General features: G+C 35.6%; 1 protein-coding gene across 4 annotated transcripts; it reads right to left on the bottom strand.

Annotated features, from left to right (window-relative positions):
• Positions 1-29,123: 29,123 nt before the first annotated feature.
• LOC131077725 (probable UDP-N-acetylglucosamine--peptide N-acetylglucosaminyltransferase SEC) lies at positions 29,124-44,490 on the bottom strand. 4 transcript variants are annotated; one of them, XM_058015265.2, is made up of 29 exons: positions 44,073-44,490; positions 41,278-41,385; positions 38,250-38,395; positions 37,852-37,950; positions 37,663-37,713; positions 36,041-36,157; positions 35,895-35,951; positions 35,577-35,696; positions 35,306-35,368; positions 35,132-35,210; positions 34,389-34,498; positions 34,112-34,165; positions 33,858-33,925; positions 33,635-33,737; positions 33,287-33,489; positions 33,094-33,190; positions 32,487-32,558; positions 32,317-32,393; positions 32,114-32,230; positions 31,923-32,007; positions 31,648-31,815; positions 31,364-31,474; positions 31,094-31,180; positions 30,865-30,992; positions 30,564-30,646; positions 30,375-30,480; positions 30,095-30,241; positions 29,872-29,992; positions 29,124-29,735 (listed from the first exon to the last, which is right to left on the bottom strand). In XM_058015265.2, the coding sequence occupies exons 1-29, from the start codon at positions 44,236-44,238 to the stop codon at positions 29,622-29,624; spliced, it is 3,057 nt and encodes a 1,018-aa protein (XP_057871248.1). In that variant the 5' UTR covers positions 44,239-44,490; the 3' UTR covers positions 29,124-29,621. The 4 variants fall into 4 exon arrangements, with proteins under 4 accessions (XP_057871248.1, XP_057871249.1, XP_057871250.1 ...); XM_058015266.2 differs by having other exon boundaries at positions 38,250-38,392; XM_058015267.2 differs by lacking the exon at positions 41,278-41,385.
• Positions 44,491-72,089: the final 27,599 nt, after the last annotated feature.

The following is a 72,089-nucleotide window of genomic DNA, read 5'->3' as shown; positions in this document are numbered from 1 at the left end:
TAATTCAGGGATTGGACATCCTTACTGAACAACTAGCTTTCCTGTAGAAAAGGCTCATTTAATTTATCGACCGGGGATGTAAAATTGAAACGGGCTAGCACTATATATGCACTAAGTTCAAGTCGCAACCATTCTATCCTACTACAGGAAAGGAAATTCTCTGAAATAAATATGCAAAAACATGATGAACTAATAATTTATCAGGACTTACAACTAAAAGTAACTTAAGAAACTATTACTAAATGATAATTTTTTGGCTAGCGGATAGGAACTACTCTACCCGTTATGGCTGCAGGAACAAACACAAGAATTGTTTCCAGTGGCTGCAGGAACAGTCAAATGTCAAAACAATAACTATTGCAAGATGGAATTTAACTGAAAAACACAAAGGGACTACTAACCAAGAGGGCCCCCTTGAGTGAGTATATCAGAAACTCTAGATGACAACTGATAAGCTCAAAATAACATTGTCTTCTTTATTCCACATTGACTGCAAAATACATAAGTCTGAAAAATGGATACTACAAATTATATGATCGTTCTATCCCTCTTGAGAGGAGATAGAGACCTTTTATTTATAAGGAAACTTTATAAAAGATTCCTAACTGATCAACCCACATCCCAAAGGAATAGGTGAACAAGTTTATTATACTAAAGAAGAAGTCAACGCAAGAAAACAGAAAAACATATGTCCTACAGTTGAGAAGATATAGCACGACTTCCTTCCTGGATTTAAGCTCCACTAGGAAAAATTATGAATGTCCCACAAACCGCTTTGCTAAGGAAGCGATCAAGTGGTTATGATCTTCTTCAATGCTGCTCCACTTTGACTGGGTTTGCATCGTAGCAGTATGTTGATGTTCCTCTTAACCGCCAGCTTAGTCTCTCTTTCATCTTGGCTGACCTTGCATCATGGCGTTAATGTGCACAAAAGCATGTGTATCTATTGATGTCAACATAACATAAATTAAACCATATTCTAAGATTGATTTAGATAATTTGCATAGATGAACCATTGAAAAATCATTAGATAACAACCTTAGGTATATGATAAATCAGTTCCAAAAATACTTAAAAAGGCATCAACTAGGAAAATCTTCTGACCCAAATATTATCGAGACACAAGACCTAAGCAAGAATTCTATGACAAAAATCTATCAAAACAGAGCCATTGTTTCGGCTCATCACACACCAAACTATCTCATCAATCTCCTGAGATAGTACAATTGGCCATTTGAAAAGGGCTTCTTTAAAGGGACGACAATCCAAATGTCAAGGAACATATCCCTCCATGGATTTCCAAGTGTACTCTTGTTTCTCCTCATCTCTTAACTCAACATAATCTACCACACAAACCCCAAACCTCCTTTCAACCTCATCCAACCAACTATTTTCACCAAAGAAGTTTGTCAACACGGATTCACAATTCCACGAATCCCTCCAGAACTTGGCTTTTCCATCATTGCCAATTTTCCATGTAAGATGGTTGGTAATTGATACTCTTGCTATCCCACAAGAATTTCTAAATAGATGACCCTCCATTGGAATTGGCAAGAGTAAAAATTCTCGAAGGCTCATCATCATCTATATATTTTTTTCTCATCATTTTGCACCAAAGTTTATCAGGTTGCCTATACATCTTCCAAGTTAGTTTGGCTCCCAAAGCAATATTTTTCCAACTCAGTCTCCTTAAACCAACCCCTCCAGTTCTCTTGGAAAGGTACGAGACCTCCCATATTATAAAGGGAATTTTCCTTTCCTCATTAGAACTAGACCATAAAAATATTTTAAGGATGCTTTCAATTTTAGGCACTGCACCTAAATTCAGTTTGAAGCATGACATTACAGAAATGGGAATGGCAAAGAGAACCAATTTGATCATAATAATTTGGCCCGCCTGAGATAGCCATTTGTATTTCCATGATTCTTCCTTAGCCTGGCACTTATTCACCACTTCCTCCCAATATTGATTCTTATTGGGACACACAAACAAAAAAGGTCCCAAATATTTGGTTGGAAGAGAGGAGATCTGAAAGCCAAGCACTCTTGCAATTCTCCTTTGCAATTGCTTATCGATGTTGAAATAAATAAGATATTTCTCCTTGTTCATCCTTTGACTAGAGGCTATGGAATAGTCTTCCAAGGTATTATTAATAACCTCTGCTTCTAACATCGAGGCCTCCCCAAAAAGAATTGTATCATCTGCGAATTGGGCATGGATAATGTGCTTCAGTTCCTCATTAACCACGATACCCTTCCACAACCTAGCAACCCTCTTAGATTTGATATGTCATCCTAAAGCCTCTTCCATCAAGACAAATGAGAAAGGAGAAATAGGGTATCCCTATTGTAGCCCATTGGAAGACTCAAAAAATCCAAACAACAATCTATTCAAAACAACAGAGAATCTCAGGGAAAAAATACAAGCTTGAATCAAGTCAATCCATACATCAAAGAAACTGAATTTCCTAAGAACTGCAATCAAGAATGCCCAAGAAAATTTATCATAAGCCTTACTCACATCCAGCTTGATACCCATACCTCTGATATGAGCCTCCTTGATTGAATGAATTGTTTTAGAGGCCATGATGATGTTGTATGCAATATCACTTCCTAGAGGAAAGCCATTTCGCTTCTCTGATACCACCTTTCTCAATACCTTTTTCAATTTGTTTGTCAAAACCTTTGATAAGATTTTGTATATAAAGTTGCACAATGATATGGGCCTAAAGTCTGTCATAGACTCAGAAAATCCTTCTTTGGGATCAACACAATCATTGTATTATTAAGGTCCCGAATAAATCTCTTTCCTTTTCTGAAATCCTTTGCTAAATGCTAAACATCCCTACCAATAAAATGTCAGCATTTGTGATAAAATCTTGTAGGAATTCCATTAGGACTTGGTGCCTTGTCGGGATGCAATTGAAAAGCAGCAATTTTGACTTTCTCTAGAGTGAAGAGATCTTCTAACATAGGATTGTCTATATTTGTGATCAATTAAGGGATCACTTCCAAAAAAGACACTCGAGAGTTACTGTCGCACTCGAAAGGACAACAAAGGATAGACTATAAATACTCAACAACCTCCCTCCCAATGGCTTCCTCCCCTTCACACCAGTCACTGCTACTTAATCTAATTCTATCTATTATATTATTTCTCCTTGACTTGACAGAGGCATGAAAAAAAAAATTATTCAGATCACCATTTAATCCATGCTTTCCTTGCTTTGTCCTTCCAATAAGCTTCCTCATGGGCCAAAAGTTCAGAAAGTTTATGCTTTAAAAAAAAAATCCCTTGTTACAGTCTTCTAAGAACATCCCATTCAAATGATTTTCTCACTTAGATTATTGAGCTCTGTCTCAACACTAATATTTTCTTCAAAAATATTCCTAAAAAACTCTCTATTCCAAACCCTAAGTTTGTTCTTGATAAAGTTCAACCTTCACATAAAACAAAACTAACCAACCCTCTAAAAATGTTTCTATCCTTCCACCAAGACTCTGGCAAATCTAAAAGAGAATTGTCCCTCCACCACATATATTGAAATTTGAAATCCTTTACTTGGCTTCTCTCCAAATCCAACATGCAGAAGCATTGAAAAGTTATCCAAGATAGAGATTGGGAGAATGGTGGAAGAGAAGGAGAAATTATCTTCCATCCAAGAGGCACCCAAAAAGAACCTGTCCAATCTTTTTGCAATGTTCATAAAATTTTTTCTTTTGTTTGTCCATGTGAAGACACCATTGGAGGGGCAAACATCCAAACGTCCATTGAGATCTACGAATTCTCTGAACTCATTCATGACCCTGTTGTACTTTAAAATACCGCCACTATTTTCCCCCAGATTAAGGATCACATTGAAATCTCCCGTAATAATGATATTACTTCTGCCTAAGCCAGTCATAAGCCCACTCAAAGTATTCCAAAGAGTCATCTTTTCCTTAGTTTTAGTGGGCCCATAAACATTCAAAATATAAAACCTCAGATCGGACATACGATGACATATCTCACAAAACACCCAATGCATGCAAGTCTCCACTACCAAAATATTGTACAAATTAGCATTCCACAACACTCCTAACCCCCCGAATTGTCCAATAGATTCTTCAAGCATGCCCTCCCATCTCCTACAATATTTGATAAACAATTGCCTTGATTCCTTAATTAATTTGGTTTCTTGAAGGAGCATGATATATGCCCCTTCCTTAATTAAGGAGCACTTAATCGAGCACCTCTTGTTAGGGGCCAATAGACCCCTGACATTCCAAGTCAGGATTTTCATCTCTTGCCAAGGGAGTCTTTGGCTCCCCTGGTGTTCTTCAAAAAATTGGACACACTGATTAACCCTTTCTCTGTAGCCTCATCCTCCCTTTTATGTATGTTCATCTTTCTTCCTCTTCTCTTCTTACCTAATCCTAATTGTTTGGCTTCAATTTGAATCAAACACCTCATTTCAATAGTCTAAATTATCTTCTCCTGACCATTCCTCTTATGTAACTAGCTATCTTCTGAATTGTCCTCCACCGCTAGCATTTCTCCCTAAATCTCTTCTATTTGAAAACCATCTTTAAATCTCAACCTATTTCCTTCTTCTCCTCCCTATAGGTCCTTAATTCCTTTCCATTCTCCTCATGTTTTCCCTTCTAAGATAGAATACCACCCAGTGAAACCAAATTTAGATTGTTACCCGGGGGGACTCCACTCCCTTCCTATTTGGTCCATCCATTCTGGTTGGTTCAGGTCTAGTAGAACATCATCCTACTCATGTCTGATCCTCAAACAATTTTCCTTTCTCTTTCTTTGTGACTATCATAACTACTTTATGGTAATTCTTAGGGGAAGGATTTCTTCTCTTAGGTATCCACCTGACATCCCTATGCCTTCCCCTCCAGCAGTTAGACTCTCTATGATCTCTACTCTTGCAATTCAGACAATAGAATTTTCTCTCTTCCACCTCCACTTTCTAGATCTAGTGTTTGTTCAGAGCACATAACTAAATCTCCTTAGGAATGGTTCTTACTGCTACAATCTCCATCCTTGCATAAATATACAATTCCCCACTAGCCAAATCCGAGTCTATTTCAATCAAGGTACCCAAAGATCACCCTATCATGTACAAACATTCTTTTGACCAATATTCGATGGGTAAATTATAGAGGTGAATCCATATTGGAGAATCATAAGGATCGCATACCAAAGGATCAAATTTTTGAGACCCTTGTTGCATATATAGAGGATCTCCATTCATTGTCCATAATCCTCCTCTCATAATTATATCCCTCTCCTCTTCGACAACAAAGATTGCGACAAAGAAGTTTTTAGGCATAAATTTTATGATGCAATCAGTTTTCGACACTTCCTCAACCCAATTGTTGATAGAAACCTTGTCTCTTTTCACCCAAATGAATTTACAAATAATGTCTTGGTTCTGCATTAATTCCTTATCAATGGAGGTTTCTTCAGAAATGTCAATAGTCCTTAGGCCCTTATGCCCTATTGGGCAACATTCCTTCTTATTCTCTGTCCGGTTCGCTGCAGGCCCCCCATCTTCATCCCTTGTATCTATGCCAAAGATTACTTTAGTGGCGAATATTCGCCAATAGCAAATTTTTCACGTCGGCGACTTGGGAAATGGTGAATATTTTGTACCGACTGGGAGTGGCCATGTTGCCAGAACATTATCAATTTTCGTCGAATTCATGGTCCGATCACAATATGTTTTATGTAATTAAATGTTTCTCTGTGAGGATTTCTCCAATACAATATACGGTGGACACACGATAAATTTAATTTTTTTGCCTACACTCTCTGAGATTGCCTTAATAGACGATCATAATTCACCTGTAGGAATATGAAGATTTGTTGGCCAGGAGGACCCAATTCGCCTAACAGTTTGCCAACGCATGTCTCCATTCGCCTTAATTTTTGCCAACTATATTGTATTTGCCAATTATTTGGACGACCCATCATCGCCTCGAAAATTACATAAGTCGTGTTATAGTTAAGCGAGATTCACCAAATATTTGTATACCATATTAAATTACCGCGGAATTTTCCATATAAAGATTGGTATAAATACATTCAAAGATCAGATCTATCTCTACACAATCTGGTGGGTTCTAGGCTCTAAATTCAGATCAATAGTGAAGTTTCAGACCAAGGAAAATCATTGTTGTTGACTGCATTGGCGACTGCTAGTGACCTAAAGGTGAGCGATCATATTTTTGAAGTGTTATAATATTATTCTGAATTTATCTATATTTGTTTGCATTGTTGAGTTCATTCTTATTCAGTGGGGACCTGTCAGTGCCAAGTGGTCAGTCGGGAGATTCAGACCTCAAACATCTAGATTGTAGGTCGTAGGCCAACGAAACATATATTATACTTTATAGTCTATTATTACTTCTTCAACAAATTGATTTTTTTTTGCAGTCTTTATTTCATTGGAAATGTCGAACAAGAAGAAGGGTAGGAAACCTGAATGTGGGGAAGGACATGAGAGGCCGACAAAACGCAAAATGTTGTCTTCGTACTTTGGCTTTGGAAAATATTGTGGTGAAAATCAAGAAGGTACATCATCACAAGTACAAGTACAAAATTCACAACCTACACCGCATGTTGAAGACGACAACAAACTTGATATCTGAAATCAGGATGATCTTGAAGAAGATTATCTGGTAGATACCCAAGTTAGTTGGAATGATATAATCAACTTGGGTGATAATTCCATAGATGATAATGCACGAAAGGGGAAAAGAAAAGACAAATCAAAAAAGGATCGAGAGTGGGATATGTCAATGAAGAATTTTCAAATTAATTGGGCATCAAAGTATCCATTCATTGAACCAGTGGAGAATCCAATTGAAGGCGAGCTTCCAATAGAATGCAGGTGTAAGATTTTCACTTGGAAACATAACAAGGAAATTACGTTGCAGCTAAAATTTGACACCATAGAAAAGCATATGGGTAAAGTTTATGAAAAACAAATAATAGACGAAATTGAAAAATCAGTGATAAAATGGAAAATAAAGGAGGAATGTAAGTATGTGAGGAATATCGAAGAGTATTATTTTCATGAGAAAATACAGACGAAGCCTGTTGAAGTTAAAGGTTCTATTGAAGCTAGTTTTGGAAAAGCAATGCAAATAGAACAACTAGGAAAAGTTGTTCAGTTAAGTGTTTTTTATATATTTTGAGCGGAGGGCATGCTATAACAGATTTCCCATCAATTAGTGGTTTACTACACTTTTTGAAAGTTCCTAACTATCCTAATAGTCACTGGTCAGTAAACAGTGGATGGGAATGGGCAAGTTGTCTTGCTGAGGTTGAAAAAGAAGATGCAAAGGAAAAAATAAGAGAGTCAAACTTTATTGTATTTTATTTAGACGAAGTTACAACAATAGAAAATACTTTGTGGGTATGCATGCATGTTTATACTGTATAGAATCATGCCCACCAACCTCATCTTCTATCTGTTGCTAAAATGAAGGATAGTGCAATAATGGATAATTTATTTTAACTAGTAAAGAGATGTTTAATTAAACATGGAGGTATGGATGACATGACGATAGCCAAAAAATTGGTGTTGGAGCAGATGGAGCTTCAGTAATGCAAGGTCACAGGAACAGTCTTTGTACAAAGATTGAAACTTATTTTGCACCCTACATTACTGCAATTCACTGCATGGCTCACAGAATGAATCTAGCTTTTAGAATTGTGAGCAAGTATGCTCTAGCAAAAAAAAATTAAATTTTAACTAGAGAGCTCTACTCACACTTTTGTCGAAGTCCCAAGCGATTTATAGAATTTCAACACTTTGCTGATGGAATAACTGATGGGAATAAGCTTCTCAAGGATAATGATACCAGATGGATCTCTTTGGATGATCCAGCGTCTCAAGTTTTTTCAGAATATCCATCCTTGATTGGACTATTTCACACAACTCCTGACGAATCAGAGCAACCGAAATTCCTGACCTTCTTCGGAGGTTAAGTAATCTAGAGACACTCTTAACTTTAGCATCTCTTCTGCCCATACTAGAGGAAATGAGGAATAGTATGAAGGCTTCCCAAAAAAGAGCTATGTATATTGCAGAATATACTATGTTGCGTAAGTTGACATGCATGGCCCTCGACAATCTCTATCGAAATCAACCAACACTATCTGATGAAAAATTTGTTAAGTGGCAGACACTCACAGATTTGAACAATCTTGATAACTTTTTACAAATCGGTGCAAATAGGGAGGTATGTGCCAATGTACGGGGAGTTGAGATACTAATGCACTTCTATGCCAAGGTTGACCCTGAGGAACCAGGAAAGTGCACCAAGAAGCAACTAGCAAGAGTTACAAGGGAAGATTTCAACAAGATTGTTGAGTCTATAACTACTTATGTGAAGAAAATTGCCTATGATCTTTCCTCATAGATTAGAAGCAGATTCTCTCCTGACAACCTACTTGAAGTCATGTCTATTGTGTTTCCTCAATATTGGAGCCTCAACAGTGCAGTTGATTTTCGAAGTAAGCTACTGACTTTGATAAAACAATTTTGTATATCCAGAGAATTGAATGGAGTAACTATAAATGGAATATTAGACGAAGCTCGTCTTAGAAAGAAATCATCTCATTTTGAATACACTATGAGGGAACAATATGGCAGAATGGAGAATCCCCACGAAGAGGGATCAATAACAAGGCTTTGGAAAAATCTAGGTGAGAACTTAGTGTTACGTGATTCAATACCAGAATATTTCAAGCTTGTTGAGTTATGTCTTACCATGATATTGGGTTCACTGGAAGATGAGAGAGTTTTCAATGCTTTGGGGTTCCTAAAATCAAAGCTAAGAAACAAACCAAACAAAAATTTGGAAAATTGCTTGAGGCTCTATACATCTAGGTATGATGTCCACACTTTTCCTTACGATAGGGCACTAAAATTTTGGAGGTACAAATGTGAAAGAAGAGGTTTGGGAAACACTTCAAACCAAAGTGCCAATGGGACTATTGACTCATGTACTGGACCTACTAGTAGCATTGAGATGCAATTCAAAGAAGGTATGCAGACTCAGAGTGAAGAAAACACAGACAAGAATAAAGAAAGCTCTGAATTTGATGAGGAGGAATGTCAATTGTAAGAGATTGGTATTTATTAATCTTATTACTGTATCCCATCATTCATATTACAAAAACATATTATTATGGTTGATAGCTTGATGATATTTTATGAGTCTGTCAACTTTTTGCAATTAGAATTTAATATTGATTTGTAATTGTATTTTTCAACTTTCTATTTCCATATTTAAAATAGCATAATAAAAGACCATAATGTGTTTATTGATACATAGATGTTTATTTAGAAATGTTGAGAACTTAGATTTTCATTAATTCTTTCAAAATATAGCCATATGATACAATTCATTCAATACACCACTTTGTGTGATTCTCCATGCAAAAGTCAATACAAAGTTTCAGAACCCTTTGCAAATGACCCTGAATTCCCTTTTATAGAAACAAGGGAGCAACAACAGCTTCAGGTCGATTTGCAACATGTGAAGACTCAACATCAAAATCAATTACTAAGGCACTGAACATTGAATATATCGTCTCGACTGCCATCAGTATCACAAACTCAACACAAATTTACATGGCCATCCCAGGCCGAATTAGCAATTTAACAACTGCTACATGTCTCATGTTCAAAAAATAGAGTTCAAAATTAAATATTAATTCAAGCCATGACAAATTAAATATAGATAATAGCAGTACCCAAAACCTGGAAATCTGAAATAGAGAAATGCAGAAATGTTAAAACTGGAGAGAATTTGAGAATACAAATTTACAGGCTGAAGGTTTGCATTGTGCATCATAGATTCATAGGTTGGATTAGCAATAGCGAGTGCTGGTTTTTCCTTTTCATAAAATATAGTTATTTCAAGCGATGCCAAATTCCAAACATAAAAAACATAAAACCTTGAAATTAAGAGTAAAAGCTAAAAACTGTGCAATACATACTATGATTCTTGAGATTTCTGTGCCAGTTTTGTAGGGTGCTCCACTCTTCATCTGATGGAAGGTCAATATTCTTTAAACTATGGAAAGTCAACTGCAACTTCGTCAACAATCCATATTTAGAAGAGTGACTTGACATCACTGTTTCACCTAATACCGCATTCAAAGTTGTAAATGGTTTGATGAATTTCAGAAAGCTTTGGGGAGTTGTGTTCTTAGGAAGCAAGTCTAAATCAGACTCCATTTTTTCCTCCATGCATTTTTTGTAGGCTTCTTTTTCAATGAATTTATTTGATGGGTCAACAGACTTCGGCAAACCAAGTTTAATCAAAGTAGTTGTCTTTTCTTGCAACTTCAATATCTTTTTGCCACCTTTATCCATAACTTCTGATGTTTCCCTTAGTTTCTGGCATTCTTTAAGGATAGATGATGTCTTAACTATGGCATCAATATGGTTGTTAATTCCCTTGGATGCCAAATAGTTGTCAATGGGTAGACTACTTGCAAAATTTGTTTTGCCATATCCTCTTTTGAATAAACATGTATGCTCTTCTCAATGTGCCCTTTGATTTTGCAATAAATTAATCTCAAACTTTCATTCAATTCAAACCATTCACACAACTTGTCACTCCTCTGCATTATTTGCCCCCAAATGTTTTTGTGTACATACTTCGTTGTATTTTTTATATTATCTTTCAATCTTTCCTCCAAAGTTTTAATTTTATCATTTGCATTGTGCAGGTCTTCTTTCATTTGTGCACATTTTTTTCTTTCTTCCTCTACTTCCTCTTCCAAATGTTTTTCTTTTTCCTTCTCATGATCCAATCGGTCCTGTATTTTTTTTTATTTCGGCAATAGCAGACTCATAACTTTTGTATAATTTTTGTAAACTGGCTCTTTCATCATCAAAATTTTTATTTCTTTTAGCCAGTTTTTCCCTTAGTTCCTTCAATTCTGCCTCCATCTTTTCCTGCACTGCAATTTCTACTGTAGAGCCCGAATTTTTTATCCTTTTCTATAAATCATTGCACTTGTTATCTGTTGCTTTCCTCTTTGATTTTTTCGTTTGCCAGGTCTTCCTGCAACTTTTCTATTTGTTTCTCCAACTTAATTTTTTCTCTCTCCACCTTTAGCAGTGAAGTGTAGACCAGTTCGTTAGTCCTTTTTGACACACTAATTTTTTCCACATTTTGTACTTTGGAAAAATCCATTTGGAGGGTGCTAACTTGAAATTCAGAGGGATCTATCTGACTATGTGGTGGATTTTTATCTTTATTTGCGGGTATAACAACCATGAACTCCATCATATCTTTGTGTGGGTCATATGTTGGAAATACCTTGTTCCTTGTAGGTTGTTCCTCTAAAAATTAAGTCAGGGAAACCCTATGCAATGCTCTCTTTTTTTCTTTATTTGCAATTGTTGTGTGTTCAATTTTTTTATAGTCACGAAATTGAAAATCTAGGCTTGCTGAAGCAATTGAATGTTTGAAAGGTGAAATAGTAGAGGCTCCAGTTCCACATATGCCTGTGGTTTTAACTAATACATTATGAGGAGTACCAACAACCATTCCTGGTCATGTCCCATTGTCACTTGCATGTTTAGTTTTTATAGTCTTTTGAGGGGTCTATTCTGAAGCTGCAAATGATAGTTTTGTAGCGGTAGTGGCACTTGATATAGGATTCTAAATAGAGTATCTACTACTAGTGGCCTCTTGCAAGAGATATTTTATTGTTGCACTTGTCCAACACTAAGACAACTAGTATCAGTAGTAGTACCCATGCCAACCCCACCAATCGCAGTGGCACTTGACTGAACACTAATAGGAATATTATCCTCAGATTCCCCACTAGTGGCAGTGGCACTTGATTCACCGCCAATGAGAATACCATGATGTGGTGGTGGTTGTGGATTTGAACCTCTAACAAATGCAGGTGGATCTGGAGGGTAATGAGTAGTACCTTTCCGTGATGAATTTGACGAATCAAGTCCAATTGTTGGTTTAACGTGAGCTTTTGATTTTGAATCTAATGGAAGTTGCACCGCAAGTAGAAACCAAATGCCTTCTCCTCTAGGACCTAGACCACCACCTTCAAAACCCATTTTTTCCATAATGTTTGCCCCTTTGCTATATTTTTCTTTCATGGACTCATTAACTCCACCAAATATTGCAGCGACTGTAGTAGTTGTTGGAGTGGCCTCAGCCTCATACTCATTTTCATCATCACGTGTGTCATATATTGTTGTGGGATGCTCCATATTCTACAATTTTCTAAACTCTACATCCTCGTCGATGGACTCAAAATCTGCACTGGTCTTTGGTTCACCGTGATTCTTCCTCATAGTCCAAAAATCATTTATTTTGGTTTGAGTCCAAAATATGTCTTTATATTCTTGCAGAATTGTTTTGGGAATAGATTTGTTAGATGGATTAGCAGATTTTTGGTAGAAATTGTAGGACCTCCTATTTTGAATGCCTTGCTTTGTTGTCCTCTGTGTGTGCAATTCCATAATTTGTGATGACAATTCTTCTGTTGAAATGTTATTGTTAGCAGCAATTTTCTCCATCTCTTTTTTTACCTCATCCCAAGAGTCCATGTTTCTAAGCTTTTCTAGCAATGGTTTACTTTCATGTTGACATAACGCTGAAGAGTTCCCATTTTTCTTAAGCCTTGCTTGAACTACACCGATTGGATCATACTGTCAGAGACCCTCATCACCAAAGCTAAAAACTGTAAAAAAATCATGTGCCACATTGAATTATTTTCTCTCAAATGTGAACCCTCCACATGAGAAAGGCAAGGAAGGAAATATGCTCTTCTTTTGCTGACCATGAAAGTGCCTATCTGTGTTCTCCAACTACCATACATATTCCAATGCAAATACCCTCTTTGTCACATGTATTGGAAGTATGTAGGGTTTTACTGTTGATCCGTAAAACCTTGACACAGTGTATTCTTCCACATGAAGAACCAGTCAACCAATTGTATTTGACTTTTGATTTGAATGCAATCTCTACAAGACATAGGCAATCTAGGCATTGGAGTGCTTCTGATTTCATTATACATTGGTGCCAAAAAGAAGTCTATAAAATGGTTGTAGTTCTTTTTGTTATCATGCATCCTTATCTTAGGTGTCCATTCATATATTGGACACTCTGTTCTGTTCTAAGTCTTCTCATCAATCTTATAGTTCACAATGTGAAGATTGTTGGTCTCGAATATTGCATGATACTTGGATAGAAGAAGATAGCACAAGTAGGATGAGAACCCAAATGTCTTACAGGAACCTTTTTTTATCATTAGTAATTGTTTTTGCATGGATTGAACAACGTGCTCAACAAAATTATATCTTACTAGTTGAATTACACAATGGATATTAAAAATCATTTCAAGAAGGCTAGCACCCACTTCTCTATCATTTTCCAATCCGCATAATTTGTGCACACAAGTCGGCATTAAAGCTGCCTAAAGGCTAAATGTTAACCATTCACTTTCAATGATGTGCTTACCATAAGGCAATATCACTGAATATCCGTTGTCAATTCTCGTGGGTCCCATTATACATAGGATTTTTGCCACCCAAACACCACGTCACATGACACTTCATCGTGCCATGGGCCATAGCCTTTATTTTGTGTCAGTGTTCAATGACACATATTTTCAGTGTTCAATGTACATGTACCTAGTTAGTTGGACTTTTTTTTAATATTGAAATTATGCAGAAAAAATTATAACAAGTAAGTTAGACTTTTAATTCACTTGTTTTTCGCGAGATAAACATCTTTTTTTTAATGTTTATAATCAATGATAATCAATGTACAAATAATTAATGAAACAAACTTGATTTTTTATATATATATTAAATATAGAGGAAGAAACATTACGTAAAAAAGATCACAATATTATATTTATTTCCATTGTTTAACAAAATATTGAAATAATGTAGCTCATAGACAAAAAAACGTATGAGCTAAGACATTGCAATCCTTATTGGATTCTATCACTTGCATCCAATCCCTGACATTATGTTTTTTCAAATACTTCTTTGTCAAGCACTTCAAATATCTTTTAGAAAAGGTCCTCTCAGAAGTGAAACTGAGTTTGTTCTTTAACTTTAGAGAAGAAATTAGAATAGACTTGCTATTTTTTTATGGTGAAAATTAAATCTTATATCCACACAAATTAATAACTATTTAAGCTATTTCAAAACATAATGATTATGCTAAGTATCCTGCCATGGCATGATGGCAGCAACAAATAATAAAATAAAATAGAAACCATTTTTATATCCATAAGAGGCAAACTGAAACGAACTGGAATTTGCAAAATTATCATTAATATATATGTTTCGTAAATTTACAATTTTTACATGTCAGAGTCCCTCAAAAACTTTAAAGCCAAAATGAGTGAGGTTACGAGGAAATAGCCAAAAAAACAAAACTACTAGGGGGTCGGGGCTAGGGCACAGGCAATGGATGCATTCATGGTTTACCCTAAGAATCTTGCCCTCCCTCTATGTAGAATTCTTCAAGCCAACTGTAGTCTGGAAAGTCATCCACACCCATTTCCTATGGCGCGTCAACTGCTCCGCATTCAGGTTCAAAAGAAATGGTTGTCTGGCCACTGTTTGGTCGAGGAGGAGAAGCTTGGTTAATTCATTTGCCCAAGGGATCCCCACCCTTACTTCTGCAAAGACGACAATAGTAACGTCATCTCCAAGGAAGTCTTCTTTAAACACCTTCCTTAACAGCAACAACATATCCACCTTGTCTCCTTCGAGGTCCAGAAGAAACACCAAGAACCGGGACGTAACGTCCGTGTTAACACAGTAACTATTTTCATTATGCAGAAAATCTTTGCCCAGCGCCATCCTCACAGCCTCATTAGTGAACATCCCAACCTCCTTACAGACTTATTGGAGGGTTGGGTCTCTAAAAGCCCAAAAAGGCCCTCTAGTCCTCCGCAAAAATGCTTCTCAAGTGGATAGGAGTGTCCATCTTGAGAAATTAAAATACCAAATTATACAGCCTGAGCCTATAGACCTAAACCAGAGGCATAATTTAACTACCGTGAGCTCCGACGATTTATCTACCAAAGGCTAATTGAAGATGAAAGAAGCAAAGATCGTCTATAAATAGTTGAAGCTCTTGATTGTAATAATTCCTTCTCTAACCCTATTAATTCCTTTAATTTTTTTTAAATCTTTCGTATATCTCTGCAAATGTTTCCCACAATTACACTAGTGTGCAAAATTGGAAACAGCTATAAACCAGTACCAAATACCATATTGGAAGTCGTGGGGGCAAAGTGGATTGCAGTTAGTGACAAGACATATTAAATGACCAACATTATCGACCATGACATTTGATACATGTCTATTGAATCCAATTCCATTTCGGGCACTTTCTGGAGAACTATGTTCTCTTCAAAAATTTGAGATAAATAAAACTTCAGCCATTGATCTATGATCATCGAACGATTTAAAATCATTGATGGATTTTAGGTACATGTGACGTGTCAAAGAGGTTGCACTTATCGATACATCATGCAGAGTACGGACTCAATGTGATGTGATGTGATGTGATGTGATGTGATGTGATGTGATGTGATGTGATGTGATGTGATGTGCCTTATCTATTAATGACAATGAATTCATGAAATCACCAATTAAATATATATTTTTTCATAAATAACGAAATATTAGCCGAACAAATTAAATAATTTTCACAGTGGATAAAAATCGCCAATACACTTAAATAATTTTTCCGTCGGAGTAAAATTTTTTACCTATACACTAATATATTTGTTCCTTTAAACGAAAAACATTCGCCTCCTACAATATATATTTTCCCCACAGAACAAAGTTTTATTCGTTGGAATTTTATGGAATTTTCGTACCCTAGAAAAAAATCGCCAATACAAAAAAAAATTTCCTACTTTGAAATTTTTTTTTTGCCATTAATATGAAAATTTCCCCCCAAAAATAACGCCTGATTCGCTAAGGTTTTACACTTTTGCTCGAGGGGTGCTTTCTTAAAGTTATCCCTGACCTACGCTCTGCAACATTATTCTTCATATTATTTTAATTATTCTTTCTTATCCTTTTATGTCTCTTGTTTTTTCTGTGATCCTTGTATTTTTTTCTTCGATCCTTGTATTTTTTTCTTCTTCTTGCCTTGTTTCTAAATAGTTAAAATTAGAAAATTATTGTGCAATAATTAAAAAAAAAAATTTGCTCAGTAAGGGGTCGAAGCTGAATCGCTTTTGACTGGAGCTAAGAACCAACAAGACCACATTTTTTAGGGGGCCTCATCCTCAAATATGTCCAACATTAACATCCTTATATCTCCTTGTGACATCCTATCTATTCTTATCCTTATCCCTCTGTAATGTTTGACCAACCATTTGAAATCTTTCTCTCCATACCCCTTATATCTCCCTACTCCCCTTATCTCTCCATACTCCTTATCACTCCACCCCTCCACATCAACACATCCACCTTATTGCTCTCTTGTGTTGGGCATTCTAGTCGAACTATCTTTGAACTAGCATCCTCCACCATTGGGCATGGTCTCTGCACTAATGGGCTATTTGTACACCTCTGTGGCACCATTCATTATAGTGTTGGATTTCCTATGTTGCCCATCCTTGCACTTGGCGTCACCTTCTTTTTGCAACCACCGCTTACAAGCATCTGACATCATGATATGGGACCAAGCATAGCAAGTTTAAGACAACATATCAACATGATGTGACTCGAACACAAGACCTCCCTCGAGGCAGGTTCACAACATACCGTTGTGTTGCGAGGTCATCCCCATTATGCAAGAATAAATTAATTAAATAATAAAAATCATTTAAAAAAATTTAGAAAAAATTGAGATAATTAAATAATTATAAATTATTTAATTATAAATACAGTGGAGAGAAATTTATATTTGAATTTAATTAGAATAATAATATTAGTTTAATTAAATAATAAAATTATTTAGTTAATTTAGAAGAATAATTAATAAAAATGTCACTAGCAAGTGTTGGACAATTACTTTAAAAAATAAATAATTAAATAAAATTAAAATAATTTTTGGGATGACCCCACAATGCAATGGTTAGTTGTGAGTCGTGTTGATATGGCAATCATGGTTCAAATCCCTACAGACATGTATTTGTTCTTGGAAGATTGATGGTGATAGGCATTGGAATTGTCGATTCCCCGCATTGGAGACAGTGTCGCATACTTCAGTGGAACCCCCACGCTGACTGATAGAACCACCATGAGGGAGGTGTTGATGCCTCTTCATATTGTAGAAGAAAGATGGAGGATTGCTTATGATGGAGGGACAAGGATGAAGATACAAGCAAGCACTAGAGAGATAAGGAGGTGTAGCGAGCTCTAGAGAGATAAGGGTGACACATGGAGAGATAAGGAGAGGAATGGAGAGATAAGGAGTGGAAATGGATTGATAAGGAGCAGCGACACAAGAAGCAATAATACTAGGAGCGAAGTGATAAGGAAGGAAAACTTGACACTATTGGCCTGGGGTTAATCTTAGCATTTGAGGATGAGGTCCCTAAAAACTATGGCTTCACTAGTTCATATCTCCAGTCAAAAAAGTGATCAACGATCAAAAAATAATAATAATTTTTAATTATAGAAGAGAATGTTAGCTAATTAAATAATTAAAACATTTTTTTATTTATAAGCCACTAGAAAAAATAATTAAATAATTAAAAAATATTTAATTAATGAGGAGAGAGGAAAAAATAAATAAATAATAAATATTATTCAATTATAGTGCAAGAATAAATTAATTAAATAATAAAAAAGATTTAATAAATTTTAGAAAAAATTAAGAAGTAAATAATTAAAAATTATTTAATAGCTTAATTAAATAATATATTTTTATTAATTTAGAAGCATAATTAGTGAAAATGTCACTTAAAGACATTGGACAATTTTCAAAGTCTACAATATTAAAATATATTAAATACTATAAAAAAATACCAATTCATGACCAAATATAGAGTTGATGATAAAAAAATTCATTCAAACAACCATGGCCAAATACAAGTATAGAAGATTGGGATGCCATACAAAAAATTAAAAACCCTTATAACAACTAAATATATCAAGATGCATATATTAAATTGGTATGAAGAATGGCCAAAAAAGACCTTCACAATGCAAGGCAAAAACTTTAGTAGGGCATTCTTAGTTATAACTCCTACACTTGCTCATTAACGTTGATGTGTGCATGACCACTAGAGCGGGTGGAGGGAGATAGAAAATACACTCACTCTTTCTCAAAGACATGTTTTTGATTAAGGAAAAATAGGTTTTAAGGGACCTGAAACCCTATACAAGACAGGTTTTGGAAGGACCTGCAACCCGAATTGAAAGATAAACTTGAAAGTCCACTCAAAGAAACAGAACACAAATGAGACACAACAAAGCCAAACCAAAGATGGGGTACAGCACAATAAGGACCCCCAACAAAAACCAGCGGGCTGCAAGAGACCAGCAGCCCCAACCCAACCAGGACAGATCAAAAATTTGACCTACCCTTATGGGATCGAAGGTTCATTTCAAAAGAGGACTGAGACGATTTAGATTTTTTACTTTTAACAGTAATCCATCCCTCCTCAACCCTAGCAACAACCTTTTGCCAAGAGGATGGGTCCAAAATAGAGGACCTCCCATCACCAAGAGGAACAGAGCCAGCTTCCGAAGAGGCAAGGACAACAGAAATCGAAGAATCAGACAAAGATCTAGCATCAATCTGGGAAGTAGGAAGGTCATCCACCAAAGAGGAAGATCCAGTATTCTTCAAACAATCGTTTGGGATGCCACCGCAAGCATCCCCACATTCTTGAGCACCAAAAACAGAGGCAGTAGCCAGAGGCTCGGCCTGAGGAACCTGCACAGCCACCTGGGAAAAGCTTTTCTTTTTAACAAAATAGTGTTCAGAGGAGGCACCTTTCCACCAAGAAGCAAATCTCTTTTTCTTTTTATCTATTTCACACCGTGCAGCAACATGTCCATTCTGGAAGCACTTTCGACATCTAAAGGGGATACCCTCAAAGTCAAGCGGTTGGACCCAAGATCCCAAGGAAGATTCAATTTCTATATCAGCTGGTAGCCCTTTCGAAGCATCAATGTTAACCAAAATCCGAGCATAAGTAGAATGATAAATTTGGTAAGAGTCCTTATCAATCATTAGGAATTCGCCTAAAACCTCCCCCACTTCCTCTAGAAGAGAGTCCGTCCATAGATGAAGGGGAAGGTTAGGGAGCCTAACCCAGATAGGAATCTCATTAAATGAATCAGTAGATGGATTAAAACCCAAGAACCAGGGTTTAACCATCAAAACAAATTTGTCCTCCTAGCTGAAAGGATTTGTACATAAAATTTTCGATCTATCCTCTGCATATTCAAATTTAGCAATGAAAAAGCCCTTGGCTGAAGGAAAAATGTTAACTAAACCTTTTAAAATCGGTTCCTAGCTATGGGAAATCCAAGTGTGCAGCTGAGGAAGGCTTGGCCAAAAGCCCCGAAACCTGCAGATCAGACCATGAGATTCAAACACAGAGGAGTTGTGGATGATCTCTTGTTCAGTATCAGCAGACACCCTGAAAGCCAATGGTTTGCAAACGGTAATGGCCAAAGGCCCCAAACCATGGGTAGCCCGATTTGAATCAGAGGGCGCCAAATGCACCGTATCACTATCCTTCGTGTTAGCAACAGGTACAAAAACGATCTTGGGCTTGCAAGGAGCAGCCACAGAAGCATCCTTCAACATCATGCCAGCAAGGGAGCCCCCAGGAGTCCGAGCAGACCCAACACCCACCCCCGAAGAGGGTAAGGCCCACACAGAAGAAGGACCCCTCGGACCCCCCGCCAAGGCCCGAACAGAGACCTCCATAGAGCCCCCATTCGCAGCCCCCACAACATCCTCCACAGATCTCCCATTTGCAACAGTCATTGGGCGAGGCTGGACGACAGCAGCAAGAGGCAAGACGAGAACGACATTCGGCCTTAGGGCAACAAGCGGCATCACAGCGGCAGCGTTTAACTTCACCCAAACCATCACAGCGGCAGCGGCAACAACCTTATTGATACTTTAAAATCAATATACTTTCTCAAAGACATGTTGACATTTGTTTCTATTCCAAATATTTTATGTAGAGATGTGGATGTATTAAAAATTTGGTCTAAAATAGAACACTTTCATTTATTTCTTTAAAGTTATAAATTCATCAAGTAATTTAATCTTTATTATTTAGCATTTGATATTTTTGTCAATCAAATTATTATTTTATTTTCAATTGTATCTATAATTCATTAGCTAAAATCATCAAAGTGTTAGCATTTGTCTATTTTTTATTATGATTCACCAATATTTTACTGATATAAATTTTTCAAAAAATAAAAATTCATCAAAATTTGATATTTTTTTCAAAGAGGGTTTCTTAACGTTATAATGAAATCCAACCATATGAGAGTATTTGTCTATTTTATTTAAGGTAGAGGAATCCCAAACCAAATGACAAAAAGTGTCAATCCTTACTTTTACTCCAAGGCAAAACAACTTTATTTGAGATGACAAACAAAAAGAGATCCACTAGAACTTCAATAATTGTCCAAAGAAAATGCCTCTTTCTTTAGGAATGAGATCAAATATTTCTTTCCATTTGTTAGTTTCTTCAAATACTTTTTCTTGGAAACACCTCCATAATACTTTTAGCTAAAAATGATGTTGTAGGTTCCAACCAATATTAGAATATTTAAGAACTTATTGAGAACTAGATTGATGGAGAAATAAATTTATCAACTTAGTTTGTAACTAGTTATAATAGTTGTAATTATCGATCAAATAAAATAAAAATTATAATAGTTGTAATTACCGATCAAATAAAATAAAAATTATAATAGTTGTAATTGTTTATGAAAAAACAATGGTCAAATTAAGAATGTTTGGCCCAACATGTCTAATAAAATTTTGAAGTTCTTTTATGTGATTGGAATGCTTGGTTATTTTCTATTCAAATTATGGTTCTGTAGACACCTAAATTTGATTAATTTAACTAATTGAATTTAGTTATCCTGAGTGCCTTTAATTAAATAATTACGCATTATTTAATTAATTAGTGTTCCTTCCTTATAGCTAATTATTTTTATTAATTACGCTATGGTCCCTTTTTTATTAACTTTAATCCTCCTTTAACCCTCATCTAACTCTTCATCTAACCTAACCCACCTAGCTAACCATAGGTTTTAGTCAACATTTCAAAATATCTTAATTGTCCTAATATTTGGGGAAATATCTTGATATGTGGAAATATCTTCATATTTGTAAATGAGTCCCCTTTTAACTAATTATTTGGCAATCATAAATCATTTAATTAATTAAATTCACCTATTAAATAAATCAAATGCATAGTTTGACTATTTAATTCATCTTTTGTCTATTTCCTCATTTTTCCCATTATGGAATTGATTAACTATATTTCCTCACATGTCTCATAACCTTAACCCTCATCTAATCCTTCCTCTAAACCTCACCCATTTGACTAACCATAGGTTTTAGTCAACCTTATCCCTTTCCCTCACCATATGTGTGCACATTCCTAAATATCTTGAATTTCCTAATATTTGGGGAGATTTCTTAAATATCTCAATATTTGGGATGGTAGCTTCTTATTTGGGTGTTCTCTCCCAAATAGGCATGTTTCCTCAAGAACACTTGTCATTCTTTTATCCTAATTATCTTGATATTTGGAAATGTCTTTATATTTGGAATGGAAGCTTCTTATTTGGGTGTCTCTCTCCCATATAGGCATGTGTCCTCAAGGACACTTGGAATTTTCATCCACGACACTTGCCCTTTTCAAGGACAAGTGTCGCATTTAGTCAACCTTATCCTCTTTCCCTCACCATATGTGTGCATATTCACAAATAAGTTTTTTAATATTTGAGGAAATTTCCTAAAATTTGGAGAAATATCCTCATTATCCTAATATTTGAAAATATCTTCATATTTGGAATGAAACCTTCTTATTTGGTTGTCTCTCTCACAAATAGGCATGTGTCCTCAGCGACACTTGTCATTTCTTTTCCATGACACTTGCCCTCCTCAAGGACACTTGTCATTTTCATCCATGACACTTGCCCTTCTCAAGGACAAGTGTCTCATTTTCATGCCTCCTCTTCTTCTAACTTGGCCTATTTAATCCCCTCATTTTCCTTCACAATTCATCCACTTTCATTTTCATATTGTAGACACCTAAACTTGTCCTGTCTAATTCTTCTATTAATTAAATAAATTTTTATTTATTTAATTAATTCATTTAGCCTCTTCTAACTCTTTTCTAATTTAAATAAATACTTTTATTTATTTTAATTATCTTTCTCCTAAATTAAATAAATATTTTATTTATTTAGTTGACCCCTTCCTCTATTAATTAAATAGATCTTTATTTATTTTATTAATTCATTAGCTTTTTCTTCTATGACATATGTCACTTATCTCTTAATCCTCTCTTACCTACCCCCTTCATCATTTTCTTATTACTTCTATACCTTTTAATCTTAGCCAACCATTTATCATTTTTACCTTTTAATCTTATCCCTCCATTTTTTAAAGTGTCTTCTATATAAGAGGATGCTTTCCTTCATTATCAACCCTAACAACTGTGTCAATCAAGCCTTTTTGCGATTAAGCTACAACCACAATTTTGTTCTTTGTTGAGCTTTTGTGCACACATAAAATCTAAGAGCAAATATATCAAACAAGATCAATGGAGATTGAAACCCTACTTGACATGTGAATGGTAATATTGCTTAATTTTGTGAATTTGCATGATCTTAGGTATCTTCATTTGTGTATGGTGGATGTTTTTCATTGTTAGGCTAGGGTTTTGTGGTTGAAAGTTGGTTAGTCTTTCAATATTGTTTTCATCATCATATTTTCACCGCATACACAAACCATCATAATGCATAATTCTTTACTCGCCTTTTGCATATTCATGTCCATTTAGCATGCATCTTTGCATCTCATTTTAGCTTAATTTTCATCTTGCATTCACCATGGAGCGCATTCAAGCATCTTTGGAATGGTAGTTTGAACACACATCAAATCAGAGGACTATCAAATCAAAGGATAAATCTAGAGTTTGCATTTTAATTGCTCTTTTTTTTATCTAGTTTTCTTCCTTTTAAGTGTCCTTATCTTGAATGTGGTTGAAATATGTGTTTGTTTGATTGTTAGTTTAAATATTTTAATCTTCTTAGTCTTGCACTCACAATTTTCTGCAAACAAGTCCTTGTATTAAATTTGTCATTTTGAGATAAGTCATTTTTTGTAGTGTGAATTCTCCTCTACTATCTCCAAAATAATTTGGAGATGCAATGCATCTAAAGGTTTTATGAGATTTTTTCTATTGATTTAGAGCTTTAAGTGTACTTGGGAAATATGCCTTGCAACACATTTTATCTTTCAACGAAAACATTAATAGAATTGAAAATAGTGTTAATTATACTTTGACAATTAAATTTTGGATTTAATCTAGACGACGTGAGAGTATTCATTATTATCTATGAAAAATATCTACTTAACCAATTAACAACAATGTTATCTTTTTGTTTGAAGCATTCTTGCTATTTTATGTATTTTCCTTTGCCATCCTTTCTAACATGGTCCTTTTCTTTTAAAAACAAGAATCTTATGTAGTCATTCATGATCAAGAAATATTTTACATACATGAGTTTAAGAGCAAATTTGAGGATGGTTCTAACAAAAGCTCCACTAGCATATTCTGCAAAGAAATTTTTATTATCAATTTACAAAGCACAAAATACCACCCCAAGCATAATTAGATGCATCAATGTACCAAATGAAATATAATCAACACTTTACTCCTTTCTTTGATTATATTAATAATATTCAATGTACCAAATGAAATATAATCAACACTTTACTCCTTTCTTTGATTATATTAATAATATTCAATGTACCAAATGAAATATAATCAACACTTTACTCCTTTCTTTGATTATATTAATAATATTTGCATGTTATTTAGTGTAGATGAACTTAGTTTGCTTCAATAACTGCTAGAAAGGCTCAATCATATCTTGATCCAAGGTGAAAACTATTAACATGGTTAACTTATGCAAAAAGGCTTGAAGTTATTTTTTAAATTGACAATTAAAGCATTTCCTAAAAGTTTACTCCGTGTCCATTCTTAGGGGATTATTGTTTCTTTCAATTGAATGGGAATTATTGGTCTCTTTTGAGGCTGATAAAACTAAGATATGTATATGGAGAGAACTGGGATTGAAGATTCTGCTAAGACAAAGGAAATTGGAATATAACGTTTCCTTAATCTGAAAGAGATTCCTCTCGCTTGTCCTCTTTGCCATGTTCCATGCATCATGGTCAATGGCAAATCTTCCTCTAAACCATCAAATAGTTTTTCTAGATCATGTTCATCGTCATAATCTTCTATTTCCTCTAGGGCTGACTCATAAATATCATCTTCATCAATAACATCCTACAACACAATTCTTGTGGTAGAATATATGACACTAACAACTTTATTTTTGCGAGAAAGATTGGGTGCAATGCGTCTTGCCTTTTTTATACAAGTAACAAATGATATTCTTAGATTGTGGACTTGGGGTTAAACGCTTTCTCAAATAGATGTACTTGTGTGCACAACTGAGACTTTGATTGAAAGAACAATGACAGAAAGAAAGCTTATGTGCCTCTTGCTTATGTTTGTGTTGTTTTCGATCAGTCTTGGTGAAAGAATTACAACAATCAGGTTTGTTCAATTTTTCTGTATATTTAAAGTCGAGGATTACAATAATAAGGCTGTGTTTTTCAAGGAATTTAAATGCAAGATAACGGGCTTGATGCTTGTTCAATTTCTCTTCATATTTACAGCCATTGATGAGCTATATGTATTGTTCACTACTAAAAAAAATTGGAATTTTTATACTGCTTATTTTATACCCTTCTAGATACTTGATTTTTAATAATACATTTACTAAAGCATTGGATTCATAAACAAGCTCTCTAACTTTAAATAGCATTCCTTCAAATCATTCATGTCACACAATTTCATACTACACAACTTAGAAATTTGTTTTAAATAACATTCCTTCAAATCATTCATGTCACACAATTTCATACTTCCAACTTAGATATTTGTTTTATATACTGCTTATCACATACCCTCCTAGATATTTGATTTTTATCAATACATTTCCTAAATTATTGGATTCATAAACAAGCTAGCCTACAAATAATATTCCTTCAAGTCATTCATGTCGCTCAATTTCATAATACAGATAGCTTAGACATTTATTCTTGGATTAACACCTGTGTAAAGCTATTGGATTTACAAATAATATTCCTTAAAACATTGAAGTCGCACAGTTTCATACAACACATAAACCTAGAAATTTGTTTTAAACTTGCTAACGTAAGGGGAGGAATTCTTGGATTAACAACCGTGTAAAGCTATGATAAGGATATGGTTGGTGGTAAATTAAAGCATTTTCTGTATTGAGATCCTTGGTACCCCACCATTCTGCAGTAATTTCCCGCAAGTATTGAGCATCTAATGTAGTAACAGCATTACCAATTATTTGAGTAATAGCTAGAATAGTACCAAAAGTGCTCGACCATGCTCTAATACTTTCAACAAAGGCACCAATGTTGAACTAGTGGACTGGATCCCATCATCTTTATTAAAGGATGGCCTGAAAACTCACTTTTAGTAAATTTCTTTTCATAATAAAAAGAATGTTGTTTTACCCGAAATATATATAATGATGTGTATTAGTGGATGTCACTTTTTTTCTTTCGGCAAGAGCAATCTAGAGAACTAGAAAGTTACTTTGTCATTTATAAAAGAAGCCATATAATTTGCCTATTGTTCAATATAAGTTGACCCATTTAACCATCACCCTCGGCTGTCGTTTTCCCACTCGTGTAACTATATCACCTCTCAATATAATGATGAATACCTCCCATAGCTGTCGTTTAATTGTTCAATGAGAATTAATATTAATTTCACTTTTATCAATGTATTTGTTTTAAGGCAAATTATGTTAGAAAGCATATCTCCCAATCACACTCGAAGCTCTAAATTAGCAACAGAATGCATTGAGAACATTGGATGAGTCACACCTCAAGAATATAAGTGCTCCCTAGGGTTGTTATGACCAACGATGTTTTGCAATATATAATGTATCACCCAAATGCTAGAAAGTAAATTTTAAGAGAGACTTGTTATATAACATAATCTAGAAGCAATTAATAATTATATATCTTCTAAAGCCTAAATAAATACAAAATTTAAATAAAATAAAAAAATTATGTCCCTCAGAAATTGGATATCGAGTTAGGGCTAGATAAGGATATTAAACCCACGTATTCAGCAATCAAATTTAACAAAAATAATTTACTCAAGGTCATAGTAAAACTTTGCATCCTACAAGTGACGACCAAAGTGACAACCAATGATACCTTAGGGACCTCATTATGTCAAATTTGATTGCTTCTTTAAGATGGCTGAAGACCAAAGTGACAACCAATGATACCTGAGGGACCTCATTAGTTGAAGACCAAAGTGACAACCAATGATACCTGAGGGACCTCATTATGTCAAATTTGATTGCTTCTTTAAGGTGGTTGAATAGGTATTGAATGTTTATATGAACTAAGGCAAAACCCTCTTGAGGAATCTATAAGCCCTTTCAAGTATGAACTATGTCAACAATGCAAGTCATGAATCATGAATTGTTACAAAGGGTTAAATCTTATTCATATATATGCTGGAAGCACAGATCCTCAACCAACCTCAAACAGCACCAAGTATATGTAAAGCATATATATATCAATTTAGCAATATATCACTAATCTTCTAGACATATATATCCATCTCTCAATTATATGTGGCGAAGTCTAGCATTCATTTTAAAGTTGAGTCGAGACAATTGCAGAGCGTTTATTAATTGGGCAATGTGATTACAATACTAGCTCAAGCCTTACGAACTACCTTTGGTTACCATGATCACTATTAAAATATTGGGGGACACCGAACAACCAACATCGAAGTAATGATTGTAATAACGTAATAATGCAGTGAAAAATAGTCATTGCCACTAGAGTTGTCTTCAACATTGCTAGTCTCATGATGTATGGTTACTATTGGGTCCAATCTTGTACAAAGCACTCTATACAACTACTGCGGTATTACGAACTTCTACAAGCAACAAATGAGTTTCCTTACGTTTGCCATATCATGAGAATGATTTTAACAATGGCGCAAGAACCGTCGTTGGTAAATCTCTGAGATCATGAACTTCTTTAATTATAAAAAATAGACAATGCTATAATGGCTAAAACGTCTTTTTATGATAATGTTCAGAGAGGATATAACATATACAATCATATGATCAATAAACAGACAACATAACATGTTTCATTTCCCTAGAGTATTTGTTTGACCAAATAAAGGTACAATGTTTTGTCAACTGCACATAAAGAAATAAATTTTAAACTGCATTTAAAAATATAGAAGAAGAAACACAATAGCAGAAAACCCTTACTTTGCACTTTCCCTTAAACTGCATTTAAAAATATAAAAGAAGAAACACAATAGTAGAAAACCCTTCCTTTGCACTTTCCCCAAATCATCATGTGACAATTCTAAATCACTTTCAATTTTTTACAGCAATTAAATTTGATTTATATATTTCATTCAATTATCTGTACTCGTGATCAACACTAACAACTTTAAAAATCACAACTACTAGCGCTTTAATATTAATAACATTAGACATTAAATCAACAAATGTTATAACTACTATGGAACATGATCATCTTAATGTCCTCATTACTTTAAAATGAACAATAAAGCCTTGAAATACTTGCGTAATACTGTAGGTACATAATTCGAAACCAGTTCATAGTAAGAACTAATACCTCCTCCGATTATATATTGTACTTATCGAAAATAAGGGAGTAGTTCCATAAGCTTAATTATTATGAACACAATTACCTTTAGTCCTTCAGTTGCGAAGATAAATGTAGAAAACATGGAGGTATTATATGACCACAAAAAAAATAGTAGACAAAATATGCAAGATTAAATTAAGCAAAATTCAATTAAAATTCCTCGACATTGTCATTCACAGTTACGACTTTAAAGTGGAGAGCTATTACAATTATATTTGAACTAAAGTTAACTGTCAACATATTGTCCTAAGCAACGGCTAACTAATAAGCAAAAGCTCTAAATTTCAAAACAGGCTACTAATTAAGAGTGCACTCCTATCTGACTTTGAAACAGAGGACCTATACGAAAACAAAAAAATGTAAAACGCAGCAAAAAGATAATAAAGAGTCCACAACAATACTCGAAGGGACAAAAAAATTTAAAACGCTGCCAAAAACATAATAAAGAGTCAACAACAATATTCGAAGGAAACCTGTCTCCTGCATTCCGGCGACAGAGAGACCACTCAGAAACATGCCCGACCGTCTATGTAATGCAGAAAAACAAGGTGTGCGAAAGCAGGTAAGTCATTTCATGCTTGGAGACATTTGGAAAGGCCCAGAGGTCCAACATCTTGGAATGGAGGTGGCCTCACAAGATTGTGGACTACCCTGATAGGGAAGACTATGGTATATTGCTCTAAGAATCTTGAAGTAACAAAAATTACCCCCAGTTTCTACTAACAGACATCTGAGTGTATACAACAAAACGATAGCTCTGACGCACAAAAGAAACTACAATGCATACTGCAAGATCTACATTGATAATGAGTCCTTTCAACTGGAATTTTCACCACTCATTTCTTTGTAGTGTGGAATTTCAAGACAAGGTTAGTTTTAAGTCCCAAGTTGGATCTAAATTACTTCAGTTCATCTCAAAAAATATCCCAATTAGAGTACCATCAAACACAATCACCATGCGCATCATATCAGAAAAACAAGCCCACTATGCTGATATCCTGCGAGCATTTCACAAGGAAAAACTCAATGATAACACAAAGATGCAGACATATTTCATCATTCCTCTCTGTGCCCACAGACAGTTAGAAAGCTTTTCATTAGAAAATGCATTATATCATAGAATTATTCTACATGTGGTGTTAATTCTGTAAACATTTATCTGTGTAGGCTAACAGAAATAATAACCAAGCAGGCTCCTACTGGGTATCTCGGTGTCAAATGAGTGACACAACAAACCTGTCAAACATACTACAGCAAATGATGAACTGAACAACAATTGTTGTCTGTCCATGTGAATGCAATAGAAGGAAACTAAAAAACAATAGTATAGCAATTCTCAGTATGGTTTAATGCATTTTTGGTTTGATTTTATACAGAGGAATCGAACATAGAAATGGTGAATGGTATTAGTCTACAATTGTATCAGTTGGCATGACACAAACTTGGAGACTTGCACACAACTGGTTTCCGTCAACACCGTAATCCTTCAACAGTGACTCGGTGTATCATATGGACCAACTCCTGATATAAAACCTGTCTTCCTATTTGCAAATCTTCTGAAAATTCTTACTTTCAAGTTACTAATGATCACAAGGAAATTCAGTATCATTTTCAGTAACCTTAAAGGGCTGTGGATGCTGGCCTGCGCAATACAAGTTCCACATCTTATAATATGCCCTATCCAAATTCCGCACCTGTATGGCCAAAATTATGTTAACAGAAGATGGATAAAGCAAGCTCCTAATAAATTTACTGTATTGTTAACCAACTCAGACTAAAAAACAACCATAATATCCATTCCCTACCAAACTATAAGAAATCCAGACTCACCCAACGAGCAGTATCAAACAAAGGACACGTTAACCGAGCTGCTTTGAGTTTAGCCCTAAGGGTTTGCAGTCTCAGAGGAGACAGGGCAAGAGAAACAGCCTTGTCCTCATACTCTTGCATACTGATACATATGTTCAAGTGAGTTATCAAAACAAATCGCCTCAATAATAACAGAAGGCAAATAATGAACTAATAAAAATTATGGCAGAAACATGGTGCATACCTGCCAACTACCATCTCTTCGCCAAAACCTGTGGCGTGACACAAAGATCCAGCCACCCGTGTAGCCATCTTTTCAAGAGGTAAAGTTATCATAGGCAGACCAGCCCAAAGAATATCTGTACCAGTAGTGTGTGCGTTGCATAATGGTCTGGATACAATAAATACATGAAAAAAAATCATGAACAATTGATATCCAAAAAAGTGTTCATCCTAACAACTTTCTACAAATTTGAAGTTATCCAGGGTGAATTTCATGTAAGAAATTGCTATACAGAACTCACGTGTCAAGGAAAAGGTCAGCCAATGCACTGCGCCGTATATGTTCACTCTTAGCAGCTACATCAGTGAAAATAATCTGTTCAGGTCGAACACCCTGTGCAGCAGCAACTGCAAGACCAAATTTTCAATTAATACTTCACCAAATACAGTATGTTCATGCACAACACAAAAATATTTAAAACGGTACATACATGCTCGCACATTACTCTCGCCAGCAGCAGGAAATCTCAGAAGCCATAAGGCACTATGTGGTACACGCTTAAGAATATTGCACCTGCACATACAGAAATACATCCTACATTAAAATAGGCACATCAAAAAAGAAATGACACTCAAATACAGATAATACCACATCAATGCACTCCACATAAACATAAGAAATTGAGATTTATAAGTTGGAATAATATTTGATAAATAATAGCATTAGTCCGCCCTTTTTAATCAAAATATGGACATCATACAAGGTCATGTCATTAAAGTATACTAAATTACCATGTTGTGAAGATCTCTGGATCCATTTTGTAAAGCTGATTAAAGCATCCAAAAAGAAATTTGCCTTCTGGTAAACCATAATCTGTACGCTTGTGTTGGCAATTAGGGTCCAAGACATCACGATTTTTCTGGAAAAGAAAAGACTTGTAAATGTTATTACTAGAAACACTGAAAAACATTCAATTTGAAAAGCCCATAATCATTCTAAAAATCATTCAGCATTTATTACCTGCTTGTAATCATTGACAAAATAACAATGTGGCATATGAACGAGCTTCTCTGAATATATATGTGCAAAGCGCATGGGTGAAACAAACTGCACTCATCCATTTTACTTGGTTAATACACAAACCATAACAATGGGCATAGGCATATTTAAGATATTGATCCCATAAAATATATTGCTCTTTGTTCATAAATCAAAAACATTACCTTGGCAAATATCCCCCCACTATTATCTATTCCAAAACCCAAATTCTCCAAAGACTAATATGGTTACCTCATCTGTCACTAAGTAATGAATATAATCTGCACCAGTGGTCCCCGGAAATCCCATGTAAGATACTTGTATTGGAGCTGGTTGCATTGCAAAAATTTCATTCCGAGCACCCTGCATGAACAAAAGGATGCAAAGAAGAATACAGATAAAACTTCCAGTTAAAGAAAGTCATGTGCAACAGATGGCTCTTAAAGTTTTAAGAAAGAGTGGCAAAATTAGTACCTCAGCATCTCAAACCCTAGCAAAAACAACCCGGCTGATAAAATGAAATGGTTTAAGGTTACCTTCGTATATCCATTCAAGTTGACAAGAACTTGAATGTTATCCTCTGATATCATTCTTGCAATTACGTCAGATGAAAAAGATGAAACATCAATGAAGTGTTCTGCCTCTGCCTGTATGCGTTGTCTCCATTCACTGCCATCATTCTGGCTCAATGCATAGCAAAATACCTGAACATCCACAGCCACTTGATTGAGAACCATGGAAGATAGATCTCAATCAAAGTTCAGCACTTTCATACAAAATAGTCAAAAATTAGAAGCCATTCATAACAAACCTCAACGTACTCCCGATTGTGCATACCAAATACAGATCCCATGAGATGAGAGAGTGGGTGATTACCAAAATCACTACTCACGTACCTAATCAAACAAGCACTTGTAATATAATTTCAGCAAAAGTTGAGCCAAATTAATAGAAAATCTATGTGAAGAGCAACAAAAGTAAAAAAAAGGATGTGTAGCATACCCCACTCGAAGCCTGCCACTTCCACCTTCACTCTTAACAGGAATAGGAGGAGGATGATTGAAAGGTGGAAGACCAAAGCGAGATGCAATCAAAGTACAATGCTCAGCATACTTACGACTGTAAAATATGACTTGGTTAGTTTCCAAAACTACAATGTTGATTTGTAAATTCCAAACATATGATAAAATCTGGAACTTGCATACCTGATTTCCAAGGCAAGCATGGGGTCAATGGGGTATGCAATTGCATGAAATGGTTGCACACTAGGAAGAACGGAAAGCTGCAAAGATATCAACTAGAGCATTTCAGCAACTTAAATGATATAAATTACAGTAGAGCCACATTTCTAAATAAGCTTCCCAGCTAGCACAACCTTGATTTGCCGCCTTATAATTCCATCCACTTCCATAAATTTGCTATCCCGATCTTCCCAATTACATACACACTGATACAGACAAAATCAGACATTTTTATCAGAGAGACTATATTTACCCTTGCAATGCAACATAAAACTCATATTCTACTAATTCATAAATTTAAAAAATATTTTTTTGCATCAGAATTTATACCAACACATATATTAAATACATGTATCTAAAAGATGCCTATATTGGACTTATGCCATAAGTTAGGCGTCTCAAGATTGATATGTGTGTCTTCCAGGTAGATGCATATGAAATATCACTACTAGTTTATGAGGTTTACAAATTTTCAAGCTTGTTATACCTATCTATCACCACCCACAATTTAGTGAAATTTAAGTTTGACATGTAAATTGCTATTACGGAGTTTTTGTTATGCACTTACTCCATTACAAACCCGTTGCTTGCTGCCATTATAATTACACCTCTCCACATAAAAATATTATAACATATGGTAAAAAGAAATGTCCACTGCACTGCTCAATCATTAAGTTAAGCACTAGAAGGGTTGGAACAAGTCAATTAACAACATACAATAAGTAACAGATATGTACAGACCTGTAATGTATGTAAAAGGTTGCAAGTTGCTTCTGGAAAATCAGGTCGTAGTGTTAATGCCTGTTTGTAACTCTTCATAGCAGCTTCCACATGGCCACTGCAAGAATGTAGAAACAAAGCAACTTAAATATTATGTATCTTGCAAACAACTTGAGCATTACACCACCAAGTAGATACACCTTTACATTCCTACCTGTCCTTGTAAGCAGAAGCAAGATTTGCATGTGCTTCAGCCATGGTAGGTCTGATTGTCACAGCACGTATATAATCTTGAATTGCTTCACTAACACGACCTATCTCTTTTAATGTGTTTCCTCTATTTACAAGACCATCAGCTGCCGTTGGATCTATGCGAAGAACTTCATTATAGCAAGCAATAGCTTCCGCATAATGCCCCTGCCAATATAAATTTGTTGACTTGGAAACAGATTCCTAGATGCACCTTTAATTTCCTGCTAATTCTAAGAGTGGTATGTTAATGAGACATAAGTAATATCCATATTCCTACAGAACAAGGATAAAATAGCATGTACTTTTTTACCTGTTGTTTATATATTATTGCTAAATTACTATAAGGAGCAGACAAGCCTGTCGTGACAGCCAGCGTCGCTTTGTAGAAGTTAGCAGCTACATTGATCATATTCCTGCAATTGATTAAAATTAATAACAACTTTAGATGCAGAATTCAGTAAATGAAAAAAATTAATTTCAATTTCACTTGTGTACATTACAAGAATATACCCACTTTTCCAAAATTATCTTACCATTCCATATAAATGTTTCCAAGATTAGTAAGCGCCTGCGGGTGATTTGCTTGAAGAGTAAGACAAGACTGCACTTGCAAGCCAGGCACACCTTCATAAGGGTATAATTGAGATGATAGAACAGAGTGAAGAACATTATACAAAGCTTTTAGTCAATGCAAACAATACTGCTCGATGAACCAACTGGTTGCAACAAAAGCAAGTAGAATAAGAAATATGTTATGATTTGATCTTTATAGAACCAGAAGTCCAACCTGGTAACAGGCAATGGCTTCTTCCACTCTTCCAGCATCTTTCAGAGCATTTCCCTACACAATGTAAAATAGCAGTTTGCATTTTAGGTCATAAATCCATTAATCAGAAAGAAAAAAAAATCACTGCTAGTTTGGATAATCCAATTATAAGGCTAGCTTGATCTCAAACAGTTATATACTGGAAACATAAAAAACCCTAATGATGAAGCATTACAGGTCTGCTCTCATAAAGAATTCAAAGAAAATATCTTATACTCAACCTCCTTATAGTACTCACCAAGTTGTTGTAGGCCTCTAAGAATGCTGTATCCAGCATTATAGCTTGCCTGTAATGCATTATCGCCGACTCCAGTTCGCCTTGTTCATAATAAACGCTTGCCAAATTCCCTGCAACAACCATACCGTATCCACCAACTCCCTGTCACTAAACTCAACCTTACTACTTACCCAAGATGTCTTGCGCCTGATATTTCTTACTAAAGTAACCCATTACTCGTGGCAGCAGCTGAATTTGTCCAATTGTGCAAATAAGCAATACAGTTTACTGCTCCATTAAAATGCCTGGTGAAGATTGTGTAAATGCAGCCTCAGGGCATTGCTTAATGCCAGCTGAATGACTAAGTACAATGGTGATGGACACTAATTTAGCGACCATGGTACATGCACAACTCAGTTCAGATTCCTTGTTAGGACTCGAGAACAAACAAGCACTTGGGCAAACTACAGGCTGAGGCAAGCACTTTGTGCATGCCAACACTAGTGTTCCAGTCCGCGCACCTCCATGAAAGAAAAAGATGAGACAAGCAGAAACCAGAAGGGTATTGTTAGGAAGCAATATGTTTAGACAGGTCTTAAAAGCCGGGAATGCAAGCAAATATCACCCAAAACATAGAACTTCCAACCATACAGGGATACAACAGCACACAACATAGCACAGAATTTGACAATCACGTGATGAAGCCCCCCGCTACCCAAGCCTTGTAAAAGATATATCGCTTGAATTTTTGAAGGAAGACTTACCATAAGCAATTGCATAGTCAGGCCTTATTTGAATGGCTCGCTTATAGCACAGAATTGCCTCTTGAGGCCTTCCCATCGCCTGAAATTGTAAATATAAAATAAACATCTGAATTTTCACAGCCGAAAGTGAATAGAATACTATAGTAAAGCTCTAAACAACAAAAAACAATTTACCTTAAGTACATTCCCTTGATTCAAGTGAGCATCAGCAAAATTAGGTTTAAGTTTGATTGCTTCCTGCATATAAAAACCAACAATCAAGTTCAGAATCGCAAAAGACAAACTGTTCTAGGAAGATGTTCCACATGGAAAAATACCCATGAAAACAAAAAGAAAATATACAATCTTGTGCCGCGTCTTGCTCGTTTAGGACATTTGCTTCTTCAAGGATAGAAAAACCAAAAAGTAATCTTTGAAATATATTAGCAATAGCATATCGGTTAACCTTATAATATGCAAGGGCTTTCGTATAATCTCCTGCTTCCATAAATAGGCCAGCCAAATTTGACCATGCAATTGCAAAAGTTGGCTGTATGCGCAATGCTTCCATATAGCATAGGTATGCCTGTTCATGTTAATAAAAATGTTCAGCAATTTACTAAATTCAACAGTTTACACCGAAGAAGCAAATTTGAAATTGCCAACCAGACCAGCTTAAAATATGTTAGCTCACAAATCCCTGTACCATGCTTAAAACTGCAGCAGTCAAGTTGTGAATTTATATTAACCAGCAAACTATTAAGAGAAAAACATAAAAGCTTACATGTTGAGTTAATCCCTGTGCCTTCAACAGATTTCCAAGGTTGCTGTGTGCATCAACCTGTATAGCATAACATAAAAATTACAATCAGAATTCAATTGTGTCTTAAAGTCCATACAAAATGTACAATTTCAAAGGAAAAAGCTTACAAGACGAGGATTGAGATGAAGAGCTTGACGGCAACATTCTGCAGCTTCACTCAACCTTCCTTTCCGCATGTATGCACTGGCCAGATTGGACCATGCATCACAGAAGTTTGGCCGTAACTTCAAAACAAAATTGGAAAAACGTAAATAAAGAAAAATGTAAACACAAAATGAGGAACTTATTGAGACTTGATGTTCTAGCCAAACAACATAAAGTGCAGCAATATGCAATTCAAAAAAAGCTACAAAAATGTACAGCCTGAGTTGGCCTAGTGGTGGAGAACTTGTGTTCTTGAAAGAGAGGTCACAAGTTCAAATCCCACAAGGGGGTAGGGTATGTACATCTTATCGGCTTCAGCCCATTACCTATCAAAGAAATAATAAAAAGAAAGAAAAAAATTAAAAAATTAAAAAAAGCTAAAAAATAAAAACTTCTTCAACAATCCAACTTAATGATTTGTAACATAACTACAAGAAGAAAAAATTAAAGTTTAAACAATCCCTGCCACTAAAAATCAAAGAAAAGAATAACTGGATCTTCCTACAGGTTATGTATTGTGCATTCAATGGGATGCATATTAAATGACACCCAAACTGACACAGCTAATATTCATGGAAAGATGTCAAAGCCTATGTGTGTTTCAAAAGATGACGAACATCAAAAACCTGACCTTAATAGCAAAATAGTAAGTCATTGCAGAGAGTTCAAAAAAACTGGTGATGTGCTAGTTAAATTTACAAATTATAGAATCCGAACTCAGCAAAAAACTGGTTAATCACAAGTAATTGCAAACCACTGGTTGCGCTGTGCTGATTTGTACCAGCACACTTGAGTTTATTAGTTGGCCTAATTTTTTGGTCAAAAAAACAGCTTCACAGATTACAGAACAACCTGTGGTTTTCTCTTGCATTAAACAAAAAACCTCTGCTTTCTTCTAGAAGTACCTGTTTATTTTTCATTTTCCCATCATTTTCTCAACTTCACACACCAATAACAATCAATTTCAGACTTTGAAAGTAACAACTAACATTGAATTTTTATTGACGTCTTGCAATTTTTCCATATTTTATAGTATTTGCAGTATTTTAGTTTGCTGTGTTTTTCTTGTGATTTTCCCACTTTTAACTCATGTAATTGAATTCCATTTATGCTTCCAGTTTGTCGTGTTAATGCAATCCAAATAGCCCTTTCTTCTCATTGTGGATGTTTCAATTAACTTATCATATGACTTCATATTGCTTGTAAATCATTACTTTGTAGTTTCTTCTTCATTTTAAACCTACGTCCTTCCACAAAATCAGAAAAAATAACCAGGTCTTGTTCAGGGTCAATGTCACCAAGCCAAATTCTAGCCCAGCAGAAAATACTACCATCCTTAAACCATCACCAACCCCATTTCACTTATTCAGTTCCCGACAACTTCAAATCTCTTTATTGAAGTCATCTAATAAAAGCATTATAGACAAATTTTAGCCAGTGGAGAATTACATTTAAAAGGACTAATAAAACACCAATAACTCCATTATGCCAAAAGAACCAATCAAAAATTTGAATAAATGACCTACCATTACTCATAAATTAATCCAGTACCAGTCTACAAAAATCCAGAGGGTTTTAGATATACCTCAATAGCAATCAAATATAACTGAATAGCCAGGTCAATGTTGCCTTTCTCCTGGAACAGAAATAACAAGAGTAATGATATCAACTTTCCATGCACAATGAGTCACTACATTTATATTGAGTCAAATCAGTTAACAGAATTGGCAAATATTACTTGGGCCATCTAACTTTGTAGAGCAGAAAACAATACCTTCCAAGCATTGGCCATATTCCCAAAACACTCGGCAAATTGAGGATCAATTCTAATCGCCTCCTCGTTTTTGGCAATGCACATATCAAAATCATGCAGCTGCCCAGATATCAAAATTAAAACATTCATTAGCTGTACAAATAACAAAAATAGATGTAGCTTGGGACTTGTATCTCATTATTGATAAGACAAGCCATCATAAACAATCACTCCATAAATTTCCAAGTCTCGTGAAAATGACAGTGTTTTGATTTCACCCTTAAAAACTTCGCATAGCAAAAAACTGATATGCCACATGCATCCAAACACACCAATATGAACAGGACAAACTAATTAAAGAAGAAGATTATGATTTCAAAACTCCAAAGAACTCAATTCCACTTAATGGATCAGCATACCTGATAATATATTGCTCCAAGAAGAAGAAGATTGTCTGTACGTTGAGGATTCTTGTCATAAACAGCATTGGAATGTTCCAATGCCTGCGCATAGCTGCCAGCTTTGTATTTTTGATGAGCAAGAGCCAACAACATATCTTCATCTACTGTAGCAAGAGCAAAGACTCGATCTTAATAATTCTTGAAATGTACACACATAGTTAATAGTAAGCATAAATAACAAATGATTGCAAAATTACGGTTCATTACACTACGAGATTCCATAGGAAAAATCAGCGAACTTTCCTCATGTCAATAACTCTTTTATAAAATAATGGTAATGATATACTTTTTGAGTGAGACCCACTAATGTAGCATTAAAATACAAATGTCTTAGCCTTGTTTTCATAGAAAAAACAATTGGAAATCATGCATGATGACAAAGACTTGAGAAACAGAATGAATTCACGTTCATGCGTTTTGGAGTTGGACTTGCTCCTTCTATGGTGGGCTTTGGTAGACGTGCATCAACATCTTAATAATCAATTATGCATTACCAATCTTTGAAGAGGCAAGACTTGAAAAGGACGAAAGATTTCTAATCTGAATTACTGGGAGATGTTCCACAGACAAATCCATGAATTCTATTCTTTTGGTTGGGTGGTCAAGTAGAAAACATCAAAGACTCATCATTTTAATCGAAATATCAAACTCTTGTAAATACTATCCTACGTATAATTGATTTTCTAAACATTCTTTGTACGAAACATTAAGAATTTTAATAAACCACTTTTTTCAATTTTTTCTTTATATCATGAATTTATATTGAACCACAACAAAAGCAAATCATTAATAAATCACAAATGTATAGAATTTAGACCACTGAAATTGTTTGTTGTTTAACAAAATTTGCACCATTTTTTTAGATCTTTTCTCAAGAAAGTGCAGATAGATATATCCTCTTATATAGAGACATAAATTTATGCTCCTTGAGCTTACAAATGTAAACTTATTTTGTCAATCTGTTTAAAATTACCACCCTGAATATTTTTAACCTTGGTTACTTTTGTTAACTTGATAAACTTAATTATAACACACTTGAAATCTTTACCTTTGCTTTTAAATTTTTCTTTGTTACAAAACATAATCAATTGGGGTATGAAAAACTTCAAGAAAGCGAATCCAAATTGCTTCTTTCCATAAAATCACAAGTATCAAAATAGGAAAATGCTTTCATTGTAAACGAACTTGCTTTCTAGAGGTTGCCCCCTCAAAGCAACGATACTTTTAATGCTTCAACAATTCAGTATTTCTCAGCTCGCCCCATTACCTATATATCATATTAGCTATACTATGCACTACAGTCTGCATAAACTAATTATTATTTAAACAAATTCAACTTCTATAGCAGCACTTCAGTCAAACTTGGACTTACCAAAAAAGGCATCCAAAGTTGACAACATTAGTGAATAATACTACAAACATATAATTATGAAGTCTACGCATAAATTGGGTCAATTACCACATCTAATTATGTGTGTATGGTGTGGAACAACAAACTATGTTGGGTACAAGCCCCATGTGAATTTGTGACATCTAAATCCAAGGTCTGCAAACAGATGAAATTTACCAAGTCACAAGAAGTCCGACAAAACTGAAAATATCTGAAGACTTGCTTCAAGAATTGGCTCCATATTCTCTGCTTTCATGTTTTGAAGTATCAAGGCATGATAGTTAGCCAATAGGCCTCTTATGTGGGAATTCAGTCCCTTAAAAAGTGTACCACGCCATTTTCTTTTAAATTGTCAGATATTTTTTTAATAATCACCAGAATTGTGTTCAATAAACATTGCATTTGATGCTAGCAGATCATTTATTTCTTGTATCTGCCATTGTAACTGCATCGGGTGGAAGATTGTAAAAAATCTAGTTGCTATAAATTTATACTAAACATAAATCATATGCAGAAACCACCAAAGAATGTATCCCCCAATCCAAACGAGTTAAAGAATATATCTCACGAAAACTGCAAGCCAAAACAGCAACAACACATGGTTCTCGAGAACATCCAATGTCACCACAAGCCCATTCTACCTCCATATGAACTGTACCACCAACTATAAAGCTGCCATCCTCATGATATTATTGATATTATCATATTATTACTTGTGTGCAGCAAGAGGTTACTGTCTTACTGTCTCACTTCACAATCACTCCATATCGTCTTTTTTAATGAAACGCTTGCTTAAAGCTTCAGAATAACTTCGATTGTACTATAATGTACAGCACGTGAGGATCTTCTATTTCCATCTAAAGGCCCAATTATCTATTTATTTTTGAATGATTGTGTTTCTGCTGTGGAAATGCATTGCTTTTTATATTTTGATGCTGAAGAGCTCACACAATCAAATCCCTTAGTTTCTGATTTTTTAACTAGGTATTCCAAATCAACTATAGTGAAATTGTGAAAAGTAATAACGATATTTTCATTGTTGTAAGGATTTCATTCCAGCCTAGGTAGTAGTTTATTGCATGTGATAATAGGTTTCAAAAAGAATTGCAAAGGTAAGTGTTTTGAGGTTACTTATAATTACCGAGAGTAAATACACACCTTACAAGACGCTATTTCTATACAAGTATTCTTGTGATATACCTATATATATATATAGGTTTCAATAAAGACAAGGACAATATTGATACAAAGGTTAGCCATAAAGAGGACAAATGTACTAATACAAGAAATATAACAAAAATGAATGAAACAAAATTTTGATAAAAGGAATAATATATCTTCTATTGTATTTTTCCATTTGTAATCTCTAACATATTACTTAAAATATAATTTACTATCCATGTACCCAATGCACCTCCTTAAAGTGTAAGTATAAATTATCCAATCATCAAAATTGCTTCATTTTAATGGATAATAAATTATTCTCAGAGGAAAGCACTTCAAATAAAACATATTCATTTTTCAGATATGTAGTTTTGTTCAAGCTGATTTGAATGCCTCGACCTTGGGCCAGTAAATCCAAGGTAGAAGACGCACCTGCTGAAACAATGAATCGTCCTGAATTGATCGTAAGCGCTCTAAAATTGTTTTCAATCTGTGTTGAACATGGTAAGCCCGGGTCCCCATCCCCATCTTGTCTCAGCACTGCATTGCATCACTCTATTCATTTTCAATCTTATCTTCAACCATTAAAAATTTAAAACATACTAACCTAAAAAGAGATTTAACTTCCAATTACAATTTTTGTCTAATTAAAATTAGAAATTATATTTTAGTTCTCGAAAGCGACACCTCTTGATGCACTTCCAATCTTCTAATAGATAGCTGCCCATAGACTTAATTGCCCTATAGATATCCCCTTAAGATATTATATTATATTGCAATTATAAAGCAATCACGATAATAATATCTTATAAATCACTAATGATTCTAATTTCATATAATAGCCTAATATCATAAGGCTTCAGTTCTAATGGCAACAGTAGACATAGCTAAAATGTTAGATCACGATCAAGGCATAATATGACTATAAATGAATTGTAATTGAATAGATGTTAGGTATTACTTTTCTTAATATTATGTATGTTTTTAAAATAAATGCATGTTCATATATCCAATACAAATTTTTGATGTACGTTTTTTCACACTCAAATCAATTAGTTCTAGAATTGTTATACAGTAGATTGCAAAACTACTCTCTGCACTGCCTCCATCTGCACTTTGGGTTTCTCTTACTCCTCAATTTTTGATCCACCACCATCTCAAATTCGGAAATTCCCAATCAGGACACTAGAACATGCTCCCCTGCACAATTGAACACAAGACAATCAAATCCCTTTTTCTGCTAAGCATCTCAAAAAACCAGTCTGAAGTTCTAAACATCCCCTTGATCTTCAACATGTGGAAATTGTGCTCTTTATATAACCAATTTCCAGCTCATCTGAGATCAGAAAATTTAGAATATAATTTCTTGTCAACCAAAATTTTCTCCAATTTTCCCTACTGGAATACCTATAGTACCCCCTAACAGTACAAGTGCCAGTTATGGATTGCGGAGTATACCACTACCAGATACAAAGGCAAGTTGGTATTTTTCTCTTTGATGTAACTGTCATTTCAGCTTATGTCAATTAGAATTGCAAGCCATGTTGATTATGTTTACTATAATATATATTGTATGTTAGCCCTTTAATCTTTGACTCTGTCATTGATTTTCAATTTTTAATTTACAAAGGTGTGTTAGCCTTCCACTCTTTAAGATGTTAGTAGTTTCAGACAGATTGAATCAAAGGATACGTCAATTGTGTGATTGCTCAAATATGCATTACAAAGATCTGTTATCCCTTCACTCTAACACATTTACAGCTGGTTTCAAATATTTACCACTTGTGTTCCAGTAATTTCCACAATTGTCTGTGTGGAATAAGACAAAATATTCCCAAGCAAGCAAATGCAACGTCATTTAATATCCTGTCATCTCTTTTATGCACCTTCATAATAAATCAAACCTTATATTATCGTTGTATGTTTTTAAACCAACGGCCCAACCGAAAGTCTATAGGACAAATGGCAAAGAGTCAACATACATAAAATATACAAAGAAAGTATTACTTACATTAAATGTGATTCCTTCTAATGATTAGTATGACTACTGTAGCAACTTATACAAATATAGAACTGTAGATTTTATGTTCTATACTCCCAGGGTAGTTTCATAAATGTCTCTCATCTCCAAGAGCCTGTTGGGATTCAAGTTTCTCATAATAAATGACATTTGCATTATTTCATTCGAAATCTAGCCCGTGCGCATTTAAAAAATAATAATTGTAGTATTGAAAGAGCTTACGTTGGTAAAAGAGCAAATGGGAAGTCCAAGGTCAAAACCAAGAGTCATGATAAAGTATCGAAATTGGTCCTTGGATTAAAAACACTGCATAAAAAAGTCGACGAGTAGTGCAAACTCTGGGTGGTTACGACCAAGGAGACACCCATTATTCGTAGTATCTAAGCCAAAACTTCTCCAGAAAACAAAGGAGGAGCGAATTTAACGCAACAAAAAATAAGAACATATACGACTTATATATTTTGTTCTTAAGGAACTTATCACATATTATTTCATAGATATCAAAGATTTTATTGGCATATAAGATGCCCTTCTCTATGTCGAGAAAGATGGACTGCAGATAATGTGAAAATGGAAGCTGTTACAGTTAAGTATAAAATTAAAATCCCCAGAAAACAGGAGACTTTTTATAACACATCCAATTATTAAATGTGGCGTATCACGACAGAAAAGGCACACCCTTGTTAGTGACATTAAGGCAGATAGTTACCCATAAAAGAAATTTATCAAATCCTTTTTCAACAATCAATAACCAGAGAAATTGTTCTAGGTCGTCCGTGAAATATCAATAAACACTTAGTTTTTTGTGGGTTAAAAAATACTGAAAGTCTGAAACCTGTGATCCAGAACAAGCTCTCACAGGCTTACTTGCAAATAGGAGGATAAATATGCCAGTAAATGATCTTAAAGTCATAAATTTCCAAACAGCCATATTAACATCAATAAATTGCTCAACAAAACGAAGAATACAAATATAAAAATAAGAGAAAAGACCGATTTTGATCCTCGTCAAATAAACAAGATCAAAACAAAATCTTACAAACCATTTTAACATTACTCCACGATGCAGAAAATCGAAAAAAATTAATCAATGCATAAGATCGATTTCAAAGAACCGTTTTTTGTCCATTAAACGAAATAAATATAAGAATGTGTATGCAGAACCTTTTGTTTGCAGGATTGAAAATAAACAAAAATTTCCAAATACCTTCTCGAGATTCAATGCTCTGCGACGTCTGATTAGTCGCAGTCGATTCCGACTTCTGCAAAAAAAGTTCTCCCTTCTCTATTTTAAAAAGCTCTCTTCCATAGCCGCTGGGATTCGAACCCTGAGCCTGCGGCTGTCTAATATTATTTTGCACAGACAGCATCATTTTCAACCTACACTGAAACCCTAACTCGATCACTGAAACCAGAACAATAAATTACCTTTACTAGCCAGCCGCAGAATTTCCCCCAATATATTCAATTCAATGCAATTATTTTCTCCATCTCAAAAAAATATCATCGCACACATCACAATATCCCTCGAAACCAACATATACACGCTGTACATTTTCATAAGCCGCCCATTAAAATGTATATAAATAGTATATATATAGGCCGACGAAGAAAGGTGCAGGGTTATTCCAGAGCCGTCTCTTTAAAGGCTAGCGCATTTGGCGCATGGGTTTTTACGCTTTTTACCGTGGTGAAAGCCTAAGAAACGGGTTAAAAAAATGTCCGGCGCAAAAACCGTTGCTGTCAATTGTAGCGGAAAAGGTAAATTCCACGTGGCAGGTGCAGAGGATGACACGCGTAGGCGGTGGATTAACTAGATTGGAATGGTTTTTTTGCGTCCGGCGTTGAGATGATGACAAGAAAGAAAACGTCGGTAGTTTGTTCTTGCGAAGGTGGGCGGTAAAATCATGAGGACCGTCCGATGTGATATTTGCATGCGTTAGAGCCGTCCGATGTGTCCCTTTCCCCGTCTTCGTGTCATTAACTGCCATCATGCGTTATCATTTTAAATGCTTTTTACTCAAATTTCAGATAGAGGAAGATATTTTTCTAAACCTGGAAAATCTAATTTATTGTATTTATTCCAATTAAATGTTTTTGCTTTTTTGGTTTTTTCAAAGTTTGAAATTAGGCTACACCCATACATCAAAGTTATCCGGGGCTCTTATCTATAGGCTGGTTGAATACCTAATAATAGACAATAAGGATAGGTAACTACTAAATTAGCAGTTGCACGTCTTTTTTTTGTGTGCAAGGAAGAGTCGATGGGCTGATAATTACTATTGAAAAATTGTGATGTTATGGAACAAGCAAATATGTTTTTTTTATATCACAGCAAATTTCCAGTCAATAGAATATGATGCAATGAGAAATATTACATCATTTTCGTATTGGAGGGCATAGAGAACTTGTAAATTGTCACAATTTAATATTTATTTTGTGAAAAAATACACTTAATACAAATAGTAATTCTTTGTTGTTGATGAGATATTGCAAATAGCAGGGGTTGATCAAAGCATATGCCACTAATACATGGTCCAAGTTGAACAATTGCATGTGCCACATAAAGTTTTAAATGAACAAGGCAAAGAATCAACCTACAAGATCAGAACTTTAATCAGTCATTTTTATAGAAATTGGAAGAGTTTTGTTTTGTAAGTAATTATTGGCAAGGAATTAAATGTTTGAAAAGAGTAAAAATGAAAATGAGAAACACATAGTATTTTATGAAATGGAAATTTTGTCAGATCCTGAAGCAATACATATGGATATTCACTCAATGTCAAGAAGACTGATATTGAGGAAGTGAGATATTGTTGTTGTCCCTTACAGTTAAAATTGATGATCCAGAAATATTAGTTGAGCATTGTTATCTGCAACAACAAAAAGCAATCTTTGCAATCAAAATTATGTGATTTATGTGGCATAACTTATAATTTTGTGACAAACTCAATATAATTCAAGCAATAGATAAACATATAAATACCTAGATCATAAGTAAGGGCGATGGCTATTTTTTTTTTTTTAGATAAGCTTCTACCTTCTGGGAGCAGACCCATTCATTAATATCAAAGAAAAAATATATATACAAGGCATTTCACAAAACAAACCAACACACCAACTTCTACCTCAAAGCTCCTTACATATCTACTGCTATGGTAGCGCTAGCACATACATATCTTCAACTAATGCAACTCGATCTAAAAATTTAAGACATCCATTGAAGGATTTCAATTAGACCTTCGCTAGGCATATTAGCCCTCTCAACCTTTTCTGGCGGCAACAAATCTCCATTGATGCTTATAAAAGTTGCAAAATTCACTTTTTCAAAATTCAGGATTCCTTCTCTAATTATCCTCAATCCCTCAACCATCTTCTTTCCTTCCCCAACCGCTTCTGCTTTGAAGATGTCTGCCACAAGCCCATCCAATGGGTTGAAAGAAATAGAGCATAGTACCGCATCCAAAGCTGCCTCATATTTATCCAGGGTCGACTTATGCTTGACCTGTGTCACTTTGTCCCTGCATCCTATGGCTTCTACAACCATAGTATAGAATCATTCCAGAATCTCACCATCGTGTTTATGTTCCCTACCCAAAAAAATCCTCCCCTATCACATTCTTCACGGCATGCAAGAGGTATTCTTCCTCCAACACAAACAACCTTTTAATTTGTACATCCACCTCCTCAATTTTGCACACGCGAGCCACTCCGAATCATACCCTCTCCGCCATAGAGAAAACTATCTGTGGAAAAACCAGTCCTTCACCCCAGTAAATTAAGCATGAGCCCTTCTAAAAATCTCCTCACATGATCCCAAAGACCTCTGTAGACATGCTCCCAAGGGGAATCAAATCTCCAAAAATCTGTCCTCCTCGGCAGACACTCAATTGGTATCATCCTACCATCCTCCCTGGCACCATCAAAGCATTGAACGGTCTCATCAAAGCCTAAACCCCTTTGGCATCCTTATCCAACAAGCCTTCCAAATCGACCGGCACTTCATCTTCGGCTCTGACCAATTCCTTACAATCCTGCAGTACTCTCAAATTCGCCAACCCATCCGCCACCCGGTTCACCTCCCTATAAACATGTGACAACAAGTAGGCTTTCAATTGTGTTAGGAGAGCTCTAATCAATTCAACCCAATGATCAAGCTTCCAATTTTGCACATTACCTTTATTAATTGCGTTGATACAAAATAATGAATCCCCTTCTATTTCCACTCTGAGGAGGTTCTTTTTGATGCATAATAGAATACCGCTAGCTAAAGCCTCCATCTCGGCCTCATTATTGGTGCAACATCCATAATTTCGACCCTTCCATGTCCCTAATAATGTTGCTAGCCCCAGCCCTGCCTGGGTTACCCTTTGAGGCACCATCGAAATTTAGTTTAGCATATCCTACTTCAGTTGGACGCTTCCATATTGCCACCTTCCTAGCATCCCCCTTGTTCAGAAGCACCCTTGAGGGGCACCAGAGTCCAGACCATTTCTTTTGAATCTCCTCATCCCACAAAGTAAAGTAGAGACTTCGCTTGGAATTCTGATTAGAATTGGCCACTTCACACATAGTTGCCTATAACTTTTTAATCAATTCTGAACTATCCATCTCCTTTTCCTCAAAGACTCACTTGTTTCTCTCCTTCCATATGTGCCACACCAGTAACGAAGGCGCAAGGATCCAAATATCGCTCCACGTGTGTTTGTCATCAAAGCTCCTCTGACTCCTCTGAAAGTCTATCAAAGATTCTTGTCTCACGTCGAAGCAATCTAAAGAACCCAATAACTAGTTCCACACAGACCTTACATAGTTGCATTCAAACAAAATATAGTTGGTTGCTTCCTCTCGTTCCTTACAAAGTTAGCATCTAGAGGGGTCGGCTATACCAATTCTCTGCAACTTGTCTCTAGTCAGGATCCTACCGTGTAGAGCTACCCAAAGAAAGGCTCCTGCTTTGAGCAATACATATTTGTGCCAACACAACCTCTTCAGCCACAGACCCCCAGAAGGCGACATCGTTTGCAACAAGTAACCCAACTTTGCAGAATATCTACCAGATTTCAAAGTCGTCCGCAATATCACATCCTCTGAATCCATTAACTTGATCCTCCTGCCATACATAATTCCTTTAACTCTTTCCCAATCCTGCAAAGGGAGCTTGCTCCCCAAATCCCACCATTCATCCCAAAAGGTCCTCATTGTTATGAACAACATAGTTGGTGACCTTGGTACCTATGTGCTCTTCCAGGTTTTGTATCCAATTTCGATGGTTCAAAACTCCATCCAAACTCTCCTCCCCGTTCCACGAGTCGTGCCACATATTGGCCTTCTTTCCATCTCACACCTTCCATGATACATGGTCGGTAGTGATTGTTCTACAGTCACACATAAAATTCCATACCGAGGAACCGCCCCTAGGATTTGCAATTGCCAAAATTTACTCTCTAGAATCTTCATCCAAATACTTTTGCCTAATCAGCCTGGTCCATAGCTTGTCAAATTCATTATAAACACTCCAAAACAATTTAGCTCCCAACGCCCTGTTTTGCTTATGCATTATGCGAAAGCCATCCCCCCCCCACCCTCCTCTTTAGATTTTCAAACTTGTTCCCATCCGATAAGGTGAACTTCTTTTTCTCACTTTCTTTGACACCCTGCCATAAGAATTTCTTCATTATACTTTCCATAAGCCCAACTGCCTTGAGAGTCGCTTTGAAACACAACATCACATATATAGGGATGGCCCCCATAATGACTTTGATGAGCATCAATTTACCTGCTAGTGACAAACACCTATGCTTCCAAGATCCAATCTTATTCCTGCAGTTGGATATTGTGCTTTCCCAATGTTGGGTCCTACATTCCCTGGATAACAATGAAGCACCCAAATGTTTGGACGAGAGTTTGGAAATCGAGAAACCCAAAATCTCAGAAACCCTCCTGTGTCTATTCTCAACAGTTGAAGAAAAGGAGTGAGGACTTTTCCTCATTGATTAATTGGCCAGAATGACCAACATAGGACTCCAAAACCTATTTTATAGTTTGTGCATCTTGAATTGAGGCTTCTCCAAAAAGCGTAGTGTCGTCTGTGAACTGGGAATGAGAGACACAAATGCCTCTTGTGACCTAGATACCTTTCTAGATGTGATCATCTTTGATCCCACTAATCTGTCTCCCCAATGCCTCCACCATAATCACAAATAAGAAGGGGGAGAGGGTCTGATCCCATTGCCTGCTTCAAAGAAACCACACATAGATCCATTGACAATCACCAAAAAACTTGGAGATGAGATGCACCATTCGACCATTAGAATCCACTCCTCTGCAAAACCAAAATTGTGCAATTAATTATATGATATGCTTTACTTATATCAAGTTTAATGATCATACCTCGCAACCCCTGTTGTTGAATGGAATGAGCCACTTCATTAGTAATAATAATACTTTCCAAGATCTCCCTGCCTAGAACAAAACCACTTTGTTCCTGTGACACAACTTCGTTCAAGCATTTTTTCAGGCGGTTTGCCATAGTTTTTGTACTAATCTTGTATATAGTATTGCATAGGGATATGGGTTGATAATCTCCAAAGCCCCTGCAAGAGTTCTTTTTTGGAATCAAAGAGATCATTGAGTTGTTAATATCTTTAACAAATCTTTTCTTCTTTCGGAAATCCTCTGCCACCTTCCTTATGCCCTCTCCAATAAATTCTCATCATCTTTGATAGAACTTGACAAGGAACCCGTCCGGACCTGGGGATTTGTCTGGGTACAACTAAAAGGTTGCTTCTTTGAGTTCTGTTGTGGTGAAGTCCTCCAAAAGCATTGTGTTGTCAAACAGGTTGATCAATGGCAAAATGTCTTCTAAAATATTCAAGGATCCCACGTCAACTCTCCCAGAATTTCTATTAAGCAAAGATTGGAAGAAAGAGACCGCTTCTTCCCTAATGTCCTCTTTCTTTGAAAAGATATGGCCATCTGCATTGACAACCTCTGTAATCCAGTTCCGGTCTCTTTGGCACTTGACTGAAGCATGAAAAAACTTAGAATTTAAATCTCCTTCTGCTAGCTTGTTTTCTCTTGCCTTTTCCTTCCAAAAGATTTCTTCCCTCTTCAGTATCTCCAAGTGCTCATTCTTCAAAGATTTCTCCTTAATGAAATTCTCTCATACATCCCCATACAGATTACCTTTTCGTTGAGACTTTTTTATTCTGCCTCTATCCTAAGCTTCTCAACAAAGATGTTCTTTAACACCACCTCATTCTAGACTTTCAACTTTTGTTTAAGAAAGTTAAGCCTTCTCATGAAGCAAAAAGAAGGCGTCCCCTTAAAAATATCATTGTCCTTCCACCATGTTTTCAAATTGTCCATCAATTTATCATTTCTCCACCACATTTGAGAGAATTTGAAGAAGTCATTCCTCGGGGGAGTAGATTCTTTGACAACTAAGGTGATTGCAAAATGATCCGAAGCAGACAAATGAATGATGAAAGATTCACAAATAATCGAATCCTCCAACCAACCTGGGCCAATCAAAAATATGTCAAGACATTTAGCAATATTGGTGAATCTCCCCCATCTGTTTGTCCATGTAAATTTACCTCTTTTGGGGACACAATCCACAACCTCCATATCTGACACCAAATCATGAAAGTCGCACAGCTCTGAAATTGCATCCTATTTTTCCTCCTTTCTTCTCTGATGGATCCAATACTATGTTAAAACCCCCCCAAGGATAATCCTTCTGCCCCCAATGTCTTTTCTAGACACTATCTCTATCCACATAATCTTCTTGTCCTCATTTTGAGTTGGGTCGTATACGTTGAAGATAGAGAAATCTGCTTTATTGCATCTATGTTTAACTCTGTAAAGCATCCAATTATGTGATGTATCTACTAAATCAATATGAACCAGTTCCTTGTTCCATAGCATCGCTAGACCCCTTGATGCACCCACTGCATCTACAAAGCAACTGTCCCACTTATGAAGATATCTCAGCAAACCATCATAAGCATCTTTCTGAAGTTTCATTTCATGCAAGAGAACCACGTCAGCCATGATGATCTCCAATCCATGCTTAATCAAGCACTTTTTGTCAGAGGAAGACATTCCCCTAACATTCCATGATGTGATCTTCATCGTTGTCCAAGGGAGGCTCCTTCTCCCTTGGATCTAGCCAAAAAAAATTTAAGGCTCATGAAGCCTTTGGATACTGCCTCCTCTTCTTGCTTTTGTTTATTGGTTTTCCTGCCTCTCCTATTCTTTTGAAAATACGACGCCACCAATTGGCTGAGAAACCTTGGCTCCAATATCCCTATAAAGTCCATATTATGTTCTTCTCCAGAGTCCCAATCCTTCGAGCTCTCCTTACCAGACTCTAGTTTGTCCTTAAATTGGGTCTCCTTAACTACATCCACCTTCTCAGCGATCCCTTCAGATATGTTTTGGATATTCACTGGGCTTTCAATATGCTCCTTGATGGCCAAAGTGTGATCATTACATGTTCCCTTATTGCATCCTGCCATAGTCTCCTTGCCCTTGTTGTCGTTTGGAATGGAATTGTTAATCGTCTCCTTCTCCTTTCGTGTTTTGGGAACCCAAATGTTCTCAAGCTTCATGCCTTTCTCTCTATATTGGTATTCCCAATGGTCCCTCCTTCCACAAACTAAGCAAAAAAACTTGTCTTCTTCCACTTTGATCCCTTGTCTTCTTGATTGGTTTTTAACCTTCAATATAATCGCCCTCGGTATGGGTTTGATGGTCGCCACTCTAATTCTTGCAAAGAAAAGAAAGTCATGTGATAATGCATCCAAATCCACCCCAGTAACTATCCCCAGCGATCTGCCAATACACATCAAACAATCTTCTGAGTAATACTCCATAGGAAGATTATAAAGTCTAACCCATGTCTCCTTGTTATATGGGGTAGTGATGCAAGTGTTTTTGTGCTTGAAATCATCAATCTATTATGCTTAATTAGGGAATAAGGACGATCACATATCCTTAACTAATCTAGCATGATTTAAAACACAGAGCAATAGAATAAATGCTAGAATCGAAAGATTTAAACAAATTCAAACTCCCTATTCCAGATTTGTGCTTCCATTGTTCTTCTCCAAATTGCGTGTAGGTGGCTCTTAGGTATTGCACTGGGGTTTCCTACATAAGATGGCAATTGTTTTGAAGAGTGTGATCTAGTTTAATTTGAGAAAATGATGTTATTTATATAGATTTTCATGAGAGATGGGGAGGAATTTTGAAATCAAGTCATGATTGAGAGATAATTGATTTAGATTGATCAGTTAAAAGAGTTGATTGATTTGTTAACTCATATTGATTAACTTGTCAACTAGATAGATTGAATAGTGGACTGACTAGATTGATCAGTTGACTAGATTGATTGATTAGATGACTGAATGGATTGGAGAGATGAGTGGATTGGTTGATCTGTCAGAAAAGGTGATTTAGAGTGAAAAGGGGTGATTGAAGAGTTAACTGAGTTAACTAATTAGTTAACTGATTTGATCAATCGGTTATGATTTCAACATGTGTTGTAGGATTTTGAAGTTGAATTTGATTTTCATTTTCAATTTGGATTTGAATTTTGATTTTCGAATGCTGAAATGCACATGAGATTTACTCAAATTCATTGAAATTCAGATTTGGTGAAATGTTAATTTGATACTTTGGAATTAGATGAAACTAATTGAAATCCACATTTGGGGAATTATGAATTTGAGAGAAATGAAATTAGGTGGAATTTGTAGACACCTAAAAGTTTCACAATGAATTAAGTGAATTTTATTCATTTAATTATCCCTAATTCTTCCAATTAAGATTTAATTAATATCTCTATTCTTCTAATTGACCCTTTAATCAAATTAAAGATTTGATTAAATCTCCTTCTTCTAGCCTAACCTATTAATTAAACTAAGGTTTGACTAAGTACCCTTAGCCATTTGATTAAATAAATCTTATTTATTTGATTAAAATCTCTTTTCCCCCTTTTGATTAAATTCACATTTAATTAAAAATCTCATTTGCAAATAAATAAATCATTATTTATTTGTGAATAGTCTTCCCCACTTGCAAAATCCTACAAATGCAAGTTGCATCCCCTTTGGCTAAATTAAATCATTTTATTTTAACTAAAGATCCTATTTTCCCCTCACCCACTTGCATTCTCCTACATCTCCCACTTGCTTCCATAATCATCCTTCTAGAAACCTCCTAATCCCATCCTAATCATGTCTAGTCTCCTAATCATGTCCTTTCCCTAAATTTGGGGGAGTCACTTCTCCAAATTTGGAAGAAAGTCTTCAAAATGCATTTAAGACTTTATCTATTCAACAAGTTAACTTGTTGAGTCTTCGAAACATGTAAGGCTCTTACATAAACCACTAGTGGTTTTCCTCTTTAGGCAAGTTAGCCTCCAAAGTCTTCAAAAGGCATTTAATGCCTCTTACAAGCCCACACCCCTTAGCCATGATGGTTGTCCCTTTAACCATTTCCCCATGTTACACAAGAGTTTATTTCTTGGGTAATAGCATGCCTCCCTAGTTAATGACATTATCCAATTATGTCACTCCTTGAGGTTATCCCTAATTGCTTTCTTAGCATCTAATGCTTGTTTAGCATCCTCTCAATCCCTCTCAAGGTGACATTTGTCAACTTGGGATTGAATTAAATCTCTCCTATGGATTGATAACTTTCAATCCTAGCCCTTGTTGATATTATTCAATCTCAACCATCCATTTCTCTATTTTGCCTATAAATAGAACTCATTTCTTCAATTCAAGGATCCCAATCTTGTACATCAAAATTATAGTCTTTTGCAGGTTATCAAAGGAGCTCATTGGTCACCTTCAAGCATCCAAGCCTTCTATCATTATCATCGTAGCATTTAGCTCAATTGCATTATGTTTTAGATCATATCAATTACATGCTTTTTCATATTCATCTAGCTTAATTAGCTCATCATAATCATCAATTTGGAATTAACTTAGCCTCATATCATTTCCACCATCTTGATCATGACTAGCTTTTCATCTTGCATCCTTAGATTTTATTCATATCATCATCTTAGCAATTCACTATGATCTTAGTTGCATTCATTTTGATCCTAGAATCATCATTTAAATCTCGTTCTCTAGGTTGACATCCAAGAGATCAAGTGCTCCTCCAAGTGAGGGCCACCTTGAATCTTAAGGATCTTTAGGGATAGAGGAGCATGGAATGATTTTGAGAGTTTTTGGTTCACTAACATGTTTTTGTGATTACTAACTCCATTGCAATGTTTCATGTGTGTGTTTGAGGTGTTTTCTTCCATTGCAGGACGATGCCATATTTTTGGCATACAAAAAAATTTGAAATTCGAATTTGGGGAATTGGAGGAATAAATTCATTAATTTAAATAAAATTATTTAAACATTAGAAATATGATTAATTAAATAATAAAGACTATTTAATAAAGGAATAAATCATAATTAATTAAATAAATAATATTTGATTAATAATTGAGAAAGGGTTAACTGATTAATTAATTAATAGATAGAAATTCGATAATTAGAAATGTTGAATGTGGTGATTGAGTTAGTTTAGAAGAAAAATTAGCTTAATTAATTGATTAATGAATTACTTAATCAGTTAGGACAAATAATTAATGATGATGAAAAAGACATTTTTTAGGTGTCTACAACAAGGATCGAAATTCAGATGCCAGGGCGCCATATATATTGGGTGACCTTCAATCCTCCAGAGGCCCTCTTCCAATATCTTCTCCTTCTCCTTATTCGAGTCAAAAATGACCACAAAGAAGTTCTTAGGAATAAATTTTAGAATGAATTCTGCCTTCCGGTTATTGCTCGTCCATTCCCTGATCGTATCCCTATCTTTCCTAGGGTCAATAATACGACAAATTAATGCCAGATGTTCCATAAGGTCACTTTCCAGAGCGACTTCTTCCTCCACATCAATCTCTTGGCAATCTGGCCCTGAGTCTCCATTCCTCTGCAAATCTCCTCCTGTAACGTCCCTGCAACGATCCTCCATTCAAGCCACTAAATTTTATATATAAATTCTATTAATTATATATTGTTGTTTTTAATTTTATTATTTAATTTTTAAAATAAGATTTCTTTTTTCCCTCTAGTTTCTTGTCCAACCCATTCATTTCAAGATACATAGATTATTTTCTTATCTATCTATCTATCTCTTTATCCCCATCTCTCCAATTTTATCTCTCCTCTTCCTCTTTATCTATCTAAAGAGCGATGACTATTGATGGTGTAATTAGCAGTAATAAAAAGAAACATCATTTGCTCTTTTATTTCCGATATCTTTTTAAATTTATGACTCTAAATAATTGGTTACCAATAAAAAGAGACTTTGCAACATGGTGATTTATAGGGGTGGATGTTGATACCAATAGTCATCACATCTCTATTTTATTCAATGAAAAAAAAAGTCTTGGAGAGGGAGAATAAAAATCAAACGAGTAAATTAATATGAGGAAAAAACTTAAAAGATTTACATGCATGTTGCAAATCTGAATCATATCTTGAAGAATGTTGCAAGAAAGAAATTTTGAGCATTGCTAAAAGAAAGCATGTTACAATAAAATATTTGATTTGTGGTGCTCGAACCACATATTCTTTGGAATTTTTTACTACAATTTGGATTGGAGTGACACAATAGTAGACATAAGGAAAGCTAATGCACAAACATATTGAAGCATATTTATGTATTTACTATTCATGTAAATGTAGTGTTTGAGTGGTACCTGAGCTATTTGACATGTTATTTGGTGCCTTGCAGTTGTTTGACATTGTGTTATGGATAGGTGTGTTGTGAAGAAATATATACAATTTGTACTTGCAAAACCTACAAAGAGAGTTTCATTGAAAGTAAATAGGTTGAAATAAAGATAAGGATGCAAGATATTTTTTATCGCACAAAGATTTGCCTACAAATTGCATTGAGGCTTGTAGAAAATAGACGTAAAACTTACATATTGTAATTTCTCTCTAAAGATCTTCTATTTTAGTTGAAACTTGTACACCATAAAATTCTTTCAATGATTCATGTATCGTTTCCAAATGCCACACATGTTGCCAAAAGAAAAAGATTAAATGAATCAGTTTTAATTATTCTCCATTTTGAGAACAGATGAAAAGGAATGAATAATTTTGTAATAGGCACATGTGTATACCTTATGCATAGTTGTTTGTCCATTGTATTGGCAGTTTATTTGTTGTGATATCATTAACAAATCCCAAATGCAAAGGCTGGTGAATGTCTATGATTAATTGGGAAATGATTATTAGACTTTTTGTTAGAGATCCTAAATCAAATCCAACAACTAGAAACTTTAAATAAGTGGAGAAAGATAAAGTTTAAGAAAAAGAATAGAAAATATTCTCATATTTATATGTCACATCTGTTGAAAAGTCTCAACAAGTTGTTAATTGAGATGTGTAATTGTTGATAGCCCCTGTAAGATATCTTTTTGTGGCTTGTTATTATGACAGTGCGTTGATTCTAGGCATTAAAAACAATTCACAAGGACATTGAAAAACAAACAAGTAAATTGAAAAGACGAAAAAAACTTAAAACATTTGCATGCATATTGCGAATCTGAATCTTATCTTGAAGAATGTTGCAAGAAAGAAATTTTGATCATTGCTAAAAGAAAGTATGTTACAATAAAATATTTAATTTGTGGTGTTCAAACCACATATTCTTTGAAATTGTTTACTACAATTTGGACTAGTGACACAATAGTAGTCATAAGGAAAGGTAAAGCACAAAGATGTCAAAGCATATTTAAGTATTTAATATTCATTTATATATAGTTTTTGAGTGGTACTTGAGCTATTTGACATGTTATTTGGTGCCTTGCAGTTGCCCAACATTGTGTTCTAGATAGGTGCCTTGGGAAGAAATATATGCAATTTGTATTTGCAGAATCTACAAAGAGAGTTTCTCTGAAAGTAAATAGGTTGAAATAAAGATAAGGATGCAAGATATAGCGAGTAAAGTTGTATATAAAGAACACAAATTTTTTATCTCACAAAGCTTTGCCTACAACTTGCAATGAGACTTGTAGAAAATACAAGTAAAACTTACATATTGCAATTTCTCTCTGAAGATCTTCTATTTTAATTGAAACTTGTACAGTACAAAATTATTTCAATGATTGATGTATCATTTTCAAATGCCACACATGTTGGCAAGAGAAAAATATTAAAAGAATCAATTCCAATGATTCTGCAATTTGAGAACAAATGAAATAGAATGAATAAGTTTGTAAGAGGCATGTGTGTATACCTTATGCACAATTGTTTGTCCATTGCAGTAGCAATTTATTTGTTGTGATATCATTAATAAACCCAAATGCAAAGGGTGGTGAATTTCTATGATTAAGTGGGAAAGGAATATCAGACTTTTTGTTAGAGATCCTAAATCAAATCCAACAACTACAAACTTTAAATGAGTGGAGAAAGATAGAGTCCAAGAAAAAGAATAGAAAATATTGTCAGATTTACATGTGACATCCATCGAAAAATCTCAATAGGTTGCAAACTGAGTTGTGTAATTGTTTTGATTAAGTAAAAACAGGTTTTTGAAAGGAACCCGAACCTTAGTACATATCAGGAGAAAGATAGAGCATAAAAGCAGAAGAAAAATGAGCCTGATCACCCAAACAAAAAACAGTTCCCAACCAAAACAAAAAGGGAACTCAAGACACAGAAAGTCGCACTAAGACAACAAAAAGATACCAACAAGACAACACAAAGACAAAGACAAAGACAAAGACAAAGACAAAGACAGAGACAACTAAATATTTTTCATAATATCCTCTGCATGAACCGCCATCTGCTTCATGTTGTTCGTAGAGTTCTTCAATTCATCCAGCTCTCATCCCTTGATATCACCTTGATTCCTGGTGTTGGCCCTAGTTCTCTTCTCATGACCCTTTTTCTCCAACTGGTCCTTGTCTCCCTCCTTGTCTTTAATGTTGTCAAATCTATTGATCAGAATATTCATATTATGCACAGAGGCCTTAAGAATCTAGAAATTTTGTTCAGCAATCCTCTTCACCAGGAGTTGTGTAATTGTTGATGGCCCCTATAACACACATCTTTTTGTGGCTTGTCATTATGATGGTACGCTGATTCCAGAAAGTAAAAATAATTCACAAGGACATTGCACTTAATGTAAACACAACATATAAGATAAAAGTTCAAGATTGAAATAAAATCACTTACAAGTGTAGTGATATTTATAGGCATTAGGAGCATTGGCAAAAGCTAAAAAATAAGACCAAGGATAAATAAAACAAACTGTAGCAACTACATTTAAGAAGAATAGTCACAAGAAATGGTAGGCATGTGGATAATCTTAATGTAGATTTGTTTGTTCCGAAATTTATAATTCAAGCAAAACTCAATATGTAATAAGAAGTTAAAATAAAAATAATTCTATGAACCAGAATGTAGAAACTAATGAATGTAAATGGAATACCCGAGTCTGGGTGTGGAATGCTTGCAATGTATAAAATGTGGGATTGGAAAGCTTGGTAAAGTTTGTTTGGTCGGTAGCATTGTGCCTACATCGAAAACAAAGGGTTTAGAACAAATATTTTTAATAAGGTGGATAGAATTGAACATATAATCATAAGAATGCGCTAAAATAGGGGTAAATTGTATAATAGGAGGGAAGAATAAGTGGAAGGCTTTTCTTTTGTTGATGCAAGAAATATGCAGATGTTCTCCTAGCTTGTTTGAAGAGGAACTTAGTGCTTTTGAAGGTTGATTTTGTGGGGCACATAGTACACCACATGGTATAGACGACAAGAGGAAATAATGCAAAATATAACGAACTAAATGTGAGTCGAAGCTCTAAAAAGGAATGTATTGATAATGTAAATCACTACAGTATAAATAATATTGTGTATTTATGAATATGCATGAATCAATGAGCAATAGAAATTCTAGAGTGTATTTGAAGGATAAGAAGAGACTACATTGTATGGAAGAATTAGAATTTTAAAAACAATACCTGTGACTAAATTTTTTCAGTAGTTGGAACAAATTTGGATGATAGAGATAGCCTTACTTCGAAGGAAATCAATTTTGTGGGTCAGCTAGTATATAACATGGTATAGACAGTAAGAGGAAACAATGGGAAAATAAAACTAACTAAAAGTAAGGTGAAGTTGAAAAGGAATGTATTCATAATGTAAATCAATACAATATGGAAGCAATAGAATTACAAAAGAATACCCGTGAGATGCTTTTTTTTGGTATCTGAAATAAATCTGTAGGAAGCAGATGGCCTAACTTTGAAGGCAACTTGTTACCTCACAACTATATGTAAACCAAACAATTTATTTTAAGCGCAAATGAAAAATTTGATGTAAATATGATTTGAAATAATTGGAACTGATTGACTTAGAGAAAGGGAAGGTTGTAATAGTTAAAAAAAAATTGCAATGGTTTTCGCGAGAGATAAGAAGCATGCAAATTAGATATATTATTGCAAAAAATGACAAAAACAAAAAAAATTAGATAATAGGAGGGAAGCATACCTGGGAGGATGTTTGCTATGTTAACAAAGGTACTCTTCAAAGACAAGCAATGAATATTCAAGTTTAGAGTATGTTGTAATTACAACAATTGCATCGTCAATGTTAGATTATAAATTGGTGGAGTTGACAAAAGAAAAAGTTTAAGTATTTCTCACTACAATAGAAACTTATATAGGTATATAATTACATTGAAACACATGGGAAATCACATGTATATACATATAGAAATAGACTACATTGTATCAAAGTAATGGAGTTAGAAAACAATACTGTGATAATTTTTAAACTGAATATATAATTGAAAGAATGGACTAAAATAGGGGTAAATTGTATAATAGGAAGGAAGCATACCTCGAAGGTTGTATATAGACTAAACAATTTATTTTTAAGTACAAATGAAAAATTTGAAGCAAATATGATTTGAACTAATTCAAATTGATTGACATTAGAGAAAGGGAAGGTTATGATAGTAAAAAAAATGCAAAGTTTTGTGTGTAAGACAAGAAGCATGGAAAGTGAATATATAACTTCAAGGATGGACCAAAACAAGCAAAGTTGGATAATAGTAAGGAAGCAAACCTAGGAGAATATTTGTGATGGTAAGAATGGAAGTATTTTAAGACAAGGAAAGAATATTCAAGTTTAGAGTGAGTTGTACTTACAACAGTTGCATTGTGAATGTTAGATTATAATTTTGCGGAGCCAACGAAAGGAAATGCTATTTATTAATCAATACAATATAAACTATAGTTTAAATTTAATATAGTTATGTATTTATGAGTGCAATAAAAACTATAGTATAAATTTAAACTATAATGAAAGAGAATATTGCATTAAAGTTTACAACTATGTGTTCGTGTATTTGTGTAAGAATTTAGTTATTCAGTGAATATTACATAGGTATATACATACATTGAAATGCATGGAGGGAAATGTATGTATCTACATATATGAATAGATACATAGATATGTAAAGATATATATGCATACATATACTCAAAAACATAAAGAGATTTGGTTTAAAAGTTCCAAACTTTGGCGGAAAGAGAATTGGACAAGAACGAGTACCACATGTTTCACTTCAAAGCAACCATTTGAATAGGATGACATGACATTGTGGTTTAACAATGATAATGTTGGCCATTTTATCCTGCGAGTTGCAACAAGGAATATTTGAAAACTGAAAAATAACAACTAACAAGTGAAATATGGGTACCTATTTGCGTCCTTGTTTTAGTTCTTAAAATGACAAGATAATTTGGCAACAAGTATAAAGCACAAAATAATAGATATTGGGAACTTGACAAGAATGGCATCATTTAAAAGGTACAAACTTGATCGATGTAAGTTTTTTTAGAGGATTAATAAGAGAAAAGCATTCAAAACATTACCATAAACATATATAGGAAGAATATACATAAAATCAAATCTAGAACTATGTAATGTTTTGTTTCATAGTTTTGATTTGATGAGTAATACATGCCAAATTTTCACACTATAGTGATCTTGAATAACATATGTTGTAGGAAACATAATCACCAACTTTTACAATAAAAAATATATTGCAATAAATTCATTAAGTGTTCCAAAAAACATTTATTGAATACCATTGTTAGATGTACAATTAATTCAGAAGAGAACAAAACATGGAGAACTGTAATAACTATTTTAGAGAAACATACCCATAGTAGGGTATAGGTGAAAGCAAACTTAGAGTTAGTGTACAAAAAGATGAAATGCTATAGCGCGGGTTGTTATCATCTGTCAACGTGTCGATCTAAACTTGCAATAGAGATGACAAAAATGCAAGAGCTTTATATGCCATGCACAAAGTGCAGTGAAAATTGTTATAAAAAAACACCATGAGAATGAATGCTTTAATCGGTCTGCTAATTGTAAAATAAGAAGGAGACCTATTAAAACATTCTTATGCATTGTGTTATTTTATAACATTTCTCATTGCATTCTTGAGCAGCATTAGAGTAAGCTACCATGTGTTTTTGGAGATCTTGCAAACAATGCAAGGAAAAGTGTTAGCAGAGTCTACTTTGAAACATAAACCTAACAATCAGTTCAAGAGAGTGAAACCAAACTTGATAAATGTTTAAGAATTTACATTATCACAAATATTGAGGATCAAAGGTCTCATTTTAATTACTTATAATAGCTATCAACAATGATGATTCTCAAATAATGGGGAAAGAATAAGTTGAACTTAATAATAATTCTATCAACATTGATATAATGGTTAATTGTTTTACTCTATTAACTATTTAAAAGAATGGTTAACCCCACTATAAATTTATCCTATTTATGAATAGACAATATTAAAGCTCAGCTTTAGTAAAAGAATTTTACAATAAAAAACAAGATTTTTATACAAGGGGAAACAAATGAGTTGTGCAGTTTGTAAAGAAAGGTCATAATGTTGGAAGAGGATGTATGTGTTTGCATATGGACATACACATACCTTAGTATCTATATTTGATGTGATTTTGCAGAGTTTTTTGCAATCTATCTTGTTTTATGTTTGTTTGTCCCTATAAAAGTAAGAACAATTAGTTAGGATATATTAGAAATTGTCATTAAAATGTTGTCAAAGAAGCCTAAAGAAGGAAGCATGGTATATGACATGGAATACCTGAGCAACATCACTTTGGTTAGCTTGCATGCTTAACAAAATTATGAAGACTGACAAAAGTGTCATGGTTTTCTTCTTGTGAAGGTGAATAGTTGTGAAAATATGAGAAAGTGATATTTAACTTGGGACCATGGTTAGTTTACTAAAATAATCAATAACAAATTAAGATACACAAAGAGTTCAAGATAATAAGAAATGTAAATAAAGCTAAATAAAAAGAAGTTTTAAAATATTTAGAAACAAATATAGGGGAATGTTTTTTATTATTATATTAAATCGTTCATTTGGACTTACGTTGGTGAGAAGGGTGAGCTCTGCGACATATAGCTTTGTTGGAAGTCCAATTGGCTTGGGGTGGACTGCAAGAGGAAACTGGCTTTTATTATGAAAATCACTAGAAAGTTGCAACAAAGAAGTCAGTAAATGTTTGTAAATAAATGAGAAAGTCAAATGAAATTTCCTATCAGGGTTAGCAAACTAAGATGAGAAATCACAAAAATTAGATGCAGTAGATGTGGAAGACAATATGAAATGCAAGTGGAACAATGTAAAATATTGTGCTAAAAATGGAAATAAATAAAATTTATTTATGGTTATAAATACCTGGCTAGTAGTTGCATAGTTCAGAACTGGTACATTTGAAAGTTGAACCAAGGGAAATATCCTGATGCAAGGTTAGATTGTCAATTCAAATAAAAGCACAAAACATACAAATAAAAGACAAAAACAACAATCTATTATACCTTGATAAGAGAGTTCTCCTATTCCTCCGATTTGGACTCTTGATGAAGCCAAGAATGCGCCACTCCTTAGCTTGATTGGATTAGTCCAATGTAGATATGTGGTTGGCTCTCCAAAGTGTGCACAAATGAGGATAGAGATGGATAGATAGATGGAAGAGTGAAGTTATGGATGATGATCAAAATGGCTCAAGTGAGGATGATTTGGCTAGAGTTTGGGTATCTAGATGGATTTCACTAAGCAAATTAGCAGCACACACTTACAAGATTTGGAGATGAGAAGCAAGGGGATGCAGTCCTCAATTTATATGAGGAGAGGAGGAGAAATGGAGGGCTAGGATTGGCCCAAGCTGAAGGGTCAGGATTTCTTGTGAGCCCACACATGGCCCAAGAGGAGGTGACAAGACAAATGTGGAGACCAAGAGATATGCCTTAAAGGCAATTCTCGTCTCCACACTCCTCAAGGCTCATTGGGAAGACTTCCCAATGTGCCTAGGGAAGAGAAAGGAATAAAATATTCCTTGAGGGATGGGGATGAGGAATTAGAAATTCTTCAAAAAGGATGATCATAAGGATTGGAGGAATAAGGAGGAATTAAAAATTCCTCAGAGGATGGGATGCCTAGAGGAATGTGAGATTACCTAGGAAAAGAGCATTTAAGGAAGGTGGTTGGATGGAAGGGACAAGGAGTTGACTTTGTGGTTAATCATGATGATTAGCCACTAGCAACTCATTAGGAGAGGGATTAGAAGAATGATTAGGTGGGATTAGGGTAGATGAGATTTGTAGGAGGATTTGACTAGGAGAGAGAATGAGTGGAGGGAATTAAAAATTAGAAGAATAATGATAAGTGAGATTAGGGGGCTTCTATAAGAATTCATTAGGTTAATGATGGATTAGGAAAAAGGTGCTTTGTAGGAATCACCTAGATTAATTAATTAATTAAAAGAAGGAATTTGGAGAGAATTAATATTAGGGATTTTAGAAGAATAAAGGTAGATTGACAATCAACAGACTATAGTGACAACATTAAATATATTTAATTAATATTGAGAAGGAATAGGAATTGTCACAATTAATAAATTAATTATGCAAGGAACTTAAATAAATTAAAATAATTAATTTAAGTGTCTACATTTTGACCCTCTTTTACGCAGCAGTAAATTTGGCAATGGGTAAAAGATAGAAGAAGAAGAAAAATAAATAAAAAGATGCCCCAGCATAAACGTGGGTGGTGTATGCCCCCTCAAGAATTTTTTTGAAAATTGTTTAAAAAAAAAAAATTGACGAAAAATTCTTGAAATGAAGAAGAAAGAAGAAGGGGGGAGAAATGAACGAGAAAGAAAGATAGAGTAAATTGAGAAAAATAGAAGAGGACATAGAAGGAGCAAGAACACGAAGGGAATGGGCCCACCAGAGGGTCCATATAAACCACAAAGGGCCCAATGAGGGGTCATTGTTACACACAAGCCTTGGAGCAACTCAAAGCCTAGAAGAAGAGAAGGAGAGATGGATCGTGTTCCCACACGTGATCATAGCGCTGAGAGGATCTGACGGTATGAGAGACCTGTGGGCTATGGACCACCGGTATGTATGACTATCCTCCTCTGTGAATTTTTAGGTTTAGGCTAGAATTAGGGCTTAGTTTAGGGCTAAAAGTTTAGCGAGGCAGACGCGTTAATCATTGTTTTAGCGCGCGCGCCTCTAGGGTAGCACGAGCGCTCGTGAGTGGAAGGGGAAAAGAAGGGGTTTCAGGGTGGGCACTCGCGTTTAGCGTGGGTGCTCATGGTGGAGGGGATTTAGGGTTAGGTTTAGGGTTAGGAAAAGGTGACGCGACGTGGGCGGTCATGCTAGGGTAGGCTAGGGTTAGGTCGAGGATGAGATTGGGATATCGCAGTGCAGGTGCTCACTCTAGGGTAGTTTAGGCTAAGGTTGAGTGGGGGGAAAAGCTTGCCCTACGTGAGCGGTCGTGCTAGTTCGGTCCAGGGTCCCTAATGGGGGTTTGTCAGCGCATGCGCTTGTAGAATGGCATGAGCACCACGGGTTTGGTGCAAGCGTTGAGTGAATCAGTGCCTACGCTAGGGAAGGAAGGGATTAGAAATAGGCTTAGAATTTTTGAGGTGGGGTAAGGTATGGGTGCATCAGGAGTAGGATAGGGCTTAAGGATGTGAAATGATGAATTGGATTGTTGGATGTAGGCTGATTTAGGGTCATTGGCGTTGAGGGAGAACTGGCCAGCTACCATGAGATTATATCGACGATTGTGGTTGGATGAGTTAGAGATCCTAGCTGTTGTGGGTTGCATTTTGTAGGTACGTGGTCGAGGATTTGAACCCATACTACGATGATGATGACTTTAGTTGAGAGGTGGGATAGTAGATATAACACCTTCCACCTACCTACCAGCGAGGCGACAGTGACTCTACTAGATGTATAGAGGATCTTAAAGATCCCCATTCGCGGCGTCATCCCGGAGTACCGATTAGATGCAACAGATTTTACTTGCGGGAGGTTTGCGAGTATGAGGCCTTGTCGATGCTGGACAGGAGCAAGATGCATTTGGGTAGGTCAATGGGTATCCGACATATACCTCGTGTGGTACTTGTGATTTGCGGATTTTTGAGCGGATGAATTCTACCTGATCTTGGAGGACATGGTTTTCTAGTTGAATGGAGCAGGTGTCTTTATTTCATGGTACATGATTGTGCGCAGTATGCCCGAGGAGCCATGATGTTGGCTCAGTTATACCATGATATGCATCTGGTGGTGTACAGGGAGTATGCCATCTTATCTGCAGGAGTGACACTTCTCCATATCTGGGCTTGGGAGCATATTGCAGTTACCCGACCACTAGGTGTATAGGATAGGCAGGCCCGATGACCATATATAGACAGGTATAGGGGCTTGCTACAATATACGCGAATAGGATCAATATGGTTTTGGTGTCACATTTTTTATGAGCTTATGCAGTTTACATGGCAACCATTTTTGGATAGTGAGACATGGAGGGGGGACTGGCAGCTACACTGGGCTGAAGTGGAGATGTGGTTGTTTGGTAGGTCTGTATATATCATGGAGTATTATGCCCCTTACAGAGTAGTGAGACAGTTTGGCCTGGTCTAAGACATAGTGGGAGACATACTATTGTATCCTTGGACGACACGAGAGGAGAGATTTTGGGGCCCAACAACGAGTCCATTGGAGGGCAAGACTAGTTTCCAGACATCATCATACTTGGTTTGGGATGAGCAACTCGGGGCAGGAGAGGATCCAGGGATGAGAGGAGGATACAAGAGCTGGTGGGAGGGACATTTTCTAGTGCGCCCTACCATTCTCGAGGTTCTGGAGGATGATGAGCTGCAGCCGACAATAGATGAGATAGTCGGTGGAGAGGATGATGGACCGGGTGAGAGGGTTGTGGTTGCAGGAGGGAGGGGTGCTGGCGGACAACAGAGGAGGGTTAGGGTGGTATGGAGGAGAGATCCTGTGCAGGAGAGGGACATGCAAGAGCATTACCAACAAGAGAGGCCGCAAAGGGAGGGGTTGGTGGGGGGAGAGGAGGCTGTACCCATGGATATTCTAGAGGCACAGGTAGAGGGTAGGGGAGGAGTGTCACATGATGACCTTGACAGAGTCCAGCAGGAGAGAGACACCACGCGGGTGAGGCTTCACTCCCTCAAGGATGAGGCATAGATAGAGAGAGATGGAAGGTAGAGATTGGAGGCAGAGGTGGAGTGGTTGCAACGGGAGATAACAAATTTGACAAAGAGCCTCCATACAGGGAGGACAAAGGTAGATGCTCTGAGAGGGGAGAGGGAGGAGTCTGAGTGGATGCTAGAGGAGGCACGGACAGGGACCGCCATTGATGTTTTATAGGATGTTCTTCATCGACATGATGATGAGTTAGAGGAGTTGTGGGGCTGAGTGCAGAGGGCAAAGACAGATGTCACATGGCTGCGGGGAGAGAGGGATGCGGCCCGTTAGATGTTGGTCCCCACAGGGCTTGGGCAGATGTATTCTGACATGATGCAGTAGAGGGAGAGGGCAGCTCAGGAGGCAACCTACTATAGGGGCTATACCACAGAGCATAACCTGTGACACAATGAGCAGTCTCGTACACTGAGAGTGTGTGATCCCATAGGACACAGAGTCAATGGCCCACACAGAGCCAATAGACAGGTGGATCGATGGGTTTAGGCCACCTAAAGGAGGGGGAGTAGGAGGATCAGGGGGAGGAGGTGTGGAGGAGGGGGCTAGAGAGACAGGGGGAGAGAGCTAGCTCCATTTTGTCTTATGTGTTATATTTTGACTCTTCGGGGTGATCATTGTATTATGATAGACATTTCATCTTTTTGAGCTTATATATATGATTTGCGGCGACGGATGATGCATGTACTTTATTATGATGGACTCTATTTATTATTTTGTGATGTGATGCATGGATGATGATTATGGATGTATTATGCTGACCTATTTGTGGTGCAGGGTGGATGTTTATATATGTACACTTATGATATGTTGCTAACATGTTTATGGATGCAGGATGAGTGATTATGTAGGTTCGCATGTTTTGATGTGCATATATGTTGTATATGAGGATGTTTAATGTATGATGAATATGCAATGCAATAATAGACGTAGATGCAAAATGATTTATGATAAATGATAAACTAGCCTAGATGCAATCTATATGAGGAATGGATGATGAATGTAATGCCATTTACACAGATATTACAATGTAAATGATCAATTCTATGCAAATGATGCGATTTTAATGAATGATGAAATGGATGAATAATTTTATGTAAATGTAATCTAAGCGAATGAATTAATGCCATCTAATATGAATGGATAATGTGACTTAAATGACGTATGTGATGCAATCTAAGTGATTAATGCTTGTGAAAAATGATAATGTAAGTGAATAGTGTAATGAAATGAATAGATAATGTAACCTAAATGGACAGATAATGGAATCTATATGAAATGAATGATGCCACCTAAGTGGATAAAATGAATGGATAATGCAATGAGTGATGCATTTTAAATGCAAAATTGTTTTTTTTGTGGCTATGCCGGTAGTAATACAATGTTCTTAGATAAAAAAATAGAAGAATAGGGGAGAGTGGGGGGGGGGGGATTTAAGACTCCATGGGATTATTAGATTAAGATTTTATGGAATGATAGTGAGAGTTGTGCACAAAAGATGTGGAGAGCCAACCTAGTTTGATATTTCCCTAGGTAACCCGCACCACTGATTATAAGAACCAGGATGCCATGAGAAACACAAGGCATGGACTGACTCATAGTCAAACGAGAATTCCTTACACACAGTTATGCAAGTGTTGAGGAACATTGATACAAAGTTGTGGGTACGTTCAAGGAAACCCTCAAACACATTGATACCTCTTGTACACAAGAAGGTAAGTGTTGATAAACACTAGTACCAGGTCGCTGGTTCATACAAGAGAGATCCAAAACACATCATGCTATGAAAATATGCCCCAATATGCACCTATTGTAAACATACCTGGATATGGAAGATCCAGGCAGTCGTAGATAGATGTCGTCGTAGGGAAAAATATGCAAGTAAATGAAAATCCAAGAAATCAAACAAGTCACCCATTCATGACCAACTGACGCCTCTTGCCAAGAGTAGGATTAGGATGGAGGATTAAACTGCCATGCGAGGGAAGGACTCATCCCTAGGGCAAAGGATAGGGTGGGTGGATTTAGGAAAATGACCAGATGACCTTGAAGATTAACTTGTGGACTCAGAATTGACCTCAAGACTTGATGAAGCTCACAGAGAGGCACAAAAAGCTCTGCTTGATGGGACAATCTTTATTCCTGATTTAGGTGAAGACTCATCATCATACGCGTGATTTATTCCAGCGGGGGTGGAGGAATGTCATGATAGGAGAATTGGATAGTGAGGAAGATGAATGTGAGGTGATGGAGTACTGCCTCGATAGACGATGGATCTAGATTATTTACCTTAGCACCTGCGCCTACATGCAGGTTTTCACCAAGGTACTTGCCCATAGTGCCACAAAGTGGTTTTCACCAATGGACGAAATGATTTTTCTTTTCTTTTTTTGTGTCACAAGGTGCTTGTTTACCTGGTTTTCACCAGAGTGATGATCTTTTTCTCATTTTTTTGTATTTTTCCTGATTTTTTAAGTTTTTTTAACAATTGATGACTTTCTGAGGACTAGGCATAGAATCTTTTCAGGTGCATGATGTTTATTGGATCATCCAAAGGATCTCCTTCGGGAGTAGCCAACTGATATGCCCCTGATCCATATTTTGCTGTGATTACATATGGTCCAAGCCAATTAGGCTCAAACTAATTTTCCATGAGGACGAGATCACCAATTTCAAATTCCCGGGTTCAGACCTTCTTGTGGTAACTCATGCGTAGGTGATTCTGATATACCCGGAGATGGTTTAAGGCCTTGAGGCACCTTTCATCCAGCAGCTCTAGCTCTTGTAGTCTAGCAATTATGTATTCTTTGTCTAGTAGGATATTCTGTAGCGACACCCTTAGAGAGGGGATCTCAATCTCAAGAGGGAGGACAACTTCAGAGCCAAAGATAAGGGAATAGGGGGTGGCACCTATGGGCGTGCGGATGGAGGTGCGATAGGCCCACATAGCAGGGTGGAGTTGGAGGTGCCAATCATGACCAACTTCATTGACCGTCTTTTTGAGGATTTTGATTAGGGTTTTGTTAAAAGCCTCAGCTTGACCGCTACCTTGTGGGTAATATGGGGTGGAGAAGCGATGTTGGATGTCGAATTTCTGGAAAAGTTCTTTAACATCCTGATTTTTGAATTGTCTGTCGTTATCTGTAATGATAACTTTTTGAATTCCACATCAACAGATCAAGTAGTTCAAGATAAATTTGGATATCTACTTACCAGTGGTGAAGGTAAGAGGGATGGCCTCTACCTACTTGGTGAAATATTCAGTGGTGGTGATAATGAATTTATGCCCGTTAGAGGATGTAGGGTGGATTTTTCCAATGAGATCGAGCCCCCACTGTGAGAAGGGCCAGGGTGTAATGAACGACTGCAATTCTTGTGATGGCGCATGGATCTTGTTGCCATGTTGCTGGCAAGGGATGCATTTCTTCACATAATTATATGCATCTACTTCCATTTTAGGCCAGTAATATCCCATTCTCAAGAGTTTTTTAGCCAAGGTGAACCCACTTGAGTGTGCCCCATAGATGCCTTTGTGCACTTCACGTAGTGCCCATTCAACCTCTTGTTTATCTAAACACCTTAGGAGGGAACCATAGAAATGCCTTTTGAATAAGGTGTCACCAAGGATAGTGTAATGAGCACATCGACAGATGAAGGTTTATTATTGGGTTTTGGTAAGGTGTGGGGGAATGGTGTTATCTTTTAGGAAAGAAAAGGTCTCTTGATACCAAGGGGATTCAGGACCAATTGTTAGGTCCAACTAGGAAAGCTAATGTACTGAGAGGGGAGGGGTGAATCAGTACTTCAAAACTTTTCTTCTAAAACAATCTTACTAATAAACATAAACTGTGTATAGCTGATCTCATAATATATAATGCTAAAACATAATCGTAGAAATAACATTCATACACATTTCACTCCATAACTCAAATATTTTGGTTACGTAGAAACTCTTTGTTAGAGAGAAAAATTGCGGTGGGGATGGCACCCACAACTTCACTACTGCAATAATAAAGGTTGCTCGGTTAGAGCTACATGTTAGCTATTTCTAATAGCTTACCTTGTTAGGAGTTGTAGACTAGGAAATTAAGGATTCATCAAAGCAAATAACAATTAGGACAATCACAAAACCTAAAACTGCAATGAAAACAATCCTAATCTAGTCAATGAAAACATGAAGACAAGACATTCAAAATGAAATCAAAGCAAACCAAATGCAGATATCTCCTTCATGTGGCTCCATTGTTCTTCTTTCACCTTCCAATTTGATGTTGTTCTCACCTACAAAGCGCATTTGCAAGTGGAAAGCAAGTTGTTGATGAAATTTGTAGCATAAGGTTACTCGAAAATGTGATTGATTGATTTGATCCCTTGATTGAAGAAACTCATCCAATTTATAGACAAATTGGAGAGAGGACAAGATTAGCATGAAATTGATATTTTAGGCAACTGATTTCAAAAATGGCAAAATTGAGTTCAAAATTGAGTTGAAGGAAGAAGGTTATGACACCTTCTATGTCATGAGTTATGACATATTGCCAATGCAAAGGTTAGAGGACTAAAAGCTTTATGACATCTTGCTATGCCAATAGTATGACGCACGAGAAATTGATGCTTCCACCGAAGCACAAATATAGGGAGAGACTAGAGAGGAATTGATTAGGTAGAAATTGAATTTAGAAAATGAGGTGGAAATTAGGAATTAGGAAAATTAGAAATAAGGTGGAAATTAGGAATTAGGAAAATTAGAAATGATGTGGAAATTAGGAAATTAGAAATTGATGAAATTAGAAAATTAAGTGAATTAAGTGAATTAATTAATAATTTTTCATTCATTAATTAATTCACAAAAAGAGGGGGAATTAATTAGCCAATTAAATAAATATTTAATTGAGACAAGAAGACTTAGGATAAATAAATAAATTATTTAACCTAGAGGGAAAATGACAAACAAGATTAAATGAATAAATCATAAAACCCTAGAAGATGAATTAGAAATGCAAGGACGACAATTAGGTCTTGACAAAAGATAATTGATGTAGGGTCAATTTGATCATGATTCTGACTGACAAAGGACCAGTGTTGATAAAGGATTAAAATTGGTTGACAAAAATCAATGACAAATTGACCAAGATTGAGAAGGAGATCAAATTGAAAAGCGCCAATTGACATGATTAAAGAAGACAAGGATCGATGACGAATCGATCGCAAAATGACAAAATTGGCAAGGACAAGGATCGATGACGAATCGATCATAAAATGACAAGATTGACAAGGACCAGGATTGATGATGAATCGATCACAAAATGACGTGATTGACAAGGACAAGTATCAATGATGAATCGATCGCAACAATGACGTGATTTGACAAGGACAAGGATCGATGACGAATCGATCGCAAAAATGATGATATTGACAAGGACTAGGATTGACCAAAATCATGACTGAAGATTTGTTATCGACAAGACCTAATTCGAAAGCGATAAAAATGAGGAATGCAGAAGAAGGACTCAATGCTCGCAAATGATAAATACCAAGTGTACA

This window comes from Cryptomeria japonica, chromosome 5, assembly GCF_030272615.1.
Source record: "Cryptomeria japonica chromosome 5, Sugi_1.0, whole genome shotgun sequence".
NCBI lineage: Eukaryota > Viridiplantae > Streptophyta > Pinopsida > Cupressales > Cupressaceae > Cryptomeria > Cryptomeria japonica.
This window is presented reverse-complemented; position numbering and strand designations above follow the sequence as displayed.

Excerpts from the sequence above, each read along its gene's own strand:
- LOC131077725 (XM_058015265.2), bottom strand. The coding sequence starts at position 44,238 with ATGATGCTGTCTGTGCAAAATAATATTAGACAGCCGCAGGCTCAGGGT. Across the intron at positions 30,647-30,864 it reads CCAGAGATCTTCACAACATG|GTGCAATATTCTTAAGCGTG; the intron begins GTAATTTAGTAT and ends CTGTATGTGCAG. Across the intron at positions 30,481-30,563 it reads CGAGAGTAATGTGCGAGCAT|TTGCTGCTGCACAGGGTGTT; the intron begins GTATGTACCGTT and ends TTGGTCTTGCAG.